Source organism: Mus caroli, unplaced genomic scaffold, assembly GCF_978045245.1.
Source record: "Mus caroli unplaced genomic scaffold, Mus_caroli_1 scaffold_5, whole genome shotgun sequence".
In the NCBI taxonomy this organism is placed as follows: domain Eukaryota; kingdom Metazoa; phylum Chordata; class Mammalia; order Rodentia; family Muridae; genus Mus; species Mus caroli.
In genome coordinates, this window is record NW_028227260.1 from 37,577,465 (window position 1) to 37,649,553 (window position 72,089).

The window sequence follows — 72,089 nt, forward strand, 5'->3', positions numbered from 1 at the left end:
TCATAAGAGGAACAATCTCTAACCAGAGACAACTATAAAAACTGACTCCAGAGTTTACCAGATGGTGAAAGGCGTAAAAATCTTACTAACAGAAACCAAGACCACTCACCATCATCAGAACCCAGCACTCCCACCTCAGCTAGTCCAGGGCACCCCAACACACCAGAAAACCTAGACCCTGATTTAAAGGCATATCTCATGATCATGGTAGAAGACATCAAGAAGGTCTTTAGTAACTCACTTAAAGAAATACAAGAGAACACTGCTAAAGAGTTGCAAGTCCTCATAGAAAAACAGGAAAACACATCCAAACAGGTGATGGAAATGAACAAAACCATACTAGACCTAAAAAGGGAAGTAGACACAATAAAGAAAACCCAAAGTGAGGCAACGCTGGAGATAGAAACCCTAGGAAAGAAATCTGGAACCATAGATGCGAGCATCAGCAACAGAATACAAGAGATGGAAGAGAGAATCTCAGGTGCAGAAGATTCCATAGAGAACATCGGCACAACAATCAAAGAAAATGCAAAAATATCCTAACTCAAAACATCCAGGAAATACAGGACACAATGAAAAGACCAAACCTACAGATAATAGGAGTAGATGAGAATGAAGATTTTCAACTCAAAGGGCCAGCAAATATCTTCAACAAAATTATAGAAGAAAACTTCCCAAGCCTAAAGAAAGAGATGCCCATGAACATACAAGAAGCCTACAGAACTCCAAATAGACTGGACCAGAAAAGAAATTCCTCCAGACACATAATAATCAGAACAACAAACGCACCAAAGAAAGATAGGATATTAAAAGCAGTAAGGGAAAAAGGTCAAGTAACATATAAAGGCAAGCCTATCAGAATTACACCAGATTTTCAGAGACTATGAAAGCCAGAAGATGCTGGAAAGATGTTATACAGACACTAAGAGAACACAAGAAGAAGTATTCAAAGAATCAACCAAAGGAGGAGCTGGTTCTTTGAGAAAATCAAGAAGATAGTTAAACCCTTAGCCAGATTCACTAGAGGGCACAGGGACAGCATCCTAAATAAGAAAATCAGAAATGAAAAGGGAGACATAACAACAGATCCTGAAGAAATCCAAAACACCATCAAAGCCTTCTACAAAAGGCTATACTCAACAAAACTGGAAAACCTGGATGACATGGACAAGTTTCTAGACAGATACCAGGTACCAAAGTTAAATCAAGATCAGGTTAATGATCTAAACAGTCCTATATCCCCTAAAGAAATAGAAGCAGTCATTAATAGTCTCCCAACCAAAAAAAGCCCAGGACCAGATGGGTTTAGTGCAGAGTTCTAGCAGACCTTCAAAGAAGATCTAATCCAAGTTCTTCACAAACTATTCCACAAAATATAAGCAGAAGGTACTCTACCCAACTCATTCTATGAAGCCACAATTACTCTGTTACCTAAACCACAGAAAGACCCAACAAAGATAGAGAATTTCAGACCAATTTCCTTATGAATATCAATGCAAAAATCTTCAAGAAAGTTCTCGCTAACCGAATCCAAGAACACATCAAAACAATCATCCATCCTGACCAAGTAGGATTCATTCCAGGGATGCAGGGATGGTTCAATATACGGAAATCCATCAACGTAATCCAGTATATAAATAAACTCAAAGACAAAAACCACGTGGTCATCTCCTTAGATGAGGAGAAATCATTTGACAAAAATCCAACACCCATTCATGATAAAACTCTTGGAAAGATCAGGAATTCAAGGCCCATACCTAACCATGATAAAAGCAATCTACAGTAAACCAGTAGCCAACATCAAAGTAAATGGTGAGAAGCTTGAAGCAATCCCACTAAAATCAGGGACTAGACAAGGCTGCTCACTTTCTCCCTACTTATTCAACATTGTACTTGAAGTCCTAGCCAGAGCAATTGGAAAACCAAACGACATCAAGGGGATACAAATTGGAAAGGAAGAAGTCAAATTATCAATTCTTGCAGGTGATATGATAGTATGTATAAGTGACCTTAAAAATTCCACCAGAGATCTCCTAAACCTGATAAACAGCTTCGGTGAAGTAGCTGGATATAAAATGAACTCAAACAAGTCAATGGCTTTTCTGTACACAAAGGATAAACAGGCTGAGAAATAAATTAGAGAAACAACACCCTTCTCAATAGTCACAAATAATATAAAATACCTTGGCGTGACTCTAACTAAGGAAGTGAAAGATCTGTATGATAAGAACTTCAAGTCTCTGAAGAAAGAAATTAAAGAAGATCTCAGAAGATGGAAAGATCTCCCATGCTCATGGATTGGCAGGATCAATATAGTAAAAATGGCTATCTTGCCAAAAGCAATCTACAGATTCAATGCAGTCCCCATCAAAATCCCAACTTTCAAAATCCCAAATTTCAACAAATGGTACTGGCACAACTTGTGGTTATCATGTAGAAGAATGAGAATTGATCCATTCCTATATCCTTGTACTAAGGTCAAATCTTAGTGGATCAAGGAACTCCACATAAAACCAGAGACACTGAAACTCATAGAGGTGAAAGTAGCGAAAAGCCTGGAAGATATGGGTACAGAGGGAAAATTCCTGAATAGAAGAGCAATGGCTTGTGCTGTAAGATTGAGAATTGACAAATGGGACCTCTTAAAATTGCAAAGCTTCTGCAAGGCAAAAGACACCATCAATAAGACAAAAAGCCCACCAACAGATTGGGAAAGGATATTTACCTATCCTAAATCAGATAGGGGACTAATATCCAATATATATAAAGAACTCAAGAAGGTGGACTCCAGAAAATCAAATAACCCCATTAAAAATGGGGCTCAGAGCTAAACAAAGAATTCTCACCTGAGGAATACCAAATGGCTGAGAAGTACCTGAAAAAATGTTCAACATCCTTAATCATCAGGGAAATGCAACTCAGAACAACCCTGAGATTCCACTTCACACCAGTCAGAATGGCTAAGTTCAAAAATTCAGGTGACAGCAGATGCTGGTGAGGATGTGGAGAAAGAGGAACACTCCTTCATTGTTGGTGGGATTGCAAGCTTGTACAACCACTCTGGAAATCAGTCTGTTGGTTCCTCAGAAAATTGGACATAGTACTACTGGAGGATCCCACAATACTTCTCCTGGGCATATATCCAGAAGATGTTCCAACTGGTAAGGAGGTCACATGCTCTAATATGTTCATAGCAGCCTTATTTATAATAATCAAAAGCTGGAAAGAACCTAGATACCCCTCAACAGAGGAATGGATACAAAAAATGTGGTACATTTACACAATGGAGTACTACTCAGCTATTAAAAAGAATGAATTTATGAAATTCCTAGGCAAATGGATGGAACTGGAGGGCATCATCCTGAGTGAGGTAACCCAATCACAAAAGAACTCACACAATATGTACTCACTGATAAGTGAATATTAGTCCAGAAACTTAGAACACCCAAGATATAAGATACAATTTGCAAAACAGAGCAAACTCAAGAAGAACGAAGACAAAAGTGTGGACACTTTGCCCCTTCTTAGAACTGGGAACAAAACACCCATGGAAGGAGTTACAGAGACAAAGTTTGGAGCTGAGACAAAAGGATGGACCATCTAGAGACTGCCATATCGGGGGATCCATCCCATAATCAGCTTCCAAATGCTGACACCATTGCATACACTAGCAAGATTTTGCTGAAAGGAACCGGATATAGCTGTATCTTGTGAGACTATGCCAGGGCCTAGCAAACACAGAAGTGGATGCTCACAGTCAGCTACTGGGTGGATCATAGGGCCCCCAATGGAGGAGCTAAAGAAAGGAACTAAAGGGATCTGCAACCCTATAGGTGGAACAACAATATGAACTAACCAGTAGCCCCCAGTGCTAGTGTTACTAGCTGCATATGTATCAGAAGATAGCCTAGTCAGCCATCAGTGGAAAGAGAGGCCCATTGGTCGTGCAAACTTTATATGCCTCAGCACAGGGCCAGGGCCAAGAAGTGGGAGTGGGTGGGTGGGGGAGTCAGTGGGGAAGCGTGTGGTGGACTTTTGGGATAGCATTGGAAATGTAAATGAAATAAATACCTAATTAAATAAATTTAAAAAAAAAGAAAAAAAAAGAAATAATGTTCTAATGAGGGGTCAGTTTGATCTACTGAAAAGAAAACTATGGTTAGGATTAGAAGTCTTAGGATTTTGCTGTGTTTCTGCTCCAAACTATCTATGAGATTGGACCAAGGACATGGAGTCTCAGTGGGTCTCAGTTCTTTGAGATGAAAAGATTGAGTTAAATGATTTCCACAGTACTGTTTAGTGCTTACTCCACAGTGACTAAAGTTTTCCCTAGAAGAGCTGTAGCAGACATTCTTTTGATGTTAACTCACTTAGCTTTCCATGCAGGAAAATCACCTTTCTTAAGCAAGGAGACACATACACACACACACACACACACACACACACACACACACACACACACACAGAGAGAGAGAGAGAGAGAGAGAGAGAGAGAGAGAGAGAGAGAGAGAGAGAGAGAGAGAGAGAGAACAGAAGTACAAACCATTAGAAATGACAAGTGAAGCTTTTACAACCTTCCAATCAATCTCTCTGCCCTCAGATTGGCAGATTAAGGTTCTTGACATCTGAATGATTTATTATGACTTAAAGTCCATACTTAACAGCACTTCAGCTTGATTTCTTCACAACAACGGGAGGCAATGGAAGGAGACAGATGATAGGCAGGGAGCAACAGGCCAGTTGCTAAAGAAATGGAAGATTAAAATTTCTCTTATGCCTTTGTAAGGTGTTAGGATGTTTTAAGTTTACATAAGTTTACAATTATTTTTGTTTGGATAGTTTATGAGAATAGGAAAAATAGGTAGGGAAAGAATATCTAGACCTGTCTGGATTATAAAATATTAAGAGGACAGCTCGGAAGTAAGGAGTTAGGCTACTTTATTCTAACCCAATGTGCAGTGAACTTTACATACATGAAGATCTAGGTATTTCTATCCTATTATATGACATAAGAGGTTGTGGGTTGGTAATATAAAAACGCTACACTACCTTCTATAAGAGATTTGAGCATCAACACATTGTGTCCAAAGATTTTCTCCTGCAGATAACAAGGGACAATTGCATTTGATATAAGACAAGCACTATTCTGTGTACTGGAATCCAGTGGAGAACAAATGAGATGAATCACTGCTGCCTCTGAGCTAGCTTCCTAGTAGAGCAGTCAAGACAAAAGTAATGAAATATAATTTGTTAATAAAGTGTTTTGAAGAACATTACAAAAAATAAGAATTGACTGCAAAGTGGTTTTTCTGGGAAAGCAACATTTAACATTACTCTAAGAATGTCTCAAGAGGTGTCCAAAAATATAAGGAAGAAAGGACATTTCACACAAAGGTATAAAGAATAGAAAGGAAGCCAATGTAGCTACAAGGAAAGGAAGAGGAAGAAGAAGAAGAGTAAAAGTTCACTGAGCTGTGTATTTATAATTTGTACAATTGTCTGTATATCTCAATAAATGAATGCCATCATTCCTCAGCAACCTCTAGAAAACATGAATGAAGGTTAATAATATAGAGGTTTAGGATGGTGGCCAGAATAACATCTTTTTTTGCTCCCTCTAATACTAAACTGATGAAGAGACACAAAACATAAGGTAGGCTATTTTACAATCCACCCCCAGTACCAGACATGGAAAAATCTCCTTTTGAACTGTTGCTCATGGAAGTCCAAGAGACTCCCAAAACAAAATAGCCTATTGCCATTAATTTTGGTTTCTTCTTAGGAGCTGATGGCATGTTTCTATTGCCTAAAACACCATACAAATTGGTCAGATGATTTAGAGGACTGAAGCTAGAACTGACCTGGAAGCTTCCTTCCTGAGGATTAGTTCTCATAATATCAGAAGTAGATAATTAAGTTTCCAAAGGAGGCATGCAATTAATAGTTCTACCCAGCTCTAATGCCTCTGAACAACAAAAAAAGGTCCGAATGGCAAGCTATCTCCAAGGGTGCAAGAGTGGCGCTTATATCTTGGAGGTAACCAGCAGCCATCTGGTTAGAGTCAAGCCTTGCTCAATAGGAGAAAAGGTATGCCTAGAACTATAATCCTAGTCCACCACTCATGTCCAGTGAGGCTATGGAACCCAGAGGAGAATCTTCTCCTGTTACCTCAGTAAAACAGCACAGTTTCTAATGCCTTTTAAATACTTTTCTTTATACACACAGATAAGCATAGTTCTCAGCCCTAATCAAATAATTTCTTTTTAAAAAATATTTATTTATTTTATGCTTATGGGTACACTATTGCTCTCTTCAGACACACCAAAAGAGGGCATTGTATCCCATTAGAGATGATTGCGAGCCACCATGTGGTGGCTGGGAATTGAACTCAGGACTTCTGGAAGAGCAGTCAGTGCTCTTAACTGATGAGCCATCTCTCCAGCTCTAATAATTTCTTTTTGTAGTATATAGAGACCATTAAAGAAAGCCACAGGGGGCTGGAGAGATGGCTCAGGGCTTCAGACTACTGACTGTCCTTCCAGAGGACCTGGGTTCAAATCCCACCACCCACATAGCTACTCACAACTGTCTGAAGCTACAATTGCAAGGGATCTAGTACCTTCAAACACACATGCAAGTAAAACACCAATGCACACTAACAAGGAAAGCCACAATTAGTCATAATATAGAGAACTGACCTTACAATACCCATCATCAATAGATATATTTACAACAGAACTCTTACATGGAAGGATCAGGGACCATAGTGGACGAAAGGGTAGAAAGATTTTAAGGTCCAGAGGACCAGAATTAAATGTCTGCTGCAAGATATGACAGAGAAGTTGCAGCTAGAAAATCTCAACAATATAATTGCCCTTAACAAGACCTTAAAGAATAACACCAAGTGACATGCCAACACGGATGGGGAATATCTTGCAAGGCTTCACTCCTTGAACAGATACAGGCAATTGATGGTTTCTGAGAATGGGAGAACCACTCTTCTCTGGGGAAAAGTGCCCTGAGAGGTTGGCAATTGCCAAGAGGTCATCCATAAAACACATGTGAGAAGTACTTTATGGTCTCAGTTGGTTGTAAGTTAAAATGTATGTATATGTGTGTATAACAATTATTATTAAAGAAAAAAGGGCCAAAGGGGAGGGGAAACAAAAAGGAAAAGTAAGGCAGGTAGAAAGTATGTCAAAGTTCAAGAGGGAGAAAAATAGGAGAAAAGATCAGGAAAGGAGAAAGATATTGAAAGACAGTAAAAGATAAGTATGTGAGTTTTTAAACAGGTCAAGTAGATCTCTGTAGGCCATAATGAAAGAAATTTGACTCTGTCTCTAAGTGTGACAGTGTGTCATTAGTGCACTTAACTACTGCATACATTTGGTTCTGTATTGATAGATTCCCTGAGAATGAGCTTCATATTTTATTTTGAAACCTCTGCCATTTTATTTGGGGGAATTGTGTGTGTGTGTGTGTGTGTGTGTGTGTGTGTGTGTGTGTGTGTGTGAGTGTGTGTGAGTGTGTGTGTGTGAGTGTGTGTGTGTGTGTGTGTGTGTGTGTACGGTAGGTTGGGGCGATATGAATTGACAGGAAGATTAAGAAAGTGAGTAGGACTCCTCACCAAATGTAGCTAACTTCTACTTCACAATCTCTTCTGTTTAGGGCCCCTCAGCTACTTTTCTGTAGTGCTTGAAGAAACACCAGTCCATCTGCTGGTGTTGCTCACGAAGGAACTGCAGCTTCCAATGAAAATGTTAGGAAGATGTTTGCATGACTTTGACTCTTGAACAGGTAATTCCAGTGAATGCACAGGACATATTTACATGATGCCAGAAATCATTTACATGGTGTTTGAGACACATAGCTTATGAATAAGATATTGTTTTTTTTTAAGTGAAATCTGAGAATGCTAATTTGATTCTCTCAGTCAAGCTAAGGCTTCAATGATAGGGTATGTAAATGACTGGCTCAGTGGAAAAAGCGCTCTCATTGTAGTTAGTGACAAATATATGGGACGAGAAGTAGTGAAGCAAGAGCTCATCTTGTAGGTTTATTTATTTGGGTGCAGGTAACATAAGTGTGTTCAGTTTGTGAGAATTCACTGAACCATATCCTCACTACTTGTGTACTTCTCTGTATGGTATGCCTCAATAAAGGTCTGCAGAAATAAAACAAGTTGCCATATGTATGTGTGCTCCTAAGAAACGTACACATGCATGCGCGTGCTCACACACACACACACACAGAACGTACAGGTGTCTTGAGGGGTACAGAAAAAGGTAATCCAAGGATGCTTCTGCGAAGGAAGCTAGAGACTGAAGTGAAAGGTTATGGAAAGAAACTACTGTTTTTACCATGTGTCTTTTGTACTTTAAAAATTTGAACTGCACTGTGCGTGATCTCTTCCATGTACATAATATAGTTGGAACAACAGACAAAAAACTGAAGGAAGTGAAATTTAGCCCTGAAGACCTTTACAATATAACAAAGTCAGGGAAGTAGTGAGCACTATAGTGGGGCTTTGGAGAGTTGGCCTTAGACTGAGTAAGTTCTTCCACTATCATTCACGAGCAAACAGAACTAATGTAGAAGTGTAGGGTAGAGCAAATAATAATAATAATAATAATAATAATAATAATAATAGGTAGGGTGACCACCACAACTGTACCTTTTTTCTTGTCCTCTAGTTCTTAACTAGCAAACAGAGATTATAAAGCAATGAATGCAGAGATCAAGAGAGCATTATTTCTGATGGAAGTGACAGAGAAGATGGCCTAATTGTGCTTGCCCAGTGGACATAATTCTGTCCTTCAGAATTAGGCAGAAACTCCCACCTAGATGAGAGAAATGCAAGAGAACTGTAGGTTTAGGCCACAAGAGGGACTTTATAGCAGTGAATAGACAGCTCATTTCCTCTCAAGGTAGATATGTCCCTAAAGGGTCAATTTTTGCTTCCTAATGCAACAGGCAGAATTGATTCCTCCTAAGAAGGAAAAGAGAGAATGAAAAGAAGTCTACAGAATTATGGTCGTTGACGTTTTCCCAGTTGGAGACATTTGGGAAGCCAAAAGGAAGTGTGTACATCAGCTTTCCCCAACTAATGGTAAAACAGGTTTGGCTGTGATGATAGAACGTAAATGTCTTTCATTTATTGAGCAGTTACTATGTGAAACACAGGACCAAGTATTTCTTCATGTGTGCTTTCACATACATTATCCAACTGTAGTCTCACAATAACCCAGAGCAAGAGGTTATCACTATTGTTTGCATTTCATAGATTGAGTAACCCATCACAGATCACTAGGAAGTGATGGTACCAAGACACAAATATCAAGTCTACATACCTTTAGAGATGGCTGTAGTCCAGTGATGAGTAAAGATGGAATTAGGATGTCTGAGTTAAAAAGTCATTATCACTAGTTGTGTGCTCTTAGGCGAGTTACTAAATCTGCTTGTTAGTTTCTTCATCAGGAAAGTTGGGGGTTGTTTTGTCCCTTCTTTGGGACTTAATTCTCTAATTTGTGAAATGTGAATGAAATAGATTAGAACAGTAGCTCTAAAACCCACATCATCCCTGGACCAGAAGCATCAGCATCATTGGAGAATGGGCTAAAGAGAATTCTTCTGAATCAGAAACTGTGGGGAGGAACCAACTAATTTGCACTTCATGATTCCTCCAAAGAAATGCTGAAGTTTAAGATACAGATGACTTCAAACTTTTTCTGAATTCTCTCCCATTCCTGAGCTTTAACATCAGTTTCCAGCTAGCTGATCTTTTCAGCAGCTCTCCACTTGTAAAGGAGACACTATTTCCCCCCTTTGCAAGCACCTATCGTCAGACTGGTGGTGTTGGGCATGCAGTGGTACCTCAAGAAACATTCTCTCTGGTGAAGAGGCCAGTGTATTTTGATCTCTTGTGAAAACTCAGGGGCAGTGTTTGAGCAGATTTGCTAGTGTAGAGTGAAGGCAAAGAAATGAAAGTGGAACCTTTCAGCCTTGGCTAGCAGGCAGGGGAACCCCACAGAAGAGGTGGGGTAAAGGATTGTAGGAGCCAGAGGTGTGGGATATCAGGAGAGCATGACCTGCAGAATCAACTAAGCAGGGCTCATAGAGACTCACGGAGACTGAAGCAACACAGGTGCTGCAGGTTTGAGCTAGGTCCTCTGTATATACACTATGGGTGTATAGCTGAGTTTTCTTGTCTCCCAGCAATGGGAATGGAGGCTGTCTGATTCTTTTGCATGTTCTTGGGACCCTTTTCTTCCTACTGAGTGGCTTTGTCCAAGCAATATGAGGGTTGTGTCTAATGTTATTTTAGTTTGTTAGGCCATGTTTAGTTGATTTCCCTGGGACACCTGCTCCTTTTCTTTTTCTTCCTTTCTTTTTTTAAAAAAGGAAACAGAAGAGGAATTACTGTGGTCAGAATGTAATGTATGAGAATGTAAATGTGTGTGTGTGTGTGTGTGTGTGTGTGTGTGTGTGTGTGTGTGTGTGAGAGAGAGAGAGAGAGAGAGAGAGAGAGAGAGAGAGAGAGAGGAGAGAAATTGCAGCATCTGCCTTTGACTGGCTGGGATCAAGGTTTGGTCTGAGGTTCAGATCTTTACAGCATGAGGGTAGAGGACAGAAAGGAGGTCACTTTCCAAGCACTTACCCTGGCTTACCTCCCTCTCCCTTTACTGTGTCCATTCCTTCCCTCAGTCTCTATACTGCCTGGCAATTCTAAGTTCTGATGTCAGCCAGACAAGATTTGTTAAAGCAGTGCAGGAACCTGAGAAGAAACAGCAGGTCAGGGCTCCAATTTGGACCAGCTAGAGAGTACCTTAAAGTATGCCTTTGTATTTCTATGACAGAGGATAAAGTCCTCATTAACACCTCAACACAGGGAAGAGATAATGGTGGGTAATTACATGAAAGGGTTTTTACCAGTTACAGAACTAGAGGGTGTTATTATTATGAAGAATGATGAATTAGACCCTTGGGCAAACCATAGGTTTCCAATAGGCCAATGTAGGAGTTTACAGATGTCTACACAGCATGATCTGAGGAGTGTCAGTTAACATCTTAGCACAGATGAATTCGACAGATGACTGGCTGCTACCTTGGCAACTCAAGAAAGGCCTTGACAGTATGGGATACTGCGGCATAGGAAAGTTTTGCCTGTATGCTGAGTGTGAGGGCAGGAAGCTTCAAGAGAACTTCAGGGATTAAGTGATATGCCATGTGTAAAGTACCTGGCACAGTACCTGCATGGAGAAAGTACTTAACAACACCAAAAATAATCAAATTGAGGTAGGAGTGTCTGGAAAAACTGGGACCATGGGGGACTGCTTAAAGAGAGAAGTTTGGAGCAAGGTCCAGGCATTGAGCGAGTGGCGATTAGGGACATGTTGGAAAGGAAAGAGAAGAAGAGAGAAAGACATGCAAAGACGCGGGGGGAAGCAAGTCAGTTTGGCTGACTCATTCAGAGACCCTCAGCTTCTCCACACTGAAAAGCTGAAATAGGCTAGCTCTTCTGTTCAGAATGTTATTTTTAAAACCTTTATTTTCACTTTAATCTGTTTTAAGAGTGTCAGTGCCACACAGAAATCATGCAGATTGGTAGCTTGCTGGCATTAAAAAAAAAACAAACACATTCTTTTCTCTGCACCCCTCTGATACAGTAATAATATATTGCAACAAAATGAAGAAAATTAACATTACTCATATAGATTTCTTTTTTAAGGTCTGTTTGTTTAGCTATACTAAAGAAACATTTCAGGCCAATGGTTAAACAACAACAACAACAACAACCAAGAAAACACAGGGCTTTCATGTGTGTAGCTTTAGGTACCCAGGTTCCCATTCCAGGTGGACCTTTATTCTTGAGAAAGGAGTGTCAGTCTCTAAGGTCCTGCTTTGGATTGCTGAAGCTTTGTAACTTAGCTAGTTTGTGTGCCTCCTCCTTCCTCCCCACCATGGCTCTCAGCTCTGCTGGCTGCTTCCAGGAAGCAGGGAATTGCTATAAAGTTTGCATACAGACTGTAATCATGAATGCATAAAAAGCAAGTCAGGCCCTAAACACCGGTTATCATCATCATCAAACCCGGCTGTATCCCAAGGAAACAGTGCAAGGACTCCAGGAAGGAATTATGTACTGATTCTAGATACCAAAATGTCACATTGTGTTGGCCCTTTCCCACAGATGTTGTCAAGCAAGAGGCATCATGAGACATTAAAAATTCTCTTTGCAAGCTTACAGAGCCAAACATCAGGCCTGACTCTTTCTCTCTAGAGTTACAAACTAGGCTGCTGGCTGGTCCTTTCCTTTCTCTTTTCAGCTCTTTGATGTGATCTATGGCTCTGGACGGCATCCTTGGCCTACCGGCAGTCTTTCATGTAGCCCTTTCACTGGACTCTTTCTGAAATGTCTCTACAAAACCTACTAATGCTAATGTTCTTCTAAATAGGCTGCTTGCATGACAAGTGTAACTTAAAGGGACTCTTAAATGATTTCTGGGACTTTGTGGAGTTGCAGTAAACTGCTTTAATTGGGAAGTGCATATTTTGTAAAGTTGTAAGTTTGCTTTCTATTCGTTCAGCTTCCAGCTCTCTTCATCTTCTTGCCCCAGCTTCTAACTGTTTTAATTCAGCAGCAGTCCCCGCCCCCCTCTTTCCTGCAAGCCTGCCTTTCTCTCTGGCTCTCTCCCTGTCTTCCCCAGCCAGCCACAAGTCAGTTGGACAGAGACTTGGTGCATATGGGACACTCTTCTTTGTGCCTTGCCATTTCTCCACGCCAGCCTATCTGCAGCTCCTGCTGCTTCTGATTCTCTCTTCAGCCCCATTTCTTAGGTCTTTGATATTCTGGACACATCAATGGAGGCACATGATGTATGGAAACCATTTCAGCTTCAAGAAAGAACAAAGTTCACAGGGTCAGGATTCAGAATAAATTTTGATTAGGTTGATGAGCCCAAAATAGGAAAATGCCTGTCCCTAGCCCTCTAGGCTTCCAGCCTTCTAACCTTTTGGGCCTAGCTGACCACGCTGGCTACCATTTCTGAAAAATAAAACATATCCCGGGGGTTTGCTTTCTCTGTGAAACTGAAAACAAACAAACAAACAACAACCACCACCCACAAAAACTGGCCACTGATTTCTCAGTGTTGTTTGCTTTCTAATGCCAGCAGTGAACAATTACTGAGGACTTACACGGCACATGCTTTGCACGAATTAACTCATTGGATCCTTACAGTATGCAAGTAAGGTGTACAGTGAGTTAGCATTCCCATTTTACACACAAGGAAACAGAAGCACAGATAGCTTAAGCAGTTTGTCTCAAATTAAATAGTAAAGAATGTGCCTAGCTGGAATTCACATCTTGTAAGCCCCATGTCCCCCTTCACCCCCTTTTCCCAAGCATAGCTAATGTAGCATTGCTTGCCCCCCCCTTTAAATCTAGTTACACGTCTGTATACACAACTTCACTGAAAACTATGCAGGGCAGGGGCGGTGCCTTATTCCTGCTGTAGTAACAGGATCTGGGATAGTATTTGGTGTAAAATTCATGCTAAATAACAGTTGAGTGAAAAAAAAAAGAATTATTTTTCTGAAGTAGAAAGTATAAGACTTTTCAAATGGAAAGTCCTGGATTTTTATGCTGACTGTGTGGTCTTGGTAAAATGATACAATTATTGAATCATAGTTTCTTCTTTTCCATCTTGGAAATAAGAGAAACTGTAAGTCTCATACTGACAATTACTAAAGATGATATTTTTCTAAAGCATATAACATAGGAAAGGTGTTCATCAGGTGCTTTCATTTATTAATTCATTTACCCATCACTCAGTTTATTAGTTTTGCCTATACTCTGAGTAGGGTTTCTTCCTTGTCAAATTAAATTCTAATGTGGCAAGGCACAAAACAAGTGAGTAACTAAGGTAAGAAACATGACATTATTTACAGACTTATTAGAAGGCTACTTACTTCATTTAGATAGGATAGCTAATAGAGTCGCTCATGGAAATGATACTGATGGTTGATATACCAAGATTAAACAGGAGACAGCTACATGAAAAGACAGGAAGTGATCATTCTATGAAGGGAGACATCAGTCAAAACAAAGGCCTTGAGATTAGAAGGAAATCAGCGTGTTCACAAAAGAGAGAGGGAGCCCAAATGGTTGACACTAGAGTTAAAGGAGAGAGGAAGGAAACTAGGTTGGAGATCCAAGGTAGATGCCTGATGTGTGAGAACTTTCCCGTTCCCGTTCCCATAAAAGGGTTTTGGCCAATCTAAGGGTGGTCCAAGGCTCTAGCTATATTTAAGGCTAAGGAGCAACATTTATATTCTTTGTGATTTTGGAAGCCACTTGGACAATTGTGTGGCATGTTAGAGTAAAAATTGAAATTGTTAAGTTCGACAGACCTACTGGATATCAGACAAGAACCAAAGAGATAGCTAAGTGCAGAGGTCCAGCAGTTGGGAGTGTGTGTTTTATGTCAACTCCTTTGTTGTAAGCCATGTCCAGTAGGCTGGTAAAGCATTAAGCCTGAGCATGTCTATAAGGCTGTTTCTGGATGAGCTCAGCATTTGAAACAGTAGATGAATAGAGAAAAGTCCTCCCTTGCTCCATCTGAGCACACACCAGTCAATCCAGTCGTGGCTTGGAAAGCAAACAAGGCAAAGAATGACGAATTTACTTTCTTTTCTGAATCAGGTATTTATTTTGCTGGCAAACATTATAGCTCTTAGCTCTTGGGCCTTCAGACTCAGCAACAATTCCTAGTTCTTTGGCCTTCAACCTCAGAGTGGGAACTACACCACTGGCTTCCTCATCTCAGACGTGTTTCCTCCACTGGTTGTTTTGTATTTACAGTATCGATAGCATGTGGTGACACTCTGAGGCCTCCACAATCACATAAGACAAATTTCATAATTAATTCTCTCTCTCCTTGTTTCGTTTCCCCTCTTTTTGGGGGGTGGGGTGGGGATAGGTGGGGAGGAATGGATAATCTTGACTAATACAAAGGTCACAGGAGAGATTAATTTATGGATAGATGCCTCTTACGATTATGGGAATAAGTGAAATTACCCAAGTAATAGTATGGAGACAAGAATAATGATGATAATGATAATAATGCTGATGAATTACACTAATGAAGCTGTACTGTTTAAAAGTATGTTTTGTACTGTTTAAAAGTATGTTAAAAGTCCAGGTACTGTTTAAAAGTATGTTCGATCTATATTAACACGTCTAATCTCTAAAACAATGCTAAGTGTAACTTATTTTATTTTTCCTACTCTATAGAGTGTGAAGTGCTGAGAAAGCCTTATGCATATCGTTCAATTTCACACTAAGTAGCAGACAAGACTCAAAACTAGTTAGTGTTTCTGGGTTAATTCTCTCAACCACTATAGTACCATCATCCTCTTGCAAGAAAAGAGTTCAGAATCAAGCCCTGGGGCTTAATCACAGCTGTGGGCCATGGAGAGTATGAGTCAGGAAAGAAGACCAGTAAAGGGTACCAGCTGGGTGGGGTGTCATTCCAGTTGAAGCAGTAAAGGATATCAAAAAGAAGGAGGTGTTCAGGCGAGGTAAATACCCTCGAGTTATATAAAGTAAGGAGATGGATATGTTTCCATTGAATATAGCATCAAAATGGAGGTAGCTGAAGCCCTCCTAACAGCAGTTTTCTTTCTTACTGTGCTCACTGTTTTCTAGAAGGTTCCTTTCTTCAGTGATTTCCTTCCTTTGTTAACTTTTGGTAACCCCTTTAATACTATAACTGGCCTCTTAAGCCATTAGGCATGCACAATTAGATACTTTCCGTTTCCTTTGGAATTTATTCTGAATGGCATTTTATATTTGGACTTCTATCTCATTGTCTTTTTTTTTTTTTTTTTTTTTTGAAATGTCACGGTCAGTTTCCTTGAGTTCATTTTTCCCTTTTGGAGCTATTATCCCATTCATCAAAGGCATTACCTAAGATCCTCTTTCATCATATGCACAGCTTCCCTTTCTTTGACTGGCTGATTGAGAGTGAAGGCGGGGGAGGGGGAAGATGGCTGGTTCTTCCCAGTGGCAAACCTAAGAGCTGTGCACTAGGCAATTTTGACATACGGAGCAGTTCTTCCTTACTATTCCTATGCTTGGCTAATTGATAGACTGCATCTGAAGCGTAGGTCTCCCTCCAGCAGTGTGAGTTATTCCTACTAGGAAGTATAAAGTAAGGACAGATCACAAGACTAGTATCTACAATTGGCTCTGTGCAAGCTCTCATCTAGATTTCTTATTTAGGGCACAGCTGTATCTAGAAAGGGTGTGATTTCTATTCGCCAGTGTGTTAGAACATATCTGAATACATCAAAATGAAAGAGTCCTCTTGAACAAGTGCTTCCCGGGGAGCGTGAACAGTGGCACACCTCAGCATCTCTGTAGGATGAGACACTTTCAGAGGGAACTTCCCCTTGCTTTGTGAAGAGTGTCCTCAGTAGGATGTCATCAGCCTGCAGAGCCTCTCTCAAGCTCAGGAGAGCAGATGGAGCAAGCACAGCAAGAGACAGACAAATGCTTATCACTATTTCTCGCTAACTTGCTCAAAACATATCAACGCTGGCTTTCACTGGAGATTGCAGTAAAGGCATTGCTTAAAAGAGAACGGAATTCATGAGGACTTCACAGAACGGTCATAGAACTCACTGTGCCAGGTTCCTCGAGGAGCTGAGTTCCTCACTTGTATTTGCCATTCCATTACAGAATTTGGAAGTTTTAGGGGCCAGGAAGTTAAAGCCTTAGAGCTCTCCTCACAAAAAGGTGTCTATCTTCCATAGCAATGTTTCAGACTATGCTAACAAAGTATTTTTCTCTGGACCTGTTTTGGACATATGGGATACTGGAATCTTGGAACATAAATGGAGGCAGGGGGAGTCATCATTGAAGAGCCCAGTGGAAAGGGATAGGTTTGAGGAAGGCCTTTGACTTGGATGGTAGAATACACCTACAGACTGGAGGTAGGATTTGGAGGTGGAGAGGCAATAAAGCAATTAGGGAAAGTGAAATTAGAATTGTGGGAGGAGCTGAGAGGCCAGCTTGCAGAGAGATGAGGCAGAGGGATAGGGCCTAGGAGGTGATAAAAAGCAACATAAGTATGAACAAGTCAGACCTATGGTGTTTCAGCACTATTTTCCCCATGTATTTAAAGGCTATACTTTTATTTCAAACTGCATTAACAACGAAAAAGCATACAAGGAGAACCGGGAGGAAAGTGGAGGGGCCTTGCCATTAGACCAGAAATAGAAACATCTGAAACTTTCCACTGGAAAAACTTGGCAGGATCACTCCCTCAAGGGACTTTAAAAGAATCTCAGTTTAACTCTTGTTGGCCTGCATGGTTCAAGGGTGTGGTGTGCTTGGAAGAGCTTGCCCTCCCAGGAGAGAAACATGACCAAAAAAAAGTTCCTTTGTTATGTGAAGTTGAAGATGGGATACTCTTTTAATTATTATTATTTTTGTAAACTACCTCAGACAGGCTGGAAACTTATGATCACAGTGAAGTTTGTCTCGAGGTTTTCTTTCACCTCAACAAGTCCCACTCTGTCAGTGATGACTTTACCTTCTTTTGAGTTTCCAGGGAGAATATATTTGTAATGCCAAGCAATCAGTTTCTATGGATTTCTGCCTGGAATTTAAGTTTAGAAGTAGATTCTTTATAATGAGGACAGTTTATTGGCCAACATTAGATGCGAGTCATAATCAACGGATAAACCAATGTAGTGGGTTCAATATGATGGACACACAGGAAAATGGACCACATTTTTCCAGAACTGCATCAGAGACTTACCAGAAAGGAAGGGAGTGATGAAATACTGTTGGAATAATTTTTCTGGACCTCGGGAGTATTGTGCCTAGAGGATTATCTGTGGCCTCAAAATCTACTCAAGCCAGTAAAGGACTAAACAGTAAGATTTCAGTGTTACATTCCGAAAAGTGCATCACTTTTCCCATCTCCTGACAGATGATTAAAATTATTTTAGACAAAGATAGATAGAGCCTTTCTTTCCACAGTCTTTGACTTTCCCATCTCTTCTAGCATGGTCACAGTTGCCTGGAGGCATCAGATCCTTCAGGGAGCATCTTTTCTTTGCAGTGAAGATAGAGCAGCAGAGTGAAGTGAACATGGTAAGACTTGGGGGGTGGAATGAAAAAAAGAGACTGAGCATGCAGAAGTTAAGTCACTGACGTCGTAATTTTTCTAAGGAATACTCATTAAGTAGAACTTTATTTAAGTGGAATTTTAAGGAAAAATTAACCCCAAAGTTATAGCAAGGTTATCCTTACAGCTTCAAATACTCTCAACTCTGTGACATATCAGCACTGTGCCCTTTGAAGTACTTTGGAGGGTTACCCATATTTGCATCATGCCATAACATTTCTAACTTAGCAGAGCATCCCTTAGTGAACGGAGAACTTTTTCTTCCTTTAAAACAAAAGACAAACCACTCTGGAAATCAGTCTGGCGGTTCGTCAGAAAATTGGACATAGTACTACCAGAGGATCCAGCAATACCTCTCCTGGGCATATATCCAGAAGATGTTCCAACCGGTAAGAAGGACACATGCTCCACTATGTTCATAGCAGCCATATTTATAATAGCCAGAAGCTGGAAAGAACCAAGATGCCCCTCAACAGAGGAATGGATACAGAAATTATGGTACATTTACACAATGGAGTACTACTCAGCTATTAAAAGGAATGAATTTATGAAATTCCTAGCCAAATGGATGGATCTGGAGTGCATCATCCTGAGTGAGGTAACCCAATCACAAAAGAACTCAAATGATATGTACTCACTGATAAGTGGATATTAGCCCAGAAACTTAGAATACCCAAGATATAAGATACAATTTGCAAAACACATGAAACTCAAGAAGAATGAAGACCAAAGTGTGGACACTTTGCCCCTTCTTAGAATTGGGAACAAAACACCCATGGAAGGAGTTACAGAGACAAAGTTTGGAGCTGAGACAAAAGGATGGACCATCTAGAGACTGCCATATCTAGGGATCCATCCCATAATCAGCCTCCAAACGCTGACACCATTGCATACACTAGCAAGATTTTGCTGAAAGGACCCTGATATAGTTGTCTCTTGTGAGGGTATGCCGGGGCCTAGCAAACACAGAAGTGAATGCTCACAGTCAGCTATTGGATGGATCACACGGCCCCCAATGGATGAACTAGAGAAAGTACCCAAGGAGCTAAAGGGATCTGCAACCCTATAGGTGGAACAACATGATGAACTAACCAGTACCCCGGAGCTCTTGTCTCTAGCTGCATTTGTATCAAAAGATGGCCTAGTCGGCCATCACTGGAAAGAGAGGCACATTGGACATGCAAACTTTATATGCCCCAGTACAGGGGAACGCCAGGGCCAAGAAGTGGGAGTGGGTGGGTGGGTGGGGGGAGGGTAAGGGGGACTTTTGGGATAGCATTGGAAATGTAAATGAGGAAAATACCTAATTAAAAATTAAAAAACAAAAAACAAAACAAAACAAAAACCCAAAAGACAAGTTCAGATCATTCTGGTTTAATAATATCCTTCCCTTTAAATTACTGAGATAGGGGCTGGTGAGATGGCTCAGTGGGTAAGAGCACCCGACTGCTCTTCTGAAGGTCCAGAGTTCAAATCCCAGCAACCACATGGTGGCTCACAACCATCCGTAACGAGATTTGGCGCCCTCTTCTGGAGTGTCTGAAGACAGCTACAGTGTACTTACATATAATAAATAAATCTTAAAAAAAATTTAAAAAAAATTACTGAGATAAAGCCAATAATCAAAATACTGTTTTTTTTTAAAAACCAATCTATTCTCTGTAAGTTATTTTGTGCACAATGGACACATTTCTAGAGTACTATACACACAACCACTTTCCATTTAGAAACATTTAAAAAAGAAATTGCAGGAAAGAACATGAGATTTCCATTTTTAGGGTTTAACATGCCTAATCTCATGAGGGGTCATCCAACAGAGTTCCTCCTAAGTTTAAAATGGGTGATCTGTTGTAGCTAGGTAGTGTCCCTCTGCAGTAAAAGGGCAGTCACACAAGCAAGATACCAGGAAGAATGATACCTGAATTTCCTCCTTCTTACATATGTAGACACTACAGACTCCCCCATTATTACCTTTCAGCTTGTTTGTCCAAATAAAGAATTTGTCAATTTTCATTTCAATTGAGCTGGGATGGATCAACAATGGGAAGAAGAGAAGTAGCAGATGGTGGCTCAGAGTTCAAATGGGTGCAGGGGAAATCAGGGTGTGTTTGCAGGATTTTAACACTGTGTGGAGTGTTTGGAGGAACATATGCCGAAAGCAGTAAGGCTTATGTGTTCCTTTCCAAGTAAAACACTCTCAGTCTATGTGGCATCCCACTAATAGGCTTTAAGCAGCCAACATTGTAGGAGGATGCACCATTGCCAAAAGCCCATCACTAGCTCCCAGAGGATACGGAGCATGCCTGCATCATCACTTTTATTGGCTTGTAAACAGTCCTGAACTGTTAGCTGGAATGTAGTAGCCTCAAAGAAAGGAGATGAAGGCAAATAGCCAGCATGATATTAGGTTAAATAAACTTGCCACCAGCAATACTTTGTTCTGTCCTTCAGATTACCTTGTCTGGAATCTGAAAAGGTGATTGGTCAAAGATAAACTGAGACGAGGAAAAAAACTCAGAACAAAACATTCTACATTACAATGCTGAAATTACCTGATCTTGAAAAGTCTTACACATGTGTGGTAATAAAGCCTCAGTGATTAGTTAAATAAATACTGAGAAATATAAACATTTGGAGATAACTAGGTTAAATTATCATGGTTTTCTTGGACTGTAGGCAAGAATGACTTTCCAACAAGAGAACACCCAGAAACCTCTAACACAGAAGCTTGACCTCCCCTTTTCTGATCTGCATCCAAAGGCAAGAACACATTTCACACATTTGCAGCTTTGCATTCTGTTTTATCTAAAAGCGTTGTAGACTAACCATTGTCAGTCTCTTTATGGAATCTTCAGATTCCTTTTCATGTTTTCATGATTACTTATGATGATAACATTGTTCTTATCATGAATGTTATCATTGTAGTTATAATTTTATAGAAAAAATTGGGAATTACACAGAAGAATCAATTGAGAAAAGCTCACACATTATTTTTCACCAGAAGGCAGCCACTGGGTCTTTTTAACTACAAAAGTATCTTCCTTTCACCATAGAGAATACACTGCACGTGTTTGTGTATGCGTGTCCTCCTTTCTCATTTTACCTTACATAACAAGTCCTTCTGAATTATTGTAAGCATTCTTTATGAGAACTACAGCACTTTCCATTTTTGGAAGTTCTCTAATGCTGGATTGTTTTGATAGTTTCTTAATACTGATGACACTGCATTGCATTGCATTAGTTGGGACAATGCCAATTTCTGTTTAAAAAAAATAAGCTGACTAAATGCAAAAGGAGAAAATTTTGTTTTTCTTTCAATTAATGGAAAGAATTGCAAGTCAGGTCACAGTTTTACTTAATAAAGTCAAGTAAGAATGCAGATGAGCTTTTTTTTTCTACACATCTTGCTGAAAATTATAACCATTGAACACCTATATTCAAACTCACAGGAAAAGAAAATGATACAGGGTTTGGTATGCCTACTCCTAAAGCACTCTGGGCTAGAAATGGCATATACAGAAAGTGAAGCTTAAAACTACACCATCTATGTGCTTGCTACTTCAATTACTATAGAAGAAGAAGAAATGAGATTTGGTGAGACAGCTTCTGCCATACAAATTTTAGTGCACAAATATTTGTTGACATTTCATTTTCTTAGAATATGTTCTTGAACGAGACAGTAAATACTACTACTTTTGAAGCATAACTAATGGTTTCACTCTTTTTATCATGTTTTTAATTCACACCCTGGATAACCCAAAAGTCCTAAGTAGTTTGTGTGTAGAATCTCTGAGTAATTGATTTTGAGAACTCATGCATACTTGAGGTGTGTGTGTGTGTGTATGTGTGTGTGTTTATGTTATGATTTCAGTAGAAAATGTTCTCTACCAGTTCATGTGTTGAAGCCTAGGTCCATGCCTATCTTTACCTCTCTCTTTTCATGTTTTTCCCACCCCCGCCCCCAGCCCATTCAAGCAATCAAAACTACTACATGCCCATCGTTGCAGGGTTCATATCAAATCCAGGTGGTATTTCCCCACAGCACTATACTCCACCCTTCAGCTCCCACCGTCCTTCTATTTTGTCTTCTGCAATGGTCCTCAGGGCCTCAGAAAAGATGACATCATAGATGTCTCATTTGATGTTAAACACTCAGCAGCTACTTATTCACTGCCTATGAGTCCCCTCTTTGACCATTTGCCCACCACAGAAAGAAGTTTCTCTGATCAAGGTTGTGAGATGCAGTAGTCTTTGGGTAAAAACCTGTTTGGAGTACAATTCAATGATCTGTCCATTTGGCACAGAATCACTTGTTGGTTCCCCCATCCCATATGGCCTGCAAATTTAGCAATGGGATTTTGATCAGTATTAAAGGGGTAGGTCTTCTAGTTTACATCTCTGTTACTGTGATAAACATCATGACCAATAAGTAAATAAATAATAATAATGTGGGAAGGAAAGGGTTTACTTCAGATTACAATTGTTGTCCATCATCCAGTGAAATCAGGAAGAGAACTCAAGTCAGGAAGCTAGAGGCAGGAACTGAAGCAGAGGCCACAAAGAAGAGTTGCTTACTGGTTTGCTTCCTAAGGCTTGCTTCCTATACAATTCAAGATTTATCTGACCAGCATGACACTCCCACATAACTCATAAATCAAGAAAATATACTCCACATACTTAGGGAATTCCTACAGGCCAACCCATTGGAGGCATTTTCTCAGCGGAAGTTCAGCCTTCCCACATGATTCTGGTTTGTGTCAAACTGACAAAAACACATAACCAGGACAGTAAGCATGTATTCTTTCTTGTGAGGGAGACCTCAATTTTATTCTAGAAGTCACTGGTTAGCCTCTATTGGCACCACTATTGTACCAGTGAGTATATTTTGCCAGGCATCTTCGTGTCATAGCATACAGACTACAGTTAAGTGTAGACTTTCTTCTATAACAGCTTGCATAGCATCTTCTAGCACTATCATCACTATACAACCTGTGGCATATACCCTACAGTAGAGATACCTGCACATCCTTGTTTATTGCTGCCCTCTTCACAATGGCTAGGAAATGAACCCAGCCTACATAGCCACTAACTATTGAATGGATAATGAAAATATGGGACATTGACACAGTTGAATTCTATTCAGCTATAAAGAACAATGAATTTAATGGGTGTCAAGAACACACATGGGAAAAGACTATCCTTTTAATAAATGGGTATCTGCAAACAGAAAATGCAGTTGGATTGTAAGTTCATATTACATACAAGAAATAAACTCAAATGGATTAAAAATTTAAACATAAGACAAAACTCTAAAATTACTAGAATAACATATATTCCTCTGGGCAATGATTTTTCTAATATGACTTCAAAAATACAGGAAGCAGACAAAAATGTATAAAGATGATGATATCAAGTTTATTACATTTTGTTACTTAAAACAATTTTTGAGATTTAAATAGATTTTGATCTTATTCTCCTCTTTCCCGAAGTCATTCCAAATCTTCTCTTCCTTCCTACCAAAACACAACAATATAACTCCTCAAGAGCAAGAAAAAAATTAAAAAGTTCCCAAAAGAGAGTAAAACCAAAACCAAAACTACCAAATTGTAACCAAATAAAAGTTCATCCAAAAAAAAAAAAAAAAAACCACCAAAATAACCCCAAACTGTGGAGTCCATTGTATATTGGCCAATTACTCCTGAACATGGGGCCTGCCCTGTCTCACTCCACTGGAGAAAAATGAATTTTCCCTCTCACAGAAGATTTAAGTGCCAGTTCAGTTGTTAACCATCGTTTAAAAATATAACAAAATAAATAAAATAAAACAAAAAACCATCGCATATAAATTGGACAAGACAAACTAACAGAAGGAAAAGAGCCCAAGAGAAGGCACAAGAATCAGAGACCCACTCATTTGCACACTCAGCAGTCCCTTAAAAGCACTAAACTGAAAGCCATAATATATGTACCTATACATAATATACATCATACACATATACACATACATATACACATACACATGTACATATATACATAGGATCTGGTACAAACTTGTGCAGGCCCTGTGAATGTTGCCTCAGTTTCTGTGAGTTCATATGAGCTTTGCAGAGTTGATTTAAAGGACCTTGTTTTCTTGATGCCTTTTATCCCGTATGGCTCTCACACTCTGTCTCCTCTTCTGTGAAGATCCCTGAATGCTAAGGTTAGGTATTTGATAGAGACACCCCATTTAGAATTGTCTGCTCCAAGCTGTTGCTCTCCCTTCCCCTCACCCCCTCTCTGTCTCTCTGTCTTACTCTCTCTGTCTCTCTTTCTCTCTGTGAGTGTGTAACACTAAGTTTATAGGAGACCTGTCCTTTTCTGAATACAAACAGAGGAGTAGTGGATGAGGGGCAGTGGGAGGTGAGGCGAGGAGGAGAGACTGGGAGGAGAGGAGGGAGGGTAAATAGTAGTTGGGAGATAAAATAATAGTTATTATTATAAAATACTAACAGTTATATTATTATTGTTATTATTATAATTATTGTTTAAAAGCTTCCACTCAGTAAGTCAACAAAGGGTGGAGATATAGTAAATGTATTATTTGCTCTTGATATCTATTTAAAAACTGAGGATACACACACACAAACCCACACTCATACACACACATACACTCACACACACTCACATACCCTCACACACATACACACACACTCACACATACTTACACACACACACACACACACACACACACACACACAAATCCATCATAAGTAAGATATAAAACAAAATCTAGAAGCCAAAATAAAAATAAAAATAAAAATTCTACAACACAAAATAAATATGTGAAGGAATAGGAACAAAAATAGGCACCTGAATAATAACAAAGGCTTACTCAAGTCTAGGTCTCAAACTGATGGACATATGACCAAAATATTTTTCCATGAACAAAACTTTAAACATTTATTTGAAATACTTAAACCACCAGGTGAACATTACTGTGGTTTTCTTTAATGTTTTAACCAAGATTAGAAGCACAACACTGCTATCTTTCTGGTCCGTGTACTTATTTAGGTATATGACTCATGAAACAAAATGAAAAGACAGAAAACAAATTGGAAGCAATATTCAAGATATATGTAAAAAGATAAACAATTAGCATATGTTTTAATAAACTTTATTTTTAAAACCTTGCAAATAAAAACATCACACAGCAAAATTAACCAGACTCAAACTCTCCACAACTCAGGGAACTTCTGTTCAGTGCGAACAGGCATTTAGAGCTGAAGCTGTGGTGCTTCTCATTAAATTTTACACTTTAGCTATCAAATATATTTTAAGTACTCATCCAACACCACCAACACCAAAAAAAAGTATTACAGTACTAGAACTAAAAAACTTATTAGCTTTATGTCTTGTTTCAAAACTCATGTGCATTCCCTATATTCAGCCCTTCCTTGACCTTTTATACTTAGCCCTTGTTTTTCTCTTTTCTTCATGTTATACTGTACCACATGTACACAAATGCATATATCATTGGCTAGATTATACATATGGGAGAGAATATTTCTTTCTGAGACTGTGTGATCTCATTTAACACATATCAACAGTCTAAGTCCATTCATTTTCTTGCAAAGTTTTAACTTCATTTTTCCTTTAGAGCTGAGTATTATTCCATTTTATATATGCCAATTTTTCCTGATCTGTTTATCTGTTGATGGACAACTAAGTTGTTTCCAATTCTTTTAGTATAGAGAATGAAGAAGCAATAAACATTGGGGTACAAATATATTTAGAAACCTCCAACCCGATTTTCACAGTGGCTGTGTTAAATTACACTGCCACCACCAGTGAATAAGGGTCTCTTTCTCTCCACAAGTCCAACATTTTTCAGATGTGTTGGTGATACCCATTCTGACTGGAATGAGGTGATATCTCTAAGTACTTTTAGTTTTCATTTAACTTGATTATTTATTACGTTAAACACTTTTTAGAATAGTTATTGGCCATCTATATTTCTTTTAAAAGTCTATTCAGTTCTTTTGCTTGTTTGTTGTACTTTTATTTAATTGGTATTTAATTTCTATAATTCTTTGTGAACTCTGGATATTAATCCTTTGTCTGAAGTGTAGGTGAAAAAGATTTTTCTCAACTTCTGTTGACTGGTAATTCTGCTGATTCTTTCCTTTGCTGTACAGGAATGATTTATTTTCATGTAGTCCTATTTGTGGATATTTGGGGTTAGTTCCCATGCTGTTGGTATTCTATTTTAAAAGTCCTTGCCTATCCCAATATCACAAAGGGTATATCCTGCATATTCTATTACAGTTTCCAGTATTTAAAAATTTAATTCAAGGACTTTGATCCATTTTGAATTGATTTTTGTATAAGATGGAAGATGCGAATCTAATTTCATTCTTCTGAAGTTAGAAATCCAGTTTTGCCAGCACCATTTGTTGAATTGGCTATATTTTTTTTCCCAAAGTACACTCCCTTTGTCAAAAATCAAGTGGACACAGCTTTGGTGCTTTATTCCCAGGTCCTTTGTTCTATTCCATTGGTCTACCTAAATATGTTCATGATTATCCCAGTATTAGGCTGTCTTGATTACTATCACTTTATAGTATAATTTGAGGTTGGGAGCTCGGATACCTCCAGCATTGTTCTTTTTCTGTTCATGCTCTTTTTGCGATTCCATAGGGATTCTTGTTTTTTTCTAAACCTGTGAAATATGAAATGAGCATTTTGATAGATATTACATGGATTCAATACAATAATTTTATCATAAACACTTTTTACAGTATCAATCTTGACTATCCAAGAACATGGAATATTTTTCCATTGTCTACTATCATCTGTGCTTTCCTTTTTCTTTTCTTGAAAAATTTCTTGTAGAGATCTTTCATTTCATTGGTTAGACATATTTTTAAATACTGAATTTTGATAAAAGTCATTTTGAATGGAATATATTTCATATTTTTTCTCAGAGAGTAGGCTGTTAGTATACATGAAGGCCTGACTTTTTATATTTAGCTGTTCTCTTGAAACTTCACTGTATTTATTAGGTCAGAGGTTTCTAGTATTCTCAGTAGGGCCTTTGAAGTAATGAGTCATGTTATTTGCAAATAGGGATAATTCGAATTCTTTCCTTAATATTTTATCCCCGTTATGTCTTTTTATTGTTGAATTGTTCTAGCTAAGGTTTTGAGAACTATATTACATAAGAGATAGATGCATAATATACTGAGTGCTTTTACAAGTCAATAGGAAAGTGACTAGTAGCATATTAGATAAATGAGCAAAGCTATTAAGATACAATCCATTAAAGATATACTAATAGTCAATGAGCACATGAAATGATGCTGTTTCTCAATTGTAATCAGGAGAATGCAAAATGAAACAGAAATCATATATATGCCCAATGTGTTGATAAAAATGACTAATAACATGCAGTGTTGACTAGGGTATGGGAACTTATTACATATTATTGGTAGGAATTTAAATGCATATAATCACTCTGTTGGATAATTTGGCACCATTATACTTAATTGTAAAATGCAAATGTACTTTGATACAGTAATTTGACTTACAAAAATGCTTACACATCTGTATAAGGATGTTTATAGTTTTGCAAGATTATAAATAACCTAATGGTCCATCTGCAGTCGAAAGATTATATAGACTATTATTATCTTTTGGCTGTGAAATACTACTCTACCATTGAAAATACAATATACTTCCATAGAGAAATCTCCATGTCATATTTTAGATGAGCTATGTAAGTAGAATAAAATATAGGGTATGACCTCATGTTAATTTAAGAAAATGCCTCAAACATTATGAGCGTGTATGCACATGCATGGAAAAAATTCTGGACTGAGCCACAATACTGTTCCCTTTGAAGTTGCTCATTGCCTCTGGGGTGGTGGCAGAAAGTGGAAAGTGCTGATGAAGAAAAGTTTTCATTTTTCTTCAAATACTTCTCTGTGGCTGACATTAGTGAGATTGTATTCTTTTGCAATTTGAGCAAATTAAAAAGTTTGAGGTAAATGTAAGGTGATGGTTTGGGAGCGTTCGTTTGGGAAATGAGAAGTTGTAGGTAAGAAAGACAGAAGTACTAGAGAATAAAGGCACATTTGGGGCTATGTCATTTCTGTTGCTATGATGAATACTGTGGACAAAACAGCTTTGAGGAGAAAGGGGGATATTTAGTTTACAGGTCCATGCTACAGTCCATTGTTGTGGAGCACAAAAGGCAGGTACTTAAGCATCCCATCCACAGTTAAGAGCAGTGGGAAAGGAAGCACATTTTTGATTTCTTACTGCTTATGCTTAGCTAGCTCTTTTCATTTCTGCACACTCTAGGACCCAGCCCATAAAATGATGCCATTCACATTTAAGAGATTCCCACCTCACCTGACAACCGAGACAATCCTTTCCAGTTATCTCCATAGGCAAACCTGAACTAGATAATTCTTCATTGAGGATTTATTCCCAAGTAATTCTAGGTTGTGTCAAGTTGACAATTAAAAGTAGACAGCACATCTTGGAACTATGAGTAAGACTTTAAAAACCAATAACACATCAGTATAGAAGTTTGTGTCAGCTCTTGTACCAGTATTCAATTGGGGAGTAGTTTTGTGATAAAAGAATATATATATATATTCTAAAGTCCATGAATTCTGGACCCAGTAAAAGAGCTGGAGATTACAAACAAAACTCTCTTGTGATTGAGAATTCAGATATAGGTCAAAGTCCAGCATTTTGCACTTTATCAAGTAAGTTCTGGAGCAGTAAAATGTGGTGGAAAAGTGGTTGCATGTTGAAACATGTACAAAGTGCATGTTAACAGTTTCTCATCCAGTATTAACTTGAAGAGGTTTTTAGAGGGCAGAGTGATCAAAATTCCAAACTATATCTCCAACTTCAGCCAAAAAGATGTAGATTTTATTTTTTTTCTTAATTAGGTATTTATTTCATTTACATTTCCAATGCTATCCCAAAAGTCCCCCTCACGCTCTCCCACCCAATCCCCCCACCCACCCACTCCCACTTCTTGACCCTGGCATTCCCCTGTACTGAGGCATATAAAGTTTGCACGACCAATGGGCCTTTCTTTCCACTGATGGCTGACTAGGCCATCTTCTGATACATATGCAGCTAGATTCAAGAGCTCCAGGGGTACTGGTTAGTTCATATTGTTGTTCCACCTATAAGGTTGCAGATCCCCCCACCTCCTAGAGAACGATGTAGATTTTTAATCCTGGCTGAGTGACAAGGTGCCACTAATACCAAGGGCTCTAGGCAAGATGCTGTCAAACTCAGTTTCTGATGAAGGATAGATTGGGATCTATGGAGCCAAGATTTGAGTGGAATTCCTTTTTTAATGCAAATAAGGCTAAAGCAGTAAAGCCATATTTCCAAGGCTAGGACAGGAGTCAGAAGACTCATTAAAGGCCCCAAGTCATATTACAACAAACCTGGAACCTAAGAGGTGAGAGTAGATATTACAGAAATCACAGATGAGATTGCCACAGAGTGGCAGTGGGCACGTTCGTGACACTAGTCTCTGACCCTGTTCTCAAAGGACAGGCACATAAGTTTATCATTATTCACTGGAGAAAAGTTGAATGTTTGAGGAACATTTAGTTAAAGATGTATTTGGTATTTTATGCCCACATGCTCCCAATTGCTGATGTGTGGCAAGATAAGAAACGGGATTAAAATCACAAATTAGCTATTTGAGTATGCGAACTACTTGTCTCAGTGGACATTTTTTAGACAAGAATTTATGCAGTTCAGGCTGGCTTAACTTTCAAAATCCTTCTGCCTCAGCTTCCTGAGTACTGGGATTACCGGTATGTACCAGCATGTCTGACTAAAAAACAAAAAAACAAAAAAACAAACAAAAAAAAAAACAGTGTTTCTCAACTTTCTTAATGTTGTAACTCTTGAATACAGTTCCTCATGTTATGATGATTTCCAACCATATGATTATTTTCATTATTTTTATTGCTACTTCATAGCTGTAATTTTGCTACAGTTATGAATCATAATGTAATATCTGATACACAGTATAACTGATGTGTGACTCATGTGGAGGAGGAGGCCACTCTTGTGGCCCACAAGTTGAAAACCGATTAAATATATTTTGTTTATTGCTCTGTAAAAATTAACATACATGCTTTTCTTATTGATCCTTCTTCTTGACTGCCCTCTGCTGCCTTCCTGTACCACTCTTGTTTGTCTCCTTCCTTCTTTCTTTCTTTCTTTCTTTCTTTCTTTCTTTCTTTCTTTCTTTCTTTCTTTCTTTCTTTCTTTCTTTCTTTCTTTCTTTCTTTCTTTCTTTCCTTCCTTCCTTCCTTCCTTCCTTCCTTCCTTCCTTCCTTCCTTCCTTCTCATTCGCCCCCATTCTAACTTCATGTTTCCAGCTTTCCACCTTCTTTCGTGTTCCCCGTTCTATTTTCATAATCTCAATCCTTATGTTAGGCTAAGTGAAATAGACTTTCTTGTTTTAACAAGAAAGCTTGTGGCGCCCGTCCTTTGAGAGCATTGTCAGAGACTAGTGTCACGGACTTGCTCACTGCTACTCTGTGGCAATCTCCTCTATGATTTCCGTAATATCGTTTTGGTGGTCTGTGCGAGTGTGCATGTGATGTATGTGTGTGGGTTACATGCTTGTGGAGGTCAGAAGAATAAGCTGAATAGCTTTCCCTATTGTTCTCTATGCTTTTTTGAGACAGGACCTTTCACTGCACTTGATCAAGACAGAGGTGGTTATCCAGGGAGTTCTCATGATTTGCCTGTCTCTGCCTCCCCACACTAGGATTACAGACATGTGGGTTCTTGCTCTGCCATGCTCTGCTTTTACATAGGTGATGATAATTGAATTCAGATCTTCCTGCTTTCATGACAAGTACTCTCATGCAATGTATCATCTCCCTAGTTTGTGGGATTCAGTAGACCTTGTAAAGAAAGGCTATGTTACACTGATTTACATAATTCCGAATAGTCTCCTTAGTTAATAATTAGACTATCACTTAACACATAGACAGCGCTGAGCTGACTGAAAATCTTGGAGCCACTGACATGTTGCCAGTGTTTGAAACCTTGAAGTAGAGGTTTCCAAGAGAGCATACAAATAGTGAGGAGAAAGCCAATGACAGGACCCTGAAGAATAGTCAGCATGTTTTCTATTAAAGTGTTTATATGCTTATACATTTACCAAACATTTGTATCTTTGTCATAAATTTATATGATTAAGTAATTAAGTCCTCACAGTAGCTCTAAGAAGTAAGAATAATCACGTGGAAACCAAGATTCATTGTTGCATAGACAATGAGTGGCAGAGCTAAGGATGCAACTCAAAGTCTCTGACCCTAGAATCTATGCATTCACTTGATAAGATCCATCAGGGATGTCTGGAAGGAGAGGCCTGGAGAATCCTTACTCAATGAATGCTTGAAAATAGTTTACTGGGGGTGGTGGGAGGGATGTCCCAGAGCTCCCAGGGACTAAACCATCAACCAAAGCATATATATGGGTAGGTCTATGGCTCCCACTACATATGTACAGAGGATTGCCTTATCTGGAATCAATGGGAGGGGAGGCCCTTGGTCCTGTGGAGGCTCAATGCCTCCACATGGGGGAATGCTAGGGCAGAGAGGTGGGAGTGGGTAGGTGGGTGTGGGAACACCCTCATATAAGCAAGCGGGGGAGATGGAATAGGGGGCTTGGACAGGGGAAACTGGGAAGGGAGATAACATTTGAAATGTAAAGAAAGAAAATAACCAATAAAAAAGAAAATATAAAGCTTTAATATGAAAAGAAAAGAAAAGAAAAGAAAAGAGTTTACTGGATCAAGTAGCTGCAAAAGGGAAATTGAAGTGGGGCTCATGAGAGGGCCCATATCAGTGTTGTTAATTTACAGAACATTTTTCATGGTTGGATTACTTGCATTCAGCCTTTTGACTTACTTTTATAGTCTGTGGCACAGTATATAGCAGAATGCCTGGGCCTAAAGTGCCAGGCATGCATAGAGTGGATGGCCCTGAAATGGTGGAACTATTTTAATCATGTCATACTGACTTAGTTGGAATGTGGTGAGATCATATATTTGAGACAGGGTGCCAAAAAGAGGTCAGAGCCACCTGTAATCTTTCCCCTGTAAATGAACTAAGTAGGGTGTGGCTCTTACTCAAATAACAACAACGCAGGCAGACCCTTTAGGTGTCACAACTCCGTGTCAGCTCAGAATCAACAATTAGACCTGACTTTCTCCTAAAATGACTTTATGTTTTCACTGCTATGACACTCTGCCCAAGACAATACACGGTATTCTGTAGGTTTTCAACAAGTGCCTACTCAGTAGATGATAGCAAAGTCAAATGGATTACAGAACATGGAAGAGAAAGAGACACCCTTCAGAGTTACTAATAGGACTTAAAAAAAAAAGGTTTCTCAAAACACAAACTCTGGCCTAGCATGAATGAGAGAGACACTGTGCTCAAGTCTTACTGTCATAAAACAGGAAAAAACAAAAAACAAAACAACAGAACAAACACTTACAAACAAGATAACCAATACAGATTCTGGGGCAGGACTGCTTAGTTCAGATCCTGAGAAACTCTGGGAAAGTTGGTTAACTTGGGTCTCAGTTTCCCTATTTTGGCATAATTTTGTTTTCATTCTTTAGGACTGGAGGTGCAATGCAGGGCTTTGCTCATTCTGCGCAGATGCTATGCCACTGAGCTATATCTCCAGCTCTCTTTCTACCTTATATTCTGATACAGGATTTCTTGAAGTTGCCCAAGCTGCCCTTAAATTGTCCACTGTAAGCAAGTTTTGGGCATGCAGTTTTCCTGCCTCAGCTTAACCAAGTATCAGGGGTCTTGTCACCAGGCATGGCTTATTGTGGTGTACATAGTATTGGATTAGTTGATAGGTATAAAACAGAATAGTGCCCGACACAGTATGAAAGTGCTTTCTTATTAGGAAACCATTGTTTTAATTTTAGGAGTTGCTTATTTTATATTCTTGAACACTTGGTACAGCCTTATCAGCTTGGCAGCATTGTTATCCCATTCTATACACAAGGAAACTGAGATATGTATCCCATCCAGTCTTGAATTTAAGTTCTTTCCACTTGAGAACACTAATTTCAGCCTCAAGATCATAGGAAGGGCTATGTATGTTTTTATCTGTTAATTCTATTTTCATCTCCTAACAAATAGTGGGCACACAGATGCAACCGATGAGTGTTACTTACACTGTTCAAATTGACCTACACTGTGCCCTCTTGGGTTTATTTGCCCCATTCTCTATGGAGCACAGTAGAAGAACAAACCACAGTGCTTCTCATTGACGATGGTTTTGGCATGTGCAAAGTTGCCCATATTCTTCCACTTGGTTGGTAAAGTATGACTTGGAGTAAGGAATGACCATGGCTTCTTCCTTGTTGACCTTGGTATAAAGTTACAAGCTGCTTGATGGGTAGGTGATTATGAGTGTTGAAGAGCAAGCAGTTCCTTTGTCCAGAATCCACTTCTGGCCTTCCTTTCTGGCTATAGAGTTTTGTGATATCCATAGATTGTACTCAGTTCCATGATAAAGTGTGATGTGTACATCAACAAAGACTTATAAACCAACTCAGTGCTGGTTGGTAGCATTATTATGCACCCAGGCATTACTGACAGTATGCAAGAGGAGATCACAGGTCTGGCACCAAGCATGGTGAAGCCCATGATCATTGTTGCCCTGAGCAAAAGTATGCAGTAGATTTTTCTCTTCTGGCTTTGATACCCACCTTCTAGAAGATATGTATCAGCAACCAGAAGTATGATGAGTTGGACCTCGGCATCTTCCTCTGCAAATGCTTCTAGATGGATTAAGCAGGCATCAGGTATCTCTTCCATGGCCAGATTCTGAAGTATCAATTTGCCCTAGCAAATTTACATACCTCAGGCTAGCATCGCGAAACTGAAATAAGCCCCTGAGAAGTTTGTCCTTAGCCGGGTAGTGGTGGCACACACCTTTAATCCTAGCACTTGGGAGGCAGAGGCAGGCAGATTTCTGAGATTGAGGCCAGCCTGATCTACAGAGTGAGTTCTGGGACAGCCAGAGCTCCACAGAGAAACCCTGTCTCAGAAAAAAAGAAAAAAAGAAAAAAAGAAAAAAAGAAAAAAAGAAAAGAAGAAGAAGAAGAAGAAGAAGAAGAAGAAGAAGAAGAAGAAGAAGAAGAAGAAGAAGAAGAAGAAGAAGAAGAAGAAGTTTGTCCTTGAAGAAGAAGTTTGCCCTTGAAGTTTACATCTGATATCAAGTATATATTGTAGAAGTTGTTGATTTTTGACCTTGATTTCCCATTAACTGTTTTGCTGGTATTTGTTTAATACCCTGTACATATCTATCATGGTTTAAGCCATACTTAGTCAATGTGGTTCAGTGGTGACTTGTTGACTGAGAAAAACATGATATGCAAGAGAAACAAACCCATAGCCTGGAGGGTTTGTGTGAGCCCTGTAAGGGGATCTGTGAAGCCTGTTAATGTCAAAGCTGACCATTCCAGGATTTCTTGAGGCAGGCAAGGGTTTCCAAACTAGTTGTCAACACCGTCTTGCCAACCTGGGTGGGGAAGTCCAAGCCTTAGGACCCAGTGCCCATGCTGATGGTTTCCTTCCTGCCCAACGAATTTTGTTTTTCTACTGTTAAATAAAAGCATTAGGTCCCAGCAATGTGTCACTGTACAGAGAAAAATGAATAAAGTGCTGTGGTACACAAAGGAGTAAAACCAATTCATGAGGAGAGGCCCTAGGTCCTGTGAAGGTTCTAGGCCCCAGTATAGGGGAATGCTCACACCAGGAATGGAAGTGGGTGGGTTGGGGAGCAGGGGGAGGGGATAGGGGAAAGATGAAGAGGTTTACTGAGGAGAAACTAGAAAAGGGGATAACATTGGAAATGTAAATAAAGAAAATATTTAATAAAAAAAAGAAAAACAAACTGTCTTAGTTAGGGTTTTACTGCTGTGAACAGACACCATGACCAAGGCAAGTCTATAAAAAACAACATTTAATTGGGGCTGGCTTACAGGTTCAGAGGTTCAGTCCATTATCATCAAGGTGGGAGCATGGCAGTATCCAGGCAGGCATGGCACAGCAGGAGCTGAGAGTTCTATGTCTTCATCCAAAGGCTGCTAGTGGAAGACTGACTTCCAGGCAACTAGGGTGAGGATCTTATACACACACCCGCAGTGACACACCCATTCCAACCAGGTCACACCTATCAACAAGGCCACACCTCCAGATGGTGCCACTCCCTGGTCCAAGGATATACAAACCATCACACAAACAAACAAAATCTCTCCAGCCTCTAAAAGATTTATTTATTTATTTATTTATTTATTTATTTATTTATTTATTTATTTATTTATTTATTATGTGGTATACTGTAGCTGTCTTCAGACACACCAGAGGACTGTGTCAGATCTCATTACAGGTAGTTGTGAGCCACTATATGGTTGCTGAAATTTGAACTCAGTACCTCCAGAAGAGCAGTCAATGCTCTTAACCGCTGAGCCATCTCTCCAGCCCCTGATGGATTTTAGTGAATTAAATGATTCTACTAGTGCAGCATTTCTCAACCTGTGGGTCATGGCTCCTTTAAAAAACCTCAATCTCCAAGAATATTTACATTACAATTTATAACAGTAGCAAAATTACAGTCATGAAGTAGCAATAAAATAAACTTATGGTTGGGGGTAACCACAACATTCAGAACTCTATTAAAGATTGGAACATTGGGATGGCTGCGAACCACTGTACCAGTGGCAGAGAGAAATTTCAACCAGACTTCAAAAGGAAACTAGGAAGGCCACGGTCTTAAGTGGTATGCACTTTATACTGAAGTGGATACCATGCACCCACTATTGCTGCACAGATGTCCTTGAGCTGTTAGAGTGCTAGTCCCAACCTACCTTGAGTTTCTGGTCTGTGGCTGGGATTTACTGGTATTATTAAATTGAAAGTGAAATCACAAACATATGAAATATGTTCTCATTTAAAATCACACAATAAGGAAAAAAGCAAAGATTCCCTTTAATGTACCTTCCACCACCAGTGTGATGTGCAGCGTCTTAAAATTTTATATGAGCTTTACTCTATACTCATATATAAACAAAAGTATATCGTTGGGTGTTGTATTCTTTACATAAATAACATCCTACTCTATGTGTCGTTTTAAAACTTGTTTTATACATTGAGCAATGTGTGTCAAAGCACTTTCTGTTGTTATTATGAACAGACCTATCTCGTCTTACACACCTGCACAGTATTCCATTCTTTAGATGAGTCAGATAAAGTTAATGTTCTACTTTTTGTGCTCCCCCTACTTCTCTTTCTTTGTGCCTCCAACTCTCCTTCTGCGGTTACCAACAGTAGTGTAGTGAGGATGCTTATAAATGCCCAGTTCTGCTCATGAGCAAGAATTGCTCTGGGTAGAAACTTAAAAGTGGAATTTCTTGGCTGGAGAACATGCTCATGTAAATTTCAGGAGGTGACTGCCAAGTTATATAATTAGAGTTAATGAAAGTAGAGAAATACCATTAATGCTGTCAGAACTCATAGGAGTTTCTGCTCTCGACTCGCTTTTGCTTATTTCGAGGTTGGTTTTCCTTCGCTTCTCAGGGAGGTCAGTTTTGAAATATTTTAGCCATTCTCAGAGAAAAATAGCCCTGCTTCAACTTATTTGCATGAAGTTAGGGGGAAAACACTAAGAGGTCCCCTAGTGGCCACATGTTGTCAATGCAGCTCTGGCTGCCTGGGCTCAGCTGGGGATCCAGGGAAGGCAGAGACAGATTTATGCAAGGGTTGGGGGTTGGGATTCATACTTTTAGGCCAATATATATATATATACCTGCACACACTTTACACTTTTTTCGGATACCTGGGAGCACATCATTTCCGGGGTTCTTTATTCTCCCCCTAACTCAAGTGAAGAAAAAGGAAAGCCCTGTGATTTATAGAGACATGAAACATCCTGAAGAACTACTGCCATCTACAGACCTGAAAACTGCCCTCAAGCTGTCTTAAAATTTTCCCCACGAATCTCCATTGACTTCTTCACTAACTTCAAGTTATCTCTGATTTTCTTAAAACCTTGAAACTCAAAACAACAACAACACGATCATGGCTCACGATTTATAATTCAGCATTAGTTAGTGTTTCAAACACCCCTGCTTCAATTTTGAGTCGTAGTGTTTTCCTTTGCATATGTTTGTCTATATTAGCATAGTCACAGTTTATATATTCCTTATAGTTTGCACAGCACTTTCATATGCAACATTGTATTTGTTCCTTGTAGCAATCCCTACTGTCCCTGATTTCACAGGAAATTGTATTCAGGGAAGTTCAGTTAATGCCTCAAAATAAACTGAACCTTCGCTTAATGAATTAATTAGAATTTTTGCCTCTGAATATAAGCATATTTTCCTTATTTTGTTTTCATCCTATGAAGATGAGAAAACTAAGTCTTACCCTTTGAGTTCCCTAAGGCTTATTATAAACAAACTTCTGGCGAATAAGATAAACAGTCTGAAGATGAGGACAGCTTTGTTCCCTGGTTTTAAAGGGGAGTCTCCTTAGGTATGACAGTGAAGGCTGAGCTACTGTCTAGTAGCAACCCACCCTATTCCCTCTTCAGTCCAATTCCCATCATGCCAGAGACTGAGCTGTCGGTCAGCTTGGCGCTGCAGCTGTCATTTGTTGAGTCTGACTCTGTGGGTGATTGTTGCCTGGCTCCCTTTCTCAAGAGGAGGCTTTCCGTGTTTGCTGGTAGTACACTTGTTGGGTTAGAGCCTCTGTATTTTTCTTGGTACTCATAATGTCAAACTGGAGTTTAACCTTGGAGTCACTATAAAGCCCTTCTCTCCAGCTCCCACAGTATGTGGTACTTGTTGAGGGCTTGGGAGGTGCTAGGCACTGTCATTAGTGCTTTACAAAATTTCTACACTCATAGGCCCTAAGAAGTAGGGATCATTATTTCCAATAGATTTCTAGAGATGAAGAAACTGAAGCTCAGGGCTCTTAAGGGACTTGCTGAAATTCACAGAGCTTATGCATGGCAGAGTTAGTGAATGAGTCCAAGTTCATCTGATTTCAAAACTCATTTTCCTAACCATTTTAAATCTCTTGAGAAGTTTTCCACATACACATTTCAATGATTCCTAAAAGAACTTTATTAGCATTTTGTCACCCATAGCCCAAATATCTAGTAGAGACAACTTAAGGGCAAGGATTCGTTTTGGCTCATGTTTTTGGATGGATTTCTCCATCATGTCAGGGAAAGTGTGGTGTGGTAGAACAGAGCAGTTCATGCCACAGTAGACCAGGAAGCAAAGAAAGGCTGTGTCCATCCCTTGTTAGCATTGCTTCATTTTTCTTTTGTTTTTATTTTGTGGGGTTCCAAGCCTGCATTATTGTATTAACTCCATTTGTAACAGGTTTTCCCTCTTAGGTAATAATTTACAGAAATAGCCTGCCTCATTGCCATACCCATTGGCAAGCCTCAATATCTCCTAAGTGCTTCTAACTCTTAGTCAAGTTGAAAATGAAGATTAACTATTTCAAAAACACATCTGACTTAGCAGGAAAGCAGAAACACAAGAGCAACAATTGTCTTTTGCTCAAGCACTTTACCAATGCACAAATGTCTCCAAAGTATGAATTAGAACATGAATTTTTTTGTGTTTCTCAGATTTGAATTCAAGTCTTGGTTTTGCCTCTTTGCTATCCTTTTGTTTCCTTATCTGTAAAATAAAGATAATGATAGCTACCCTGATGGGTGATTCAAAACATTAGCTAGCTTCAATATGTAAATCACAGAGTTTTCCAACCTTTTCACACTGTAATATGATGTTGTGGTCTAAAAATGTGTTGGGGCTAATCAGCCACCAAACGCAGACACTATTGCATATGCCAGCAAGATTTTGCTGAAAGGACCCTGATATAGCTGTCTCTTGTGAGGCTATGCCAGTGCCTGGCAAACACAGAAGTGGATGCTCACATTGGATGGAACACAGGGCCCCCAATGGTGGAGCTAGAGAAAGTACCCCCTCTGAAGGGGTCTGCAGCCCTATAGATAGAACAACAATATGAACTAGCCAGTACCCCCAGAATTTGTGTCTCTAGCTGCATATGTAGCAGAAGATGGCATAGTCGGCCATCATTGGGAAGAGAGGCCCCTTGGTGTTGCAAACTTTATATGCCCCAGTACAGGGGAACACCAGGGCCAAGAAGTAGGAGTGGGTGAGTAGGGGAGCAGGGTGGGGGGAGGGTATAGGGGGCTTTTGGGATAGCATTTGAAATGTAAATGAAGAAAATACCTAATAAAAATTGGAAAAAAATTAAAACTGTAAAAAAAAAATGCATTGGGGCATGTTCATAACTACTTGGTGATGCATGCAGTCCACAAGACACAGATTGGGCAGACGTATTTGAAAGTCTTTAGAACTCTCCTGGCCAATAGAGTTATTTTAAAAAGCTCTCTTATGAAATTGTGGGGGAAAAACCCTCAGTATTTGATTTTCTCTTTGACTTGGTGAGTGAAGAGAAATCTTATCTAGGTCAAAAGAACCCAAAACCAGCCATATTATTAGCTACTAGAAAATAACTATGTCTTACTCAGCAGCATTGTTGAACCAACATTGTGAATATACTGGCAGCTATTTCTTTTCAATGCCTACCTTGAAAAGGATTATGAGCTTATTGAGTCTGTTTTGTGTTGAGATCCAATTCATATAGCCACATCAAGCACTTTGTAAAAATTATTTTCTTTTTCTCCTATGCCTTATCTATCGCTGTCCCTATGAAAGGTGTCAGATACATTTCATTGGCATTTGTGATTCATTGACAGATAACTTTTCCTCCATGTGGTTGCTTGCATATGAACTGAGGACATTTGGTATAAATTCATAATGAGTGGATTTCTGGTATTAATTGTTGGCTGCGTGTGAAATAATAAGACAGGTTGACTTGTCCAAGTGAAGTTTATTTTTACACAGTTCTAGAAACTGGAAAGGGTGAGCTAAAGTGCTCCTGTCTTAGTGAGGGTTTTAATTCCTGCCCAAACATCATGACCAAGATGCAAGTTACATTTCCACATTGCTGTTCATCACCAAAGGAAGTCAGGACTGGAACTCAAGCATGTCAGGAAGCAGGAGCTGAGCAGAGGCCATGGAGGGATGTTCTTTACTGGCTTGCCTCCCCTGGCTTGCTCAGCCTGCTCTCTTATAGAGCCCAAGGCTACCAGCCCAGAGATGGTCCCACCCACAAGGGGCCTTTCCCCCTTGATCACTAATTGAGAAAATGCCTTACAGCTGGATCTCATGGAGGCATTTCCTCAAGGGAGGCTCCTTTCTCTGTGATAACTCCAGCTTGTGTCAAGTTGACACACAAAACCAGCCAGTAGAGCTCCTCTATGTGATTCATGCTGAGGGATTTCTTCTTGGCTTGTATTTGACCTCTGTATCAGAATGTCTTCACAATGTAAAGAGATAGTACTAGTGTCTATTTCATTTTCCAATAAGAACACAAATATGATCACAAGAGTCCCAACGTCACAACCTTATCTGAATTTAATTATTTCTGAAGCACCATTTTCATTACATTTGGGGGCTATAGTATGTGCATTGTTAGTGTATAGGAACTTCAATGCAATGATGAAGAGGGGACAAAATTCATGCGCTAGTAGGTCATACATAAATACATGAACCCTAGGACCTTCAAGCAGCCCTAAATCAATAACAGCGACCTGAGTTACTCCCTACCTCATGCTACTGCATGGTTCAACATGGACATATTCAATGGGTCTCCCAAGTACTCTGTGTAGTAAGAAGGAGAAAATCTTCTTCTCACAGGTATGTTTCAGGTTCCAGGAAGATGGTCTGATCCACATTACTAGGTTGTCAAGAGAATGTCAACTCAGTTAATTTCGTTATTTACAAACATTTTAGTGAAAATATTCTCTTCTATGTAAGTAGATGAGGTGATCAGATACTCAGGACTTTGCTCTGTAAGCACAAGGACTAAAGAGCATAGAACAATGAGGAAAGCATTGGTTTGAGTTGTTGGTGGAAAGAGAGGGTTTGAGCAGTTCTTAAGCTTCCAGGGCTATTGATTTAAAACAAGCATTAGATGTGCAGAGAGACATGGGACAAAGGTGTTTATAGCGGCCATTAATGAACCCATAAGGGAGACTGAATTATTTCTCTAATAACGTGGTCCATTTATTTTTAAGATCATTTGTGGGTTCCTTATATCTTCTAGTATGTGGTGGAAAGAAAGGAAAAAGACATATTTCTGTCCTTTCCCCCCTACTTTAAATTTTAGAGAATTTTTGCCTCGAGGAAGACATAAAGACTCCATTGAATCACAGTAGTGCTGTATATGTGGAGATGGCATTTAAAATGTGAGCATATAGAATAAAAAATGCTGATATTGTCATTTTATTAGTCTATTCGAGTTCTCACAGATTAATACAATGACAAAGAGATAAGCAGACCATTTACACACAACAGAAGACCAAGAACTTAATAAAACTGGCCAACAGACATCATTTAACTCATGTGCTTAATTAATACCCTGATGGTCATTAACAAGGTTTAAAAAAATTAAAAACCAGTCATTATAGTCACTTTTGGCCAGGTTGAAATAGAAACAAAACCTGTCTTTTGGTGGAGTTACACATTGTCATAACCTTTCTGAAGGACATTTGGAGGATATCTATCTATCTATCTATCTACCAATAGATAGATAGATATTTATCCCAGAATTTTCACCATTAGTTATTTATCTTAAGGGAATAATTGAGGATACACAAAAGACTTATTTACATAAATAATTGTAGAGATAAAAATTTGGAAGCATGTAACTATCCCCAAATTAGAAAGTGGTCACACATAAAACTGTATAAGCCTGGGTGGCAAGGAAGCAGATAATTTCTACTTTCTTCTCTCTGGGCTTTTATGTGTTTTCCAAAATTTCCAAATTTCATACAGTGAATATGTGCTGCTTTTGTAATTAGAAAAAAAAGACAACAGCAGCACAGAAACTATTAAAAAAGATATTCAAGCTTGTTTCTGAAAGCTAATCTTTGATTTAATTTTTTCTCTTCAAATTTAAACACAGTCATTTCCTTTGGAAAATGAGTAGAAGCATTTTAACTGTCTGATGGGAGAAATAAGATAAAGGCATTTTTTTTCTAGAGTATACGGAGGGAATATCCTCAAATAAAATAAAAGCATACATTTTACACTGGTTCTTCTTTTAAAAACTTCATATTATCAGCTTAAGAAACTGCTTTGTTTAGCTATAATTCACAAGCCTTAAATTTACTCATTTAAACTATTCAAGTAGGGGGTTTTTGTTTGACAGGTTTATGCCATTTTTGAAATCCTAATGATAAACCCGAGTTCACCTTTCTCCAAGCTTCTAATAACCCTAAATCAATTTTCTGTACATATATAGCTTTCTCTGTTGTGAGTATACTATAAGAATGTGTTCAAGCTTCACCAATACTTACATGCAGAATGGCTTTCAGCTGTTCCTCTTTATGGCCGAGGAATATTTTACAGTATGCATAATGAAGCTGTGTCTATGTGTGACCCATATTTTACTTATCTATTATTAGTTGAAAGTCATTTTGGTAGCTTCCACTTTCTGGCTTGCATAAATAATGCTGGCATGAACATTTACATGCAAGGGTTTTTTTTCCCCGACAATACATTTTCAGTGTTACAGTCTGTGCTTGGCATTGCTAGATCATTTGGGAACCCACTCATGATTAATCTTTTGTTTGCAAAAGGGATTGCATCATTTCACATCCCCGCATGTTATCTTTCATGTAAGAATTCTAACGTATACCCAAAGATATGGATGCAAAGAGGATTATTTGTAATAGCAAAAGCTAGAACAAGCAAAAACTCATGAACAGAGTACCAGTTATTAATTATGGTAACCTAGATTTTGGTGTATTATGTGGCTACTGCAAACAATGAGTATATATTTTTACCTCTATCTCAGAAAAAGAGAGTTATCCAAGAAATATTAGGCTGGAAAGCCAAGCTGTAATCAGTTAATTTGATATCATTTACTTTAGTCAAATATTATTATTACATACACACACACACACACACACACACATATACATATATATATATATATATATACATATATATATAATTTCTGGGAGGGTATCAAAGGAATTACTTGTAGTGGCTCCTATTAAGGCTTAGGCCTGGGGTATATTGGTTGTAGTCTAAAGTATAGTCTTTAGACTGTAGAGAGAAGTTGCTTTCCAATTAAAGATGTCTGTATATTAATTTCTTCAAGTACTATATGTTATTTTACAATAAGAAAAATTCATAAGAAAGTCTGAATCAGTAAAGGTAACTTTCTCTTTGCTGTAGTCTGCTCAATTTTCACTATTTCTACAAGTACAGTGTGAAGAAAGTTCATGGTTACCAGCCTCAGCAGCATCCAATTATATTGAACAGTCTTCTTTATGTCATTACTCAAATTACTCTTCCTATAACAAAATGCCAGACCCTGAGTAACTTCTGAACAAGAGAGGTTTATTGAGCTTATAATTCTAAACATCTATGAACCTGGATCTGGTCTTATAGTATACTCTGTTGCTATGTTGGTTAGCTATGTTGAGGGTCTCTGGGAGAGAGTGAGATATATAGGGGCCAAAGAGGAGGTAAGGCCTCTTTTATAATAACTCGTTTTCTTAAGAACTGATTCGAAGCCCCGAGGAACCTACCTTAATACATCCTAAGTGCACTCCTATGGACCTAGCCAGATCTTAGTAGGCTCAGATTTTTAAAAATTTCCACCTTTTTAACCCACTCCCCAAAGGACATGCATAGGTACTGACTTATAAGTGGATATTAGCCATAAAATACAGGATACACATGCTACACTCCACAGACCCAAAGAAGCTAAACAAGAGGGAAGGAACAAGTGAGGATGCTTGAATCTCACTTAGAAGGGGGAATAAAATAGTCATAGGAGGCAGATGGAGAGAGGGAACTGAGAGGGAGGGGGAATATGGAGGGGAATGGAGGGGTTAGGATCAGAGGTGGGGAGGGACAGCAGGGATGGCCATATGGCCATGAGAATGAATGAAAATCTGCAACTGATGGGATGGGAATGTAGGGGACATCTCCAGGATAAGACAAAGACCTGGGATAAAGGAGGCACCAAAGAATCAATGGGGGTATCCTTAGCTGTGACTCCCAGTATTGGTGATGTGGAACATAAAGAGGCCACCTCCTGTAACCATGCAGGAATCCCAATGGAGTGATAGGCACAGCAACCCACCCACAAAACTTTCTACTGAGAATTTATCCTGTCTATAAGAAATGCAGGGGCAGGGGATGGAGGGGAGAATGAGGGAATGCCCAACAAATAATTGGCCCATCCCATGGTCAAGCACCAATCCCTGACACTATTAATGATACTCTGTTATGCTTGCAGACAGGCATCTAGCATGGCTGTCCTCAGAGAGGCTACACCCAGCAGCTGACTCAGACAGATGCAGACACCTACAGACAAACAATGAATGGGCTTTGGGGACTCTTAAGGAAGACTAGGAGGAAGGATTTTGGGCCCCCAAAGGGAATAGGTTATCCTGTTTTTCTTTAAGGATTTGTAACTCTTTAGCAGTGTTCTCCTGCAATTCTTTAAGGGATTTTTGTGCTTCCTCTTTATTGTCTTCTACCTGTTTACCAGCGTTCCTTTGTATTTCTTTAAGTGTGTTATTAAAGTCCTTCTTGAAGTCCTCTATCATCATCAGGAGATATGCTTTTAGATCCGTGTCTAGCTTTTCCGGTGTGTTGGGGTGCCCTGGACTGGGCGAAGTGGGAGTGCTGGGTTCTGATGATGGTGAGTGGTCTTGGTTTCTGTTAGTAAGATTATTACGTTTACCTTTCGCCATCTGGTAATCTCTGGGGTTAGTTGTTGTCTTTGTCACTGTTTAAAGATTGGAGCAGAAGTTGTGTTCCACTCACCAGCAGTCTCAAAATCCTGTGGCTGGGGTCGTGGGTAGCTGGCGGTACCCCGGTGCTGGTCCAGCAGGAGGAGGCCTGTGGTCCTACTCAGGCCGGTTTTCTGCTTCCCTAACTAATGCTCAGAAGTCTTAAGATCCTGTGGCGGGTGTTGTGGGTAGCTGGCGAGTGTCAGCCGACCCTGCGCCCTAGCTTCCCAGGTGCTTTTCTGACCGGAAGAGGCTTGTGGCCCTATGTAGGCCGGATTTCTCTCTCCCCAACCAGAGCAGTCTCAGGTCCCGCGCGATTGGACTGGAGCAGAAGCTGTGTTCCACTCACCAGCAGTCTCAAAATCCTGTGGCGGGGGTCGTGGGTAGCTGGCGGGTGTCAGCCGACCCTGCACTCTAGCTCCCCTGGTGCTGATCCGGCCGGATGAGGCCTGTGGCCCTACTCAGGCCGGTTTCTGCTTCCCTAACTAATGCAGTCTCAGGTCCCGCGCAATTGGATTGGAGCAGAAGCTGTGTTCCACTCACCAGAAGTCTTAAGATCCTGTGGCGGGTGTTATGGGTAGCTGGCGATTGTCTGCGGACCCTGCGCCCTAGCTTCCCAGGTGCTTTTCTGACCGGAAGAGCCCCAAAGGGAATAGGAACTCCACAGAAAGACCAGGAGAATTAATTAACCTAGACCCTTGGGGCTCTCAAAGACTGAACTACAAAATCAAAAATCATACATGGGCTGGACCTAGTCCTCCCTGCACATATGTAGCAGATGTGTAGCTTGGTCTTCATGTGGGTCCGAAACAACTGGAAAGAGGACTATCCCAAAGGCTGTTGCCTATATGTGGGATATGTTCTTTGTCTGGCCTCAATGGTAGAAGAAGTGCCTAGCTTCACAGAGACTTGAAGTTCCAGGGTAGGGAGATATCCAGAGGGACGCCCAACCACTCAGAGGAAAACAGGAGAGGGGGGTGGGAGAAGGGTTTATTGGGAGGGAGGCAGTGAGTGATATGTAAAGTGAACAAGGAAAATAAAATGAAAAGAAAATAGAAAGTTCCACCCACCTCTTACTTCAGCACATTGGGTAGTAAGCTTTCAAAGTACAGATGCCATGTACAAATGATAGCCAGAATTCTATATTCCTTCATAAACCATTGGTCCAAATTTAGAGAACAAGTACATTGTATTTTTTCTTATTGTATGTAGATATGTAAATTTATTTATTTATTTTTTTTTTTTTTGTTTTTTTTTTTTTTTTTTTTTTTTCATTTTTTTTTTTATTACATAATTTCCTCAATTACATTGTAAATTTATTTTATTAAGAAAGATGTTTCGCCGGGTGTGGTGGCGCACGCCTTTAATCCCAGCACTCGGCAGAGGCAGGCGGATTTCTGAGTTCGAGGCCAGCCTGGTCTACAGAGTGAGTTCCAGGACAGCCAGGGCTACACAGAGAAACCCTGTCTCGAAAAACCAAACCAAAACAAAACAAAAACAAAAAAACAAAAAACAAAAAAAACAACAAAACAAAACAAAAACAAGAAAGATGTTTCCCCAGTGGAGGAACTAGAGGAAGGATCCAAGTAGCTGAAGGGTTTTGCAGCCCCCTAGGAGGAACAACAATATGAACTAACCAGTAACCGCAGAGCTCCCTGGGACTAAACCACTAATCAAAGAAAACACACAGAGGGGCTCGTGGCTCTAGCTGCACATGTAGCAGAGGATGTCCTAGTCGGCTATCAATGGGAGGGGAGGCCCTTGGTCCTAGGAAGGTTCTATGCCCCAGTGTAGGGTAATGCTCCTGCCAGTTAACAGGACTGAGTGGTTTGGTGAGCAGGGGAGGGGGGAGGGGTAGTGGGGAGGAGATAGGGGGATTTTGGAGGGGAAACCAGGAAAGGGGATAACATTTGAAATGTAAATAAAGAAAATATCTAATAAAAAATAAAAGAAAAGTAGGAAAGATATTTCTGGGCTGGAGAGATGGTTAAGAGAACTTGCTCCCAGTTCCATTGCTGAAGACAACACATACAATTCATTGAACACAGAGAAATCCCGTTGTTGCCTACCTAGAGCCTTTAGTTGATAGTACTGGAAGGTACTCTGAATGCTACCAAAGGAAAGGTAAACACAAACTCAGCTATAAACCCCTTGATATGCTTGTGTAATAGTGGCACAAAGTTTGTGGGAGTTATCAATCAAGATCTGATTTGATTTAAGGCCCACTGCATGAGATTGAACTCACAGCCAATACTGCTAGCATGGCTAAGAACCTGATACTAGATAGACTGGGAACGTAGTCTGATGATCCAGGAAAAATTCAAATCCTGATGACCTAGAAATTAGAAAAGTAGCAAGAAATATAGTAATAACATTCTGCTCTACTCATAGATCCATTCATCATCAGAGAAGCTTCCTCCTGTAGCAGTTGGAAAACAAATACAGAGACCCACAGCCAGACATCACACAGCAAGTGAGACCTTGGAACACACAGTCCTAAACAGATGTTTCCATCAAATCCCTCAAGATGTCTCCATCAAGGTTCAAGGAACCCTGTGGAAGTGGAGGCAGAAAGAGTGTAAGAGTCAAAGGGGATAGTGGATAGTAAGAAAACAAAACCCTGTAAAATCAACATGATCAAAGCTCATATGAACTTACAGAGACTGAGGCAGCATACACAGGGCCTGCATGGGTCTGCAGGTCGTGTGTGTGTGTGTGTGTGTGTGTGTTTAATGGTTTCCAGTTTGGTGTTTTTATGGGAATACTTGGTGTGTAAACAAATGAGGATTCTTGTGCCTTCTCTTGGGCTCTTTTGCTTCTGTTTGTTTTGTCCAGTTCCAATGTTACCATTTGTTTTTAATCTTATTTTATCTGATTGTAGTTCATTTTATTATTACCCCTTAAAAGCCTGTTTGTTTTCTAGTGAGAGACAGAAAGGGAGTGGATTCATATGGCAGGGGAGGTGGGAAGAACTGGGAGGAGTCGAAAGAGGTAAATGATAACCAGAGTATGCTATAAGAGGGAAAAGCTACTTTTAATAAAAGATAAAGTAAAAAAAATAAAGTTAGACAAGTTATATTTTGGAGGGGAAAGAGCACTTGCTGCTCTTCCAGAGGGCCTGGATTTGATTCTTAGCACCCACCTTGTGGCTAACAATGGCCTATAACTCCAGTTCCAGGGGATCCAATGACATCTTCTGGCTTCCATGGACACCACACATGCATGTGGTATACAGACATGTATGCAGGCAAAAGATCATACACATATAATAAATCTAAAATACAAAAATAGATGTTTCTAGGGAAAGTTTGTGGTTAGGAAATATTTCACTGAAAGCATGCTCTCAACTATAAATCAGGAATTTTATAGTTATGATTATTGAGGAGGCATGGAATATATATCTTGGCTTTTGTTATTTGCCTTTTTCCTCTTTTTTATAAAAGATTTATTTATGTATGTATTTTATGTATATGAGTGCTTTGTATGTGTGTTTGCATGCCGGAAGAGGGCATCTGATCCCCTTTATAGATGGGAACTGAACTCAGGACCGCTGGAAGAGCAGTCAGTGCTCTTAACCACTGAGCCATCACTAACCCTTATTTGTGTTTTCTAAATCAGAATAGTTTGCTAGTATGATCGAATCCATAAAAACTAATTCAAGGTTAGAAAATTTACTTGAACAATGTCAGAGGTCACATGATGGTTTTTATCATTGAAAATGAGTCAGTCAGTTATTGACCAAAAGATGGGCAGATAGCTTCCTTTTTTTTTCAATAATTAATTTTTTATTCACCTTACATCCAGATCACAGCCCCCTCCCTCTTCTCCTCTCAGTCCTATACTTACAAGTTCTCTCCTCCATTGCCCCACTTTGTGGAGAAGGGGAGACCCCTTGGGTACCGCACCACCCTGAGACATCTAGTCCTAGTAGGACTAGGCACATTTTCTCCTACTGAGGCCCAAGCAGGCAGTCTGTGTATGGGAAGGGGATCCAATGGCAGGGAACAGAGATCAAGAAAGCCACTGCTCCCCTTGTTAGGGGACCCACATAAAGACTAAGCTGTACCTTTGCTACAAACGTGTAGACAGACTAGGTCCAGTCCCTGCATGATCCCTGGTTGATGGTCCAGGCTCTGTGGGCCTCAATGTACCCAGGTAAGTTAAGGATACAAGATTGCTTCTTTCTAAAAGAATTTGTATTTGTAAACAAACAAACAAACCAACCAACCAACAAACAAAAGCCAAACAGCCTTGTTACAGTAGCATTGATGAAAGCCCTATTAAGGCCCATTAAGGGAAAGCCACTTCCTTCTGGTTAAGAAAATATAATCTAGCTTGGGCCTAGGTGGAGATTTGGAATTGCAAACTACCCAAAACGTAAAAGAGCTAATCCAGTTAAGCATGCCAGTCACCTGGCTGAGTGCCTGATCCGCAGGGAGGTGGAGTCATCTAATGCCATGCTGCACAGATGGGAGGCATACTCATCTCCTTAATGAGAAAATGTACTTGCCTTCACTGACGCCATGCTCTCTCCAGTTGCTGGGGAGCTACCTAGAGGGTTGGTTAGGTCTTCTCAGAAAGATCTGACTTTTCCCTTTTCCTCTTTTCTGTTTTTGGATACTGGCCATAGCCCAAGTACAATTTCTCTGGTCCTTTGGGTTTTTTTTTTTCCATTCATTCTAATCTCCATGGTGAAATCAAAAGACATGGCTTTCTCTTCTCCATCTTTCTCCTCCCAGCAACTGCTAAGGCTTACAGTTTGCTTGACCCATGGTTTTCTTTTTAAATGCTAATGAAATTCTTCAAGCTTCTTCCTGAGTGCTGCTGTTGTTGATGTGGTGGTGGTGATGATGATGATGGTGATGGGGATGGGGATGGGGATGGGGATGATGATGATATCTAAAAGCAAGGCTTCCAAAAGTTTCTATTTACATTAGGATATCAGCTCCTGTGGTGATGAAAATTTAGTCAGTATGGTTGGCAGTTTAGTTACCTGTTCTGTTACTAGGAAACCTTGGGTAGCTTCAGTTTTCAAAATAAGAGCTGCATGAGTTCAATGGGTTGGTGCCCCAAGTAGACTGAGTATGTGACATGCTCAGTTAAATATTTTTTTTTTTTTACAATTGATTGTATCTATGAATTCTTTTCAATGCAGTTATAAGAAACATAAATACCTTTTCAGGGGGTAGGCACTAAATCCATTCCTGTGGTAGATGGAAGTATAGATGAGATAAAGCTACCAAGTAGGGAGAATCTAGTTTTGCAGCTATGTATAGCAACTTTCTTCAAGCTTTCCCTTTTTAATTCAGTGCATATCTTGCACAATACCAGTTATATTTTTGCTGATCTTTTTAAAGGCTTAAGAGGCAACTGGAGCACTAATTAAGTGGCCTAATTCATTTTGTAGAAACTAGAGAAGTCACCTGGGGAATGGTCCAATGAAGAGCCGAAGCATGTTCTATTACACTGTAAGACTAATGCATCTGCCTCTGAGCCCTGAAATCACCCGTACCCTGGAATAGCTAGGTTTCCCCAGAGTTTTCTGAAAATAAAACATTATGACAGCAATACTATGTTCCATTGACCTCTTATAGAAAGCCAACAAATGAAGTCCGTGTGTTCTGAATGAAAACTCTTGACCTTACCTGTGTTACAGCAGTTATGTAATCACTGGTTGGCCTTTTGGCTAGATTCAGTGTTCATATCAGTTCAACAGTTAAAAAAACCCATACTTGAATGACTCCTATACCCAATATCATGTCAATGTTTGAAGTGCAATGTGTTAGTGTTACTACCATCTGGACCACAAATCAATCTTGTATAAACAATAACCAATTGGCAAAAATAATTTACAATGATGATGGTATCCAGTACACCTTCCCTCAGTTGCTTCACATACTTTCTCCGCTGGAGAAGTACCTATCTCTAAAGCTTTAACACATATGCTGTTTCTCACCAGACTCACATCTCTTCTGCACTCCCAGCAATACACCCGAGAAGATTCTATTATTATTTCTGGCACCTTCCATATCCCTCAAATTTACAGACCTCATTTCCGACTTTTCTGGTGACACCTGTATACTTCACTGTAGTTTTTGGCTGAGCACAATTAGCAGCATCCATGGGGAAAGACTTTGATTCTTCCACATTTGGTAATGTTGCTAACTTGCACTTTCTTCTGGGAAAGGACCTGGTATTCTGCAAAAATGCAATGCTAACTAGCTGTTTCATGGCCTGTTTTGGCCATGGTTTCTTAAATGGCGTATCTCAAGAGTTCTGAAGTGGATCAGCCATTATTTTTGAACTTGTTTTGCTGGAGAACATGGCCAATTTAAATGAAAACAGGAGAACTTCTGTACATGAACATTTTTGTAAGTTTGAAGAATTAACAGTGGCAAGAAATTCTCTGGGTCTAGTCTACCTAACAGTGGAGTTGGTCAGCGGCAGCACAATTTTTAGTTAATAAATCTGCATGAAGTTAACTGTAGAAGGAGATGATGCAGAAGAGAGGGGTTTTCCTGTCTAATGATTCCTTTCTCTGGATTAATCTTGTACATTTAGGCAAGTTACTTCTTAACTTCGGTTTCTTCATCTGTGTGGTGAAGATAATCCTTATCGTGTAGTTTTTTGTTTGTTTAATTAAAAACATATATTTACATAGAAGCACTTAGAATGTCAACAAAACAACTGCATGAGCTTTTTTTTTTCAATTACAGAGTGGTGTTCAGTTAACAGAACAACAATTATTTTCATATAAGCTTCATCAGAGACAACTGAAGATGAAAAGGAAAAAAACCATATCACTCCCATAAAACAACTTGCTTTAAATTTCCTCCATGATTTACAGCCACCAAACTGTATCAGGCAAGAATAGTGCCTATTGAAAATACCACCAAGACAGGGCAATCCAAAGACCCATTCAGTAATTTTAGCTATACAAAATTAAAAAGGAAGAAAAGGAAGGAAGGAAGGAAGGAAGGAAGGAAGGAAGGAAGGAAGGAAGGAAGGAAGGAAGGAAGGAAGGAAGGAAGGAAAGAAGGAAGGAAGGAAGGAAGGAAGGAAGAAAAAATATTTTTTTTGGTTTTGTTTTTTTGTTTTGTTTTTTGTTTGTTTGTTTGGTTGGTTGGTTGGTTTTTTGAGAGAGGGTTTTTCTACTGTCTTGGAACCCACTCTGTAGACCAGGCTGGCCTCGAACTCAGAAATCTGCCTGTCTCTGCCTCCCAAGTACTGGGGTTAATATTGCATGTAGATTTGATCTGAGAACTGCTTCTATAAATGTTTTTTTTATATAGTGGAGGAATCTGGGACCAGATTTAAGATGCAGTATGTTTGATAGTATACAATGCACATGAAAGGGAGGAGAAGGGAGTTCCTGATTGTTAGATTCCATATAGTTTCCAAATAAAGGTCTGGTGCTAAATATTTGCTCTTCTCTTTACCTATTATACTTTCTCTAGTGTTTCCTATGCCAATGATAATGATCTTAAAGAAAATATAATGATGGTGTGTTTCCCTGACAACTCTGTCTTAATGTTTCTGTTGCTATGATGAAACACCATGACCAAAAAGCATGTTGGGAAGGAAAGGGTTTATTTGGCTTACACTTCCACATCACAATCCATGATTAAAAGAAGTCCAGACAGGAAACAGTCAACAGGGCAGGAACCTGGAGTCAGGAGCTGATGCAGAGGCCATGGAGAGGTGCTGATTACTCGGTTGCTCTCCATGACTTGCTCCACAGGACTTGCTCAGTCTGCTTTTTTATAGAACCCAGGGACACCAGCCTAGGGATGGCACATTCCGCAATGAGCTGGATCCTCTCCCATCAATTAAGAAAATTAAGAAAATGCCTTACATTTAGATCTTTTGGAGACATTTTCTCAACTGAAGTTCCCTCCTTTCAGATAATCCTAGCTTGTGTCACGTTGATATAAGACAATGCAGCACAAACTCCTATTTTACTTATCTAAAAAAGCATTTAATTCTCTGAAAATGTCTCCTTAAATGCCACACTTACCACTCAGGGATTCTCCATGTTCTTCCCACAGCTTTATTCTTTATGTTTTACTCCATCAGTTTTCAGAAGACTGGGCTGTCAACTGTTCTGGGCCAAAGCATACTCACCCCTGTATTTACCCTCCCCTGCTATCAAGTGTTTGCCTTGGTGGCTATCCTTTACTCATTCAAATGATCACATTGCCCAAGGAGGAACTTGAGTTCATGCCCATCTGATAGTCCCCTCATATTAATTGCTTCCTCCTTTGAATTTTGAGTTTGTGTGATCATATCCACTCATATTACAATTCCAATGTTGTTATTATTCCATTGCATGTGCTTATATTATACTTGTTACAAAGTCACTTAGTAAATATCTTTATGTTCCATGCCCTACTCAAATGCAGTAGTGAAGAGACAGGTAAGTGACTGATCAGGAGGAAAATATATCATAATGGGTACCAATAGACAAAAATGCTAAACCAACTAACCAACCAACCAACCAAACAAACAAACAAAAACAACTCACAAAGGTATAAGTGAGATAATTGCAAGTAATGACAAGCATCATAAAAACTAAAATGATAAAATAAAGAACAGGAACAGAGACACAGGAATTCTGTTTTCTTCATGGTTATTAACATGAATATGGGAGGTTCTAGAGGAAGAGCAAGCATTTCAGGCAGAGGGAACAGAAAGTGCTAAGATCTCAAGCTTCTCTTTCCTCCTCCTGTTCTCTTCCTCCTCCTCCTTGGTTTGACTATGGAGGCATTAGTACTAAAGAATGTACAAGGAGAAGTATACAGAGAGAGGTGCTTAGGCATCTGGTTAATGGAATAGCTGCATCTTACTGGTTACTAATAACACATGTTAATGCATGTGTTATTACTTTTATGTCCTTTAAAGATTGAGGTACAAGTCAAATATGTTCCTTACATATTTCACTTGCTTATCACAATCACCATTTAATATTCATAGGTTAGTTATTCTCCCTATTATACCTGGGGAAACCATCTTGTTAAACGACTTGTTCACAATCACCAACTTGCAAACGAGTTGTCCACAACCACATATTTAACATTTGTTGAATTGGTTTTTTTTTCTTTATTTTAATTGGATATTTTATTTATTTACATTTCAAATGTTATCCCCTTTTCTGTTTACCCTCCACAAATCCCCTATCTCCTCCCCCTTCCCCCTGCTTTAATGAGATTGCTCACCCACCCACCCACTCACTCCCACCTCCCCACCCTGGCATTCCCCTACACTGGGGCATCAAGTCTTCACAAGATCAAGGGCTTCTCCCCCTCCCCCAGCATCTCACCCCATTGATGTCCCACAAAGCCATCCTCCACTACATATGTGGCTGGATCCATGGGTTCCTCCATGTGTACTCTTTGGTTGGTGGTTTAGTCCCTGGGAGCTCTGGGGGGTCTAGTTGGTTGATATTGTTCATCCTATGGGTTGCAAACTCCTTCAGCTCCTTCAGTCCTTTCTTTAATTCCTCCATTGAGAATCCTGTGCTCAGTCCAATGGTTGGCTGTGAACTTCTGTATTTGTAAGGCTCTGGCAGAGTCTCTCAGGAGACAGCCATATCAAGCTCCTGTCAGCAAGGACTATGGCATGCACAATAGTATCTGGGTTTGGTGTCTGTATATGGAATGGATCCCCAGGTAGGACAGTCTCTGGATGGCCTTTCCTCAGTCTCTGCTCCAAACTTTGTCCCCATATTTCCTCCCTTGAGTAGTTTGTTCCCCCTTCTAAGAAGGACTGAAGCACCCACACTTTCGTCTTCTTCTTCCTGGGCTTCATGTGGTCTGTGAATTGTATCTTGGGTATTCTGAACTTTTGGGCTAATAGTCACTTATCAGTGGGCACATACCATGTGTGTTCTTTTGTGATAGGGTTACCCCACTCAGGATAATATTTTCTAATTCCACCCATTTGCCTAAGAATTTCATGAGTTCATTGTTTTTAATAGCTGAGTAGAACTCCGTTGTGTAAATGTACCATATTTTCTGTACCCATTCCTCTGTTGAATGACATCTGAGTTCTTTCCAGCTTCTGGCTATTACAAATAAGGCTGCTATGAACATAGTGTCCTTGCTGGAGCATCTTTTGAGTATATGGCCAGGAGTGGTATAGCTGGGTCCTCAGGTAGTACTATGTCCAATTTTCTGAGGAACTGTCAGATTGATTTCCACAGTGGTTGTGCCGGCTTGCAATCCCACACAAAAAAAAGTGTTCTTTCTCCACATTCTTGCTAGCTTCTCCTGTTACTTGAGTTTTTGATCTCAGCTATTTTGACTGGTATGAAGTGGAATCTCGGGATTGTTTTGATTTGCATTTCCTTTATTACTAAGGATGTTGAACATTTCTTTAGGTGCTTCTTGGCCATTCGATAATCCTCAACTGAGAATTCTTTATTTAGCTCTGTACCCCATTTTTTTAGATGATGTTTTTTCAATTTTTATTAGATATTTTCCTCATTTACATTTCAAATGCTATCCTGAAAGCCCCCTATACCCCCCCTGCCCTGCTCCCCTACCCACCCACTCCCACTTCTTGGCCCTGGCGTTCCCCTGTACTGAGACATATAGAGTTTGAGTAGGGTTATTTGATTCTCTGTAGTCTAAGTTCTTGAGTTCTTTGTATATATCGGATATTATCCCTCTATAATATGTAGGATTGAAAAAGATCTTTTCCCATCTGTTGGTTGCCATTTTGTCCTAGTGACAGTGTCCTTTGCCTTATAGAAGCTTTGAAATTTTATGAGGTCCCATTTGTCAATTCTTGATCTCAGAGCATAAGGCATTGGTGTTCTGTTCAGGAACTTTTCCCCTGTACCCAAGTATTTGAGGCTCTTCCCTACTTTCTCCTCTATTAGTTTCAGTGTATCTGGTTTTATGTGGAGGTCCTTGATCCACTTGGACTTGAGCTTTGTACAAGGAGATAGGAATGGGTTAATTTGCATTCTTCTATATACTGATCTCCAGTAGAACCAACACCATAGGTGGAACATGCTGTCTTTTTCTCCACTGGATGGTTTTAACTCCTTTGTCAAAGGTCAAGTGACCATAGGTGTGTGGGTTCATTTCTGGGTCTTCAATTCTATTCCATTGATCTACATGCCTGTCACTATACCAATACCATGCAGTTTTTAATCACAATTGCTCTGTAGTACAGCTTGAGGTCATGAATGGTGGTTCTCCCAGAAGTTCTTTTATTGTTGAGAATAGTTTTTGCTATCCTGGGTTTTTTGTTATTCCAAATGAATTTGCAAATTTCTCTTTCTAACTCTATGAAGAATTAAGTTGGAATTTTGATGGGATTGCATTGAATCTGTAGATTGCTTTCAGCAAGATGGCCATTTGTTTTTCCAACCAGAATGGAAAGTCAAAAATTAGCAACCTAGAAATAAAGGTACTGGAAAGATCTTGAACTAGTCAGATGATTTTGAGTACTGACTCTGCCTTTCACAATGTATGGGGCAAGTTAATTCATCAGTTATGCTTCACAGCTCCTTCTTGTGAAATAGGGATAGTAACACCTCACAGGGTGCTGTTGTATAAGATAGATGATGCATGACAAGTCATTAGCATACCATTTTGTACGTTTTAATGTTTTTCTTTGTCTAATTTTATTTTATGTGCATTACTGTGAGGATATTTAGATCTTCTGGAGCTGGAGTTACAACCATTGTGAGTTGCTACATGGATGTTGGGAACTGAACCCAGAACCTCTGGTAGAACAGCTAGTGTTTTTTAACTGCTAACCCATCCCTCAAGCTTCCCCTTTTAAATTTTTTTTACATTTAATTTAATTTTTATTTTATGTGTATATTATTTGTGCATGTAAGTGTTTGTCTGCATGTGTGTATGCATGTGCAGCATGTGCATACAGTGCCCATGGCAGCCAGAAGAAGCCATTTGATCCCCTGGCACTGAAGTTACTGACTTATGAACTGCCACCTGGGTGCTGGGGAAATGAACAATTCTTAACTGCTGAGCTATCATCTCTCCAATCCTATATATTGGTGTTATTTTATTTAATATATATAAATGTTTTGCCTACATACATGTGTGTGAACTGTGCATATCAGGTGTTCCTGGTGACCAGAAAGGGGTGGCATATACCATGGAATTGGAGTTTTGGAAAGTTATGAACTGCTGTATGGATGCTGGGAACTGAGCCCTTATCTGCCAGAACAGCAAGGACTCTTAACCATTGAATCATCTCTCCAGACCCTTGTGGAACTTTAATAGGTACTGGCACTCCTTACAATTACCAAGAATGTGAAAACAATTAGGATAAACAATACAAAATAGTAATGATTCCTAAGGTTGTATTATCTGCGAGATGTTCATTTAATTTAAGTTTCATATAAGGCATTGTTAGGTATTAGATGATAGCACTTCCTGTATATAAAATGACCTCTGTAAATTATCATGTACCAGACCATTTGAGATGCAGTGTTCTTCTGAGAGTTCAATTGAAAAGCTGTAAAAATACTTACTTAGCCCAGAACCTGACATAGCATAGGTCCTCAATTAATGGTTATTATCAAATAAGCCATTATTTCTACTTTCCACTATTGCTTAGTACTGAATTGAGTGCAGAGAGAGACAACAATTTTTAAAAGGAAAATTAATAAGTACAATTGATATATAAAGAAGTCATATTTAATTGTAATTAGAACACCTTGGTGAATAAATACTGGGCTTTATGTCTAAAGTTTTAGTCTTCTAATATCCTCATTGGCATCTTAGTCACATGACTTGGAAAAAGGGTAATTTCCCTGCTTTTGGTCCCTGTCTTATCCCTATTCTAATTGCTCATTGTGCTTGGTTCAATTCTTTGGACAGAGTGAACACTCAATAAGTTTGTACCAAAGGAGAGGTCAATTCATTTGTGTAAAGGTTCATTTAAAATTTTAATTATTTATTTTGTATTTATTTCTCAGTGTAGGCTTGTTTGTATTTGTGGCATACATATGTATGTATGCATGTACATAGGCCAACCAGAATTCCTCCACAGCAATCTACCTTACTTTGTGAGACAGAGTCTGTTACTGAACCTATAGTGTGCTATTTCAGCTGGACTAGCAGGGCAGTAAGACCCTAGGATCTGTTTGTCTCTGCAGACTCCACCCACCCTCCCCTACCTACGTCCTGGCATTATAGAAACTTGCTACCATGCCCAGGCTTTTACATTGGTGCTGGGGATATTATGTCAGGTCCTCTTGCTTGCCCAGCAGGCACTTTATCCACTGAGCCTTTTAATAGATCAAATTCCAAGATACAGCAACAGCTCATATGTGCTTTACTATTATTCTACAAAGGGGACATTGAGTCTGAGGGCTATGGAGAGCTGATGACAGGACTTCATAGCGCTGTGATAGGTTCAGTATCTGCTATATGTAAAACATTGAATATGTAGTTGAAAATAAAGAATGGTTATTGAAGTAATGTGTCCTTCACCCTTCCTACTAGATTCTTCTCCTTGGCATCAATTTCTCAGCAGGTAAGTCCACATCCTTTCTTTGTTTTTTTAAGTGCTTAGAGCCAAAGGCATTGCTGAGAGGCTCCTTTAGGCAATGGCATCCCAGTTGAATGCCATTAAGCAAGTGTCTCAATAGAAGCAATTTGGCCTTTGGGTCATCTGATGCCTCGTTTTTTCTGATGACTATTCTGCCCAAGGCAGCAGGAAACAGCAGCTCCTTATCCTTAGCTGAGTGGGCTTTTGTGCCTCTGGGTAGAACATAGAGCAGGGAGGAGCCACACATGTTCATCTCTGGAGAGCATAGTCTCTGAGGGTGAGCTGGGACTGAAATTGAGAACTTTTCTTGCACTAACAGGGGAACCTGCTTAACAGTGTTAGGTCTGCAGTTTGGGAACTATACATAGAATTTAGGTCTCTTCATGTGAAAAAACAAACAAACAAACAACAAACAAACAAACAAACAAACAGAACCCATTTGTTTTCAGGATAACTGTGTACTAATGGCCTGGGTAAAGAGAAGGCAATTCTGTTTTAAGGATGTTAGACATGATTTAAAGGATTTTCTATTGCTTATAATAGGTTCTCATTTTTGCTGATTGAATTTATTTGCTTTTGTAGCCAGTGTGCAAGCTCCTGTTTGGGAGTGGTGTGTGTGTGTGTGTGTGTGTGTGTGTGTGTGTGTGTGTGTGACCTTTTTAACTTTGTAGCACTTTAATGCAAACGAAATTTGAAAGGGGGGAAGGCAGCAAGCAAAACCAACCTAACGACAATGAAATCATTTTCTAAATATGTTTACAATCAAATATCTCCCTCGATAATTTGATTTGTAGGAAATGGCAGAGTGCAGCATTTTATACAGAAGCTTTTCAATAATTCATCCTCATCTCATTGATGTGCAGGCCTTTGGCTAGGTTGGTGAGCGCAATAGGTGCTCTGGCACGGGGGAGAAATTTATTTGAGCCTTGAAATCAATAGATTCCCCTGTCTGAGGCACCCATCTAATGCTGCTCTGGTCTATGACTAGATGGTTTTCAACTTTATTAGACTCCTGGGTACCTTTTTCCAGGCTACTAGGGGGGGCATTTGAAAATTGTGCTTTTTCTTCATTTAGTTTTCTTGGGATGTTACATTTGTTTAGTCCTTCTGAGGTCCAAAAGAACACATTCTGCTGTAGAAATGTCTGAAAAGTGACACATGAATAAACTTTGGGGGTCATGAGGAAATGGGGGGAACCCTGGAAAGTGGCTGCTTCAGGAATGACCTCTATCAGTTGAAAAAAAAAAGTGTACCGGTTGGTCACAGGGTAAAGAAAAATTTAAATCAGAACTATTTATGGGACTAAGAAACACTTGAGAATTCCCAAACTGGAACCAGTGTTGGTACATCTCTGGGAGTTAAAGGCAGCATGAACTCCATAGGTAATTCCAGGCAAACCAAAGCTATATAGCAAGACCATATCTCAAAAGTGAAAAAAACAAATGGTGTTTTCTCTGGGATCTTGTACTCTGGTCATGGTTCCTCACAGAGCTCCCCCCCCCATTTTTATTAGATATTTTCTTTATTTACATTTCAAATTTTATCCACTTTCCTCATTTCCCCTCTGAAAACTCCTCTATCTCATTCCCCACACCCCCACCACCGCCTCATTAACCCACTCACTCCTGCTTCCTTGTCTTAGAATTCCCATACACTGGGGCATTGAGCCTTCACAAGACCAAGGACCTCTCCTCTCATTGATGCCTGACAATGCCATCCTCTGCTACATATGCGGCTGGAGCCATGAGTCCCTCCTTGTGTACTCTTTGGCTGGTGGTTTAGTCCCTGGGAGCTCTGGGGGTACTGGTTAGTTCATATTGTTGTTCCTCCTATGGGGATGCAAACCCCTTCAGCTCCTTAGGTCCTTCCTCTAGCTCCTCCATTGGGGACCCTGTGCTCAGTCCAATGAATGCCTGTGAGCCTCCACTTCCCTCACAGAGCTTCTGGAAGATGGGTTATCTCTTGTTCTTACATAGAGATGGGTGAAATGTTTTCCAAGTTAGTGCCTGAAGGGGGAGGAGACAGGACAGAAGGAAGATATGGGGAGAATATGACCTGGCATATGCCATGATTCCCAGAGTCTTCAGGCAGAAGTGTGCTAAGGCTTCGACACTCGGAGATGCCAGACAGTGCTTGCATCCTTTGCAATAATAGACAGGAGACATGAAGTTTGCTATTGTGCTGCTGCTGCTCTGAAACTTCGTGAAGTCATTGATCCAACTTCAATGAACCATGATACTATTGATTTGGTGTCAGATTGCTGGTAGATATTTGAGTGACAGCCGGAGTAGATGTGATGTTACATTTAAATTGTCCTTTTGTTTGCTTTCTAGCTGTCAAAACCCCTTGATAGAATGTGCACTGCCAAGTGCCTGTACAGTCCTTATTAGAGTTCAAGTGCCAAGAGCATGTCATGCATCATTAAACAAAATGGTATCCTGTGGCCAAATTCTATTGGTTAAAATGTACAATATTTGGCCAGCCTGGTTTTCTCTGAGTAGCATCTTACATTGGTTCGGTTTGAAGTGACCCACTCTTTAGTCTTTTGTCTTAGCGGTAACTAGGACTCAAGTAATCTCAGCTGCATTCTTGGTTATACTGGAACTCAGTTTTTACTGGTCAAGAAAATCCATCTGCTTGAAAATAATCTTGGACTAAAGAAATGGTGAAAGAGTCAGCAAAACAAGTCTGACACTTTTGTCCCAGGTTATAGAGACAAAATACAACTCATGTTGGCCAAGATTTGTGAACTATTACCCTAGTAACAACATGAAGTAAGAAAGACAGAGATAGGGGAACTCCTGGAGAACAGTCTTTGATGGGTTTGATGGGTTTGGTGCTTGTGCCTTGACCCAGAAGATGACTGACCCTGTGCTTAGGTCTGGAGATGTAGGAGTGAACTGCATCATTTATGTTGCCTGTGTTCAAAACAGTGTAGAGATGGATGTAGTGGCTACTCCTTTAAGACCAGCACCTGGGAGACAGAGGAAGGCAAGACCTCTGTGAGTTCAAAGCCAGCCTATTTGATACATTGAGTTCTATACTACCCAGAGATACATGTGACACACTGTCTCAAAATCCCCAAACCAAATCAAAAATAAAAAACAAAAAATAAATAAATTTAAAGATGTAGTTTAGAAAGAACAGAAAGAGCAAATAATTCCAATGAAGAACCTTAGAGGTGCTAATAGATAAAGGGAAGCAGTGTAATGCATTGGGAAGGACATAGCTTATGGAGTTGGTGGACTTGCAATTGAGTTGAAATTAGCTGTTAGATTTATCTCTCTCCTCTGTAAATAGTGATATTAATAGCATGTAACTCAAAGGGTTATTGTTTGGGTGAAATAAGATGGAGATCCTAGCTCAGTGCCTGGCACTAGTTGGTACTTAGTTATAGTAATAAAGGCTGGCATAGTGCTGGTACAGGAAAGCCCACTGACACATGTACAAAGGGTGATTAACAACACTGAAGATTTATTAGCCATTAAGAGACTGCGGCAGTAATAGAAGTGAAAAATGATGGCTTTCAAGTGGGGATGAAGAGGTGGGGACAGAGGCTTATGTTAGAGCAGTAAAATAGATAGAGATGGGAATAAGGAAAATCTGAAGCTCCACGTTTCTTACTATGATAAGTCAACAGCTAATGGGACTTCTCAGGAATTAAGGAGCAAGAGAAGGTGATTTGGAATAAGTTACATGTGAAATATCTGTGGGACATTGAAGAGTGTATGAGATATACAATAAACATGAAATTGGATATATGACAACAGAGCTGTGTAGAGAATCAGGCCTAGAGATACATTCTTTAAATGCATCAGTAAAATGATTGAAATTCAGGCAATATCTTACCCTATTTCTCATGATTCTGGGGATGCTAGCACATTTGGTGTCTGCTGAGGGCCTATTTCTCATCAGTGTATCCTCAAAGGGTGGAATGTACAAGCAGGTTTCCTTGAATCCCCTTTATAGAGACACTAATCCCATTTATTAAGACTCTACCTCTGCTTCCTCGGCACCTCCTAAAATCCTTGCTAGTTAATGTTGTCACACATGGGGGCAATGCTTTAATATACGAATTTTGAGGGAAGTACAAACATCCAGACTGTAGTACTTATGGAGAAAGAATGGAGTGAGAAGACAGCCAAACTTGAATCATGGAAGCACAGTTTGCCAGTCTTCTGCAATCAAGACTCTTCCTGTTTTCCAAGGAGATTTACAGGGCCAACTATACTTTTGTTAGAAGTTTTCTGTTGGCTAAACTGATCTTTAAGTGTCCTGTGAAATGAGTAGGTAGCTGGCATTCCAATATGTCTGTATTTTTTTTAAACAGATGGGAACACAGAAGTACAGTGAACTATTATGGAATTGTTAAAGTCACACAGCTGGTACCGAGCTCAGAACTCCTTGCACACCTGCCTATGTCAATTCCTTCTGCAGGATCCCTTTTGAAATGGAGCTGGTTAGTCTTTTCAGTCTGATTATGGCACTGTGAAACACACATGCCTTGATCTCCATGCCTATAATGGAATGAATTGTTATTTGGGGCTGCTCATGTTGGGAGGGAAGGGCAAAAGGTAGGGGATGGAAGAGCTCTATTTTTTTTTTTTAGCATGAATTGTATCTGTAGACAGAGCATACAAAAAGAAATCTGTGGGAGATGATGACACTGTGCTGCTGGAAGGCAAAGAAAGAGGAGTCGAAGAGAGAAGAGCTCAAAAGAAGTGGACATGATGTCAGTATGAAAAGGCACTGAGGAAAATACTGCTCAAAGCCCCCAGCATGAGCTGAGACTCCTAGTGGGCAAGTGAAACAGAGGAGGAGGAGTTTTGTGATCATGCGTGTGCTCAGCCAGTGGCTTGTTTATTTCCTTTCATTTTTTTTTCCTTCTGAGATTTGTTAATGAAGGCCCAGCAGCAGGAGATGTACAGTCCATTTAGGAATGACAAGGACCACTAATCCAGGATTTACCTGCGCTAGCTGGAGGTGAAAGCCCCTGCTACTAAATTATTATTATTATTTCAAGTGAATGCCTTGATTCAAGTATGGATGAGTTGTCTGGCTGGGCCAACTCTGGAGTTAATACTTCAATCCATGGCAGTGGAAGAAAAATCCTGAACTGGATTTTCACATTTGTCTAACATAGAGACAGGCAAGAACCTGGAGTAAAAATTGAAGCCCATGTTTGTTTAAGGAGGCATGCAGAATTTCAATGAACTTTGCTGTCATGATCGAGTGGTTGAAATGTGACACCCTAATCACTTTGTGAGGTTGAATACGATTTGTGCTGGCAGTTCTCAGGGAGTGAACTTTAACCTGTTTGGCATTAGCCTACATAGGACTCATGCCCTACCGATTTTGTACTTTTCCCATCATCTCTAGTGAATCAAGAAAGCTCAACTCTGAGCAACAGGAGGTTAAATACTGGTTGATGGGAATGTTTGTTTGCTTGGTTTCTCTGCTAATCTGAATGCTGGGAGCAGGTGCCTGTCTGGCAGTTCTGAAGCCTTGGACCATCTCATAACAGCTAAGTCACGAGCCTCCAACCCACAGCCTCTCCACAGGATCTTTCTGCTTGGCAGACCTGCCATGGCCTGATAATCAGGGCTCACCAGCTAGCATCTGCTCTCTGGAAACTAGTCTGAGAGTCTTATGTCAGTTCCCCAACTAACCTGCTGCAAATAGACAACTCAGCTTCTGATAGCGTCAGTGAGAATGGTAATGGGGCCATAGAGATAATTATTCAACTCTAAATCTCCAAATTTTATATTTTCTTCCTCCAACATCTTTGGACCCAGTCATATCTGTATCATGGTCAGATTGGCATTTAAAGGTGCTAAGCACTAAATCTAATTCCAAAAAAGAAGGCATACTAAATTGTAAGACAAGAGTAGAAGGCTCAAAAATCTGAGTTTGCTTTTAAAATAGCAAATAGGAAATTAACATTTTTGGCATATTCAGATAATTCATACATGCTTCCAGATTGGCTGTAACTATAGCAAGATGGGGGAGGGGAGATGCTACTTTTGTACAAAGGCTATCTAAATTACCTATGTAAGAGATTCTGTATTCCAGAGCTCATAACTACCTTCTCCAACATAATTTAGAGACTATATCAAACAAATATCCCCCATCTCAATGTTCCAGTTTAACCCTAGTCAAATAAATAAGAGAGTCTGACTACCTTATTCAAGGTAGCTGTATCCTTTTTGGAAGGAACTAATGAAATCCCAATTGCAAAGACTGATCCAAATCCACAAAGCTACTTGGTTCCCTTTCAATGCTTAAGTATTGAAATCACTCTGATTAACTAAAGAAACGGACTATTCTGATATCCCCCCAAGTTATCAGATTTACATATTTCCTTAAAAGTGTGGCTTAGCCAGCCAGAATCCTGACAGAGAAGAAGTAGATGATCCTCAGGCCCCATCCCATTCTAAGGAGCTATTGGCAGTGGACAGTTGCTGGAGGAGGTAGAATAGTTGGTTCTTTATTGAGGGTATGGCCACTAATAGGTTTCCCATGCTCCAGTAAATGGCTCCACACCCATGCACAAACATGGACAGTATTCATTGGACTTGGTTATATAAAAAAAAGATGTGAAGATGGGAGGGAGCATATATTGGGAAAAATAAAGTGGCAGATTAAGGACAAAAATGAGGATCATTTTTCATTTTATATGTATATTAAATCCTCAAAAATAGTGAAAAAATAAAAAATGAGGTACGGTTTTGATGCCCAGCTGTTGTTTGGAGAAACTTCTACTAGAATTTTTGCTTGCCTGCCTAATGTTCATAGGAAACATTCCTACTAATTTGAGTGAAGCCTTTACTCAAGTATAGGAGTTTGAGGCTGAAAGAGAGGATAGATTTTCACAGGCTTGTAGTATGGCAAATCAATCTGTCATTAAGGACACAGAGGGAACAGGGGAAACTATTCAAGGATTCACCCAAAGGGGAATTTCTTGATTTGTTTTTTGTGCTGTATGTCTCTTCATTTTACTGTAGAGAAAAGTAATGTTGATGGGATGTACACTTCTTCCCACATGAGCACATGGGACATAAACAAGTCTCACTGAAACAAGTAGAAAGAATGCCTCCAGCAAAAGGAAAGTATAACAAAGAACATTGCATTTATTCAACTTAACCTTAAAGCTCATTGTTGATTAGTTCAAAATAATGAGAAACTTATTGGTGAACTTTCCTATATGTATTATCCAGGGGAGTTGAACAGTACACTGTTTAGTTTTTAAATGAGTCTGGAATGTACAGGCTGCCATTGAAATGTCCAGAGACTAATCTTTCAGTAGCTTTGGTTTTATTTCTCTCTGTTCTATAGAGGCTTTGAAGGGGAGGACAACTTGGATGATTTGCGGTGTGGGAAATACCTCAATCTCTAGGTTTCATTATTGTGGTTTGGTAAGGTCATTTCTAGGATAGCAATTTTGTTTCACAAGTGATTATTTCCAAAACATGTTTACATTATATTATGTAGAATATATGTCATTGTTTTATGGACACCTACCTGTAGTTTTTGTCACATGCAATGTTTTTGCTTCTTTTCAACTGCCCCTCATAGGGCAAGCAACCAACCCTAAATCAAAAATTGGACTTGAATTTTTTATAATACCTATTATTTCTATTTTATGTATATGAATCTTTGCTTGCATATATACATGTTTATCATGTGTTCATGCATGTGTGTTTGTGTCTGATGCCTGTGGAGGACATCACATCCCCTAAAACTGGAGTTACAGACAACTGTGAGAAGACATATGGATACTGGGAACCCAAACATGGTCCCCTTGAAGAGCAATAAATACTACTCTTAAAAACTAAGCCATTTTTTTCTAGCCCCATTGGCTTGTATTTTAGAGGGAGAAAATAAAATGTTTCTCTACCTTTCAAACAGCTTCTAGGATTCTACATATGGGTGTACAATTTCATAGGTAACTTTCATTGTTTTTCCCCCAAAGGTATGGACATAGCCAAAGATATGGCTGTCAATTTATTGATAAGGAAGTTGAATCATATCTTCTGCTATAAAAATCCATACCTACTCAGAATTTGTGAATTAAGCGTTATCAGGAAATGACATCTTTGCACATGCAACTAAGTTGATTAAAGTCAAATATTAGATTAGGATAGTCCCTACAGGCAACGACAGTGTTATTATAAGGGAAAGGAGTTTTGGAGACACAAAGAAAGCCTGTGATGGAAAGAAATTCATGTGATGACTGAGGCAGAGACTGGAGTGATTTAGCTACAAGAATGCCATTAAGGACTATGGGAAGTACCAGAGGTTAAGAGAGAAACATGGAGCAGGCTCTTCTCCGGAACCTTCAGAGGGAGCATGGCTTTTACAATTTGATTTTAGATTTCTAGCTTACAAATTTATGAGATAATTTTGTTGTTTTGAATTACCCAGTCTGCAATAATTGGTATGCCCTGTGAAGCTACTTCATCAATACTTCACATATAGTATATTCATGACTTAAGCTTGTCATTGTCTGAACACGTTGTGTAGTCTTTGTCCTCCAAGATAATCTAATGCCACCTTATGAATGCTTTTCTTCGTATCTGCTTATTCTCATAAGTGAAAAAAATAATCATTATTTTTCTTATTTATAGTATTTTGTGTTTTTAGGCTCCGGTAATTGTGACAGGCTGGAATGTTAAGAGGTAAGCAGTGGAAAACTCCCATAGATGCTGTTGAGAGGCAAAATTTGCTGTATCAAGCATTCTATGGCAAGAGCAATCTATGGCAAGTGGAGAACATTCTTCTTCTTTGACTTCCCCCACTGAGACTGCCTCTAACAGAGCAGTAATGAACAGTAGCTATCTCTGCTGGCAACCTATGATACAATTATGATAATGATGATGACAAACATTTATTAAGCACCCACAGTGCAAGGTATTACTTATTCAAAATACATGGACAACTCAATCCCCACTGTCACAGTATTTATACTAGTACTGGCACAGAAAAGGAGTTGGCAGTTTATGGCCTGTTCATGTTTCAAACTGATCTGCTTAAACCACAAACCTAGATACTTCTAACTTTATTCCATGAACTATTATATATCAGTATATCATGATTATAATTTGCTTACAAAGTGTAAAAAATATGGATTGAAATATTCGGATATACCATAATATGTTGAGCTCACAATTTATTTACTAATAATGAAACTGAAGCAGAGAAAGATTATAGACATTCTCAGTGTGGTGGGTTGAACGGTATCCCTCTTGTGATTATGTCCACCCAAAACCTTCAGATTTGATCTTAACTGGAAATAGGAACTTTGCAAATATATATCATACAAGGTCTGTTGTTCTGAATTACTACAGTTGTAAATTTTCTGTAACAATTCCATGAAGTAGTTTTGATGTTTAAAAATGCCACTGATAATCTTACAACCATATACCTGCTAGGAATAGTGGCACATGTCTAGAATCACAGCTCCTTGGGAAGTTGAAGCAGGAGAATCATGCATTTGAGAGCCACTCTGCCTCTGGGTTACATGGATAGACACTGTCTCAAAACAGCAGGAGCAACTTCTAATCCACAACACGCAGGAAGTGGAGGCAAGGAGATCAGGAATTTAAGATTATCCTCTACTACATAGTGAATTCCATGTCAGTTTCACTGTCTCCAAAAAGCTAAAAGTAAACAAAAAAAAAAAGATCTCTGAAGTATAATAAATATATTTGGCTATGCTGTGGTTTGAATGAAAATGGCTCACATAAATTCATATATATGAATACTTGGAACTGTTTCAGAAGGATTAGGAGATGTGGCCTTGTTGGAGGAGTTATGTCAATAGTGATGGTCTTTGAGGTCTCAAAAGGCTTCTAGTTTTCCCTCATCCTCTTCCTATTTCTCTCTCCCTCTCCCTCTCCCTCTCCCTCTCCCTCTCCCTCCCCCCCCCTCTCTCTCTGTCTCTCTGTGTGTGTGTGTGTGTGTGTGTTTTGTGCTTATGGATAAAATGTAAGCTCTCAGCTACTTCTCCAGTGACATATTTGCCTGCCTGTTGTCATGTTCCCTGCCATGATGTTTCATGGACTCACCAACTAAAACTGTACATCCCATTAAATTCTGTCTTCTACAAGTTGCCTTGATCATGGTGTCACTTCATAGCAATAGAAAAAGTAATTAAGGCAGTCTAATAGAAGACAATATCCAAAATTTTAATTGATTTTTGTCTGGCAATATGTCAAATGTTTTCTATGTATAGCCTAATTTAATTCTACAATACCTTTATGAAGTAGATATTATTATTACTTCAGAGAAGAAGGAATGGAGACAGAAATATTAAGTAGCTTACCTAAGGTAGTGTTGCTTGTCACTTAAACCAGATATTTCTACCTCAATGTATATTATCAGTCTTTAAAGTTTCATTTCAATCCTAAGTGTTGAATTATCATATTATATTGTTATAATGAGTCAAGTTCTCCTACCTTGGTGGTTTAGTATTTTTGAAGCACAGTTCAGGGGCTAAAAATATTATCTAAAAGTATATTTAACTAAAACTATTAAATGAATAATAGTGTTCTTTGATTAAACAAACTCTAAATCATTAAAAATGTTATTTAGCTATGAGTGGCTTATAATGATTCATTTTATTAAATTGGTGTCTTCTAGAAGAACAAATATTCTGTTGTGGGAGTCTAAAGTATTTTGATAGGACAGAGGTCTAGACATTCATGAAGATTGGTGATCATTAGTGTCTTTGTTTGAAATAAGTGTCTTAAACAATGGAGATTTATTTCTCTCAGTTTTGGAGCCTAGAAAATATTAACAGGTATGTTCAAATTTTTAAAATTGTGACATGACATTATCATTTGAGAACCATGAAACAGAATTACTAAATTATTTGTAAAATTCCTGTTTTTTTAAAGTGTTCGTGTCTTTTTTTTTTAAGCTTATGGTATTATACTGGTCTATGTTCATAGTTATCTAGGGATGCACATGCATAGATGGCCATGGACTGAAGATTGGACATGGCTGTGAGGTGTCTGTAAGGCTCTGGAATATTTCATGGCCTGAAGGTGTTATGTTCTTAGTTAGCATGGGGCTAGTTTCTTGTTAAGTCTCAGGAGAGAATGAGATCAAACCTTTCATAAGGGCGCTAACTTTATCACTAAGGCTCTATTTTCATGACCTAAGTTCATCTAAAAGTCCCTACCTCCAAATAATTACTTTAAGATTATTCTTTCAGTTTTCCAGTGGGGGAAACCTTTTTGAAGAAGAAGATCACAAAGGAGCAGGTCAACTCCACTTTTGGTCCTTTTAGTGACAAGAAAGCATTCTGAGACCTTCTTAGTGAAGATTCCAGCTGCAGAATGGCTGTCTAGACACCCCTCCTGGTAGAGCTAGTGGACAACTGGGGGGATAAGCTTGATGGAGGCTCAGGTATAGCCCCAAGTATAATTGACTTAGACAGATGATGTGACTTCACACTGCTCCAACGATCCCAGGCATTTGTAAAGGCTGAGCTGCTCTAAGGCTTAGCCCATAGTCTCTACTAGAAATAGAGCTGAGCTAGGGCTGGGGACATGGCAGTAGGGACTGTCCTCATTTTTCTCCCCAGAGCCAGTCATCCGCAGACAGAATGCTAGGTTTAGTCTCTCATCTGAACAAAAAATCTTTTTTTTTTTATTTAAAAGCTTGCTGATTTGTGGGAGAGATACTGTATTACAGAATGGGGTTTGGTTTCTCAGGTACTGAATACAATGTACAAGTTGGCAGTAATGAGTCCTTAAGCAGGCTTTTTGTACTCTTTACCAGTTATAAAGCTCCACTGTGATTAATAAAACTGTGCATTAGTAACCTAGGTCTGACCAATGCTAGAAAATATATAATCTAGTGTCCCAGTGACAATCCATCTCTTATTGTTAACTTCTTGTCTGAAAACATGTAGAAATCAAAGGAGGTTAAAAAACTCTGTGATAATTATTTCCAAAACCCATAGTCAGTGAACTTTGTAAAACCTAGGTTGTATAGATGAAGTTGGCTTTCATCTTCCTGTCATTTTCCTGTGCTGATGGCCTTGCTACATACTTTCATGTGTGTTGTCTACTCTCCTAGCAACTGGTTTAGTCTTTCTTCATCGAAGAATTTAGTTACGAGTTATGGCAGAAAATAAAAAATGTATTGAGTTGTTTAGTCTGCTATGTTCTTCAGGATCAGGAAAATCATGATTCCCAATTATAGATAACTGACTCCTAGTGCAAGATGGAAAGGTAATTTATTTTAAGCCATTTGTACTAGTATGACAAAATATCTGGCCCAGGGCAATTTAGAAATATTAGAAATAGAAATATATCTCCCAGTCTGTCCACTGGGAAGTTCAAGACCAAGGTGTGATAGGTTCACTATCTGTTGAAGGTTACTCTCTGCTTCATAGATAATACTATGCTGCTTTTCTTTCAGTGGAGACAAAGGTTGTGAAACCATATAGCTGAAAGGATGGGTAGGCAAAATTAATTTTTAAAAGATTCAATTTTCTATAAATTTGCTGTTCACATTTGTGATACTTTTGTTCTTGTCAATTAAACTACTTTCCAAAGACCCAGCTAGTTCTTCTGACATGTAAATTTTGAGGGACATATATTCAAACAATGACAGAATTATAGAAAGGAGTGATCTTCTGAATTTTGGAGTTGTCTCACCTGTCAACAGTAAAACAAATGTGTGTGTAGCACCAAGATATTATCATTTTCTAGATCCATTCTTCAATCAAGCATTGTTTGCGTTCACATGGAAGACTGGTTGTCAGTGTTGGTCGTTTGGTTTCTTTTAGACATATATTTAATTTTCATTATGCCAAGGTAAGGCCTAAAATGAGATAAGGCAGGCTTGGAACAAAACATATATCTGATGGAGTCATAAAATCTGACACAGGTAGAAATTGTGGAAGTCCACAGAAGAATTCTATTCAAGGCAGGACCCTCAGTTCCCAATACTATGTAAATCCTTGTGACATATGGTTTTATAGATATACTGTTGTAGTTCCCAGAGTTACTCATTTCTATTTGTTACCACTAGGCCTTATATTAATCTATGTCTCATGATTTTCTCCCTTATTTTGTATAACCCTGTAAGTATTCTCATTTTTTCTCTAAAACCTTCCTAGTCTAATCTCCAGCAAACTTTCTGAAGAAAATGAAGTTTGTTTGATAGGTCATCTCTTGGCATTTATAAATGCTTATCCATGAGGCCAGCCTTAGACGGTCTGTAGATCCATTATTAAATGTTATGTTCTCAGAGAGGCCTTTCCTGATCATGTGCCCTATAATTCATTTCTACAACCTCATTCTTGGTGTAACAGATAAGAAAGCCTGATCTAGAACC